The sequence below is a fragment of the Brachyhypopomus gauderio genome, chromosome 20 (genome assembly GCF_052324685.1).
Source record: "Brachyhypopomus gauderio isolate BG-103 chromosome 20, BGAUD_0.2, whole genome shotgun sequence".
In the NCBI taxonomy this organism is placed as follows: Eukaryota; Metazoa; Chordata; class Actinopteri; order Gymnotiformes; family Hypopomidae; genus Brachyhypopomus; species Brachyhypopomus gauderio.
In genome coordinates this window covers 13,137,487-13,197,853 of record NC_135230.1, presented here as the reverse complement: position 1 = coordinate 13,197,853, position 60,367 = coordinate 13,137,487, and the positions used below count along the sequence as shown (strand labels likewise).

Genomic DNA, 60,367 nt, shown 5'->3' with positions numbered 1-60,367 from the left:
TTATTCTTTAACGTGTATTGCGCAATAGCGCACGATAAACATTCACAACATACAACGCGACGTGCAGACTTTAGACAACGATGAGCACAGGACACTGCGCGAGCGCACATTAAATAGACGAACCACATCAGCCCCACGTGATTACGAGACGATTCACAGGTGAGAAACATTATTCACTCGACATAGCCATCCCCATGGAGTTCCCACTGACGCAGACAAAGCACGTGGACTACGTATACACACGCCCAAAGGGGAGGGGCCGGGGTCCTCAACGTGACATAAGTGTGTGTATATATATATATATATATATATATATATATATATATATATATATATATATATATATATATATATATATCTCAGTGGGGAACCGTCAGGGCCCTCTACGCCCTCTCAGAGGGCCTAAAATATTCTTAAAACATTATATATATATATATATATATATATATATATATATATATATATATATATATAATTATCCAATTTTATTTTATCTACTTACAGTTTTACAATCAACATCTAAACAATTACAAAATTATAAGCAAATAAATTATTCAACCGTGTCTATTCAATCTGTGTTGGAAGGTGAGGGGTTAAGTGAATGAATGAATGATTCAATTTATATAGTGCCTTATCTAGATACCCAAGGCACTTAAGCCTGTGAGCCTGTGTCTCCCACCAGTTTCAAATGACAGTAAAATTGACCAATCATATCTTCCCTCTTAGTGGGCGGGCTTAACTGTATGATAATTTCCGCCCGCTGTGGTGACGCTAGCTGTCGTTAGCTACCACCGCTAGCTAGTTTAGATTCAGTCCTTTGATGTCCTCATTTACATATTCCGCTTCCGAGAACCACGGAGCTGTGAAACCTTATTTTGTTTGGAAACTTATTTTGCTTAACAAGTTATCTAGTACAAATGTTATTGTTATTGTATAGCGTTTCTAAAGCTATACTGTCATCTCGGTTTTTTTGTTATTCTTTCTTGCAGTTTTTTAGGAGAGGAAAAAAAAATATCCCAGGTTTAATGGTCACGGTTCACTACTGATATATATATATATATATATATATTAGGGCTGTCATTCGATAAAAAAAAATTAACTAATTAATCGCCGAGTTTTCTGTAATTAATTATATAAATATTTAAATGAAATATTTAAATGAAAACTGAGATAATTAAAATAAAACCAACACTGTAATTATATTCAAATGCTTTGTTTAATTGCATCTTTTACTTTGAACACAGATTGTCTCTTGTGAACTTTACTGAATTGTCATTTGAATTTCAACAATATCAGTACAAAATCTAACAGATATAAAAAAAAATGTTTTCAAAGAGTTCACATTGTTTGTTTCACCGATATGGTATAATGACTCAGCTTATTCCTCCTTTACATTTAGCCAGTTACTGAGACAGACCAGTTTGTTTACATTGTCAGGGGACAAAGCAGCTCTTTTCTTTTGGATGATGTGACCTGAGACTGAAAACAACCTCTCACAAGGCACTGTGGTTGCAGAGGTTGACAGATATTTGCGTGCAATGGGTGCCAGCCTTGCATGTGCTCCTTCTCTCTTTGACCACCACTGTAATGGACAGCTCTCCATATCTATCTTGGACTCTGCTTTGTAGCGGTCCAGACCTTGTTCTGTGGACTCTTCCTCTTCATCTGTATCCGTGTCAGAAAAAACCTGCAAGACGGCAGGCATCCTTCTCTTCTTTGGAGGCGATTTTTCTGCAGATGGCTCTTGTGAAGTGATGTCTCCCATCATAAGGTTGTGTAATAAAGCCCACACTTCACCCCTTTCATCTTTGGGAAGACACTTTAAATCTTTAAACCTGGGATCAAGTGCAGTAGCGATCTTCAGCCATGTGAGGTTGGTGGTGTCCTTCCGTTTAGCAAGGTCTGTGGTAAAGATGGTCTTGAACCTCACTACATATATTGGATCATCATCCGAGGGCTCCATAACTCTAAACAACGCTCTAAATAACGCTGGCAACACCACTGAACAGGAGACATACTGCTCTCCTCCGAGCAATTCAGTCACATATCTGCAAAGAAAACATAAGATGTTTTAAATGTTAGTAAATGAATTACAGAGACACTGAACACTTTCCTGTCTATAAACATACCCACATTGAGGATCAAAGGAGAGACAGACAGGGGGCATGCGCACGCACGCACACACACACACAAACGCGCGAGCTAACACAGAAAATATAGGCAGAGAAAACCCACACACATACCAGGGGAGTGGGGAGGAGGAGTAAATATTAAGTTACCTGCAAGGTTCAAGTAGTTCCTCCAAGCAGTTTGGCAAGCTCCTGTTCGCTCAACATGGCAACACTGCTGCTGTGCAGAGCCAGTGTTGTGGTCAGCGCAGAACTGTTTTGCTGGATTCGCTTCACCATTTCTAGCGTAGAATTCCACCTCGTCGCAACATCCTGAACGAGACTCTTGCTTCTGTCCAAGTGAAGCTTGCTGCTGTCTTAATTCATTTGCGTTTGATGGACTATGCTTAAAATGTCCGACAATCTTGCGGCATTTAGCCAGAACACTTTCGAATCCGCTGTCGCGAAGTGAAACCGTGACCGTTCTTTGCAGAGCATGGGCCGTGCACGGCAGGTGTTCAAATGGAAGTAGCCTTGCGGCGGCAACCATATTACGAGCACTGTCAGTGCCGAGTGTGGTCAACTTTCCCGTGATATTCCATTCTTTTGCGATATCCAAAAAATGATCAGCGCATGCCTCTGCGTAGTTTCGCGTTTCAGTTTTACTTACAGTTAGTGCAAACGACTGCAGCTTCCATTGTTTGTCAGTGAAGTGCGCAGTAACGCCCAAGTAGTTATCGTTATTAACAGAAGTCCAGTGGTCCCCTGTGAGAGCGACATGCGTTACTTGCTCGAGGTTTTTCGTCCTCAGTGCCTTCTCGCTTTCATACAAAGAGTGCATTCTTGAAACTATGGTTCCTCTCGAGGGTAGATTATAAGAGGTATCTCCTGATGCAATTCGAATTATGTCTCTTAGTCCATCGTCTTCTACTATGGTTATTGGGCGGCAGTTTTTAGCTATCCAGGTAACCAAAGCAGCAGTTAGCTTCTCACTTACAGGTTTCGTTATTCGTCTACGAGCACCACACTCCTGTAACGTAAACTGGCGCGGCCCTGAAGAGGTCGTTTCGGTAGGGTGTTTTGCGTTGAGGTGATATGTCAAAGACGAATTACTTCTGTGGTAATGAAATTCTGCTTTGCAACGAGTGCATATTACTTTAGTTTTGTCCAAAGATCCATCAGGCGTCTTTTTGAAGTAAAACTTTCCGCCCAAAACTCCAGCCGTGTCCTTTTCCATGTTTAGCCAAATTGGCGGCGGCATAACACGTCATAGGTCAGGCGCCACAGGGAAAAAACCCAGCTGCGTTAACTGCGTTATTTTTTTTTTACGCATTAAATATTTTTCATTAATCGTCACAGTTAACGCGTTAATTTTGACAGCACTAATATATATATATATATATATGTAACGTAGCTCGCGCTACGGAGCAAGGAGACGGACACAATCGCTGAGAGGAGCGAGATTTATTAAAGGGAATACCATACTCGTCGTCAGAAAGCCAGGCAGGGTCCATAACGGGAGGGCAGTCCGAATAGCAGGCGAACACGGGCATAACGAAGACAGGGGAACACGAGAACAGACTATGAATGACAAAACAAAAACACACGACGGCCAGGTATACAAGGGCAAGGGAGACTCAGGGGTTTATATACATGGGACAGAAAACGAGGGACAGGTGTGAACGATAATACAGGGGCGTGGTAACAAACGAGGAATCACGAAGACAAACGAGCTGGGCGGGATGAACAGGCAGGGAACACGGACATAAGGGAACCCAGAGTGGCAGCTACGAGAGGGGGCGTTGCCCTACGTGACAATATATATATATTAGGAGTGGGCATAGATTTTTTAAATCTAGATTAATCTCACTGAAATCTTGAAATTAATCTAGATTAATCTAGATTAATCTATATTAAAATGGCTCATATGCGTGCTACCCAAGTAATGACTAAAAGTCAGTCTTTGAGATAGGGTTTCTCAATACAGAGGGTGCATTAGACCAGGGGCTCATCTCCTGTTTCCAAAATGCATCAATGACTGCTTGAGAAAGCTGTTCTACTTTGATACTTAAAGAAAAAAAACTCAATAAATGCTCAATAAAATGTAGTCTACTCGTGTTCAACGGTTTATTCAGTTAAACATGAATTTGTAAGCCTACATACTTTACATTAAAAGGGGTTGATAACATGTTTATTCAGCTAAACATGATATTTGAAATGTAAGCCAACATTTAGTACATTTAACCTCACGGACGTAATTTGGGGGGGACTTTTTCAAAAGCCGGTTTTGGTCCTCTGCAGATTTAACGGTTAAAAAGGAATATTTAAATAGCGACGAATCTAGCGCTAGGACCATGCAGAAAACGACCGCTCCAAGCTCCGATCCGGTAACACTTTACGTTCCTAAAAATGAATTTTCCATGAAGCAAACCTGGCGACTTCGTGGCTGCATCCATGTAAACACACGAACGATTTGTAATTCACAGGTTTGAAAACTCGTTCTCGCCCCTACTGCGCAATTTGGTTAGGAATACAGCCGAGTTAAACTATCAAGTTGAAAGTCATCATAGTTTGCTTTAGGACTTTAACCCATAAGATACCAGACCCAGATCACCTTAATGGAAAATTATGTGGGATTGAAAACAGACTGAATGGACCACAAGGAACACATTTCTGAATTTGTTTTTGAGATTTTACCTTTTAGTATCAAAGATCTGTAATGTTACAAATATGTCACATTGGGTGTTTGTGGTATATTTATTCCTAGTCTGAAAATACATCAAGTTGATTTGTTGAGTTTTTACTTAGTAAATCAGATTCTCCCTTTTATTTGCATTTATAACAACACTGCTGGTTAAAACTAACAATATTCTTTATCAAATGTATTTGTTAACATATAAAAACTGTGCAAACCGTATAAAATTACGTCATATTGTGTATGTGTATGTGTGTGTGTCTGACTGTGTGTGTTTGTGTGTAACTGTGTGTGTTTGTGTGCGACTATGTATGTGTGTGTGTGTGACTGTGTGTGTGTGACTGTGACTGTGTGTGTGTGTGTCAGCGTCTGTGTGTGTGTGTCAGCGTCTGTGTGTGTGACTGTGTCTGTGTGACTGTGTGTATGACTGTGTCTGTGTGACTGTGTCTGTGTGTGTGTGTGACTGTGTATGTGTGTGTGACTGTGACTGTGTGTGTGTCAGCGTCTGTGTGTGTGTCAGCGTCTGTGTGTGTGACTGTGTCTGTGTGACTGTGTGTATGTCTGTGTGTGTGTGACTGTGTCTGTGTGTGTGTGTGACTGTGTATGTGTGTGACTGTGTGTCTGTGTGTGTGTGACTGTGTGTCTGTGTGTGTGACTGTGACTGTGTGTGGGACTGTGTCTGTGTGTGGGACTGTGTGTGTGACTGTCTGTGTGTGTGTGTGTGTGTGTGTGACTGTGTCTGTGTGTGACTGTGTGTCTGTGTGTGTGACTGTGTGTCAATGTGTGTGTGTCTTTGTGTGTGTGTGTGTGTGTGACTGTGTCTGTGTGACTGTGTGTGTGTGACTATCTGTGTGTGTGTGTGTGTGTGTGTGTGTGTGTGTGTGTGTGTGTGTGTGTGTGTGTGTGTGATGTAATTGTGGTTGTGGTTCTTCAGGGTCTTCATCTGAGCTCTCTTCACATCCCTCAAACTCAGTCATCTCCAGTGATGATATTGAGTAAATCCTGAACACTATATCGCTTATTAGAATTCATACTACAAATCATTAAAATTATGTTGAAATACGGTCAACATACAGTAAAAGTCTTATTTGAGTTAAATGTCACATAAAACCATGGAGGGATATACTGTTATGCAATAATTGTTTAATAATACATTTTAATACTAAATTTATCTGAAATTAATTTTATTTTAGGTTTATATTTGTTTAAATATGCCTTGAATTGAACATCAGAAAATATTGATTGAAAACAATTGAATTAATTGATTAGCTTATTAGCATTTTTCCTATTGTGACATATATGTCACATGGCATCTTACATAACTATCTGAAGGTTAAAATCCCCATGTGACATATATGTCACAAGAACCTTTTCCTAACTTCTTTTTCATAATTTTGTTCAAGAAATTGGGTCAAAACAGAATATATGTGTAACGGTCGCAGGAAGGATGCACGACGAGCGTTGCAAGGTGCAACATACAACGTTTATTGATGACAAACACGTAAAGCCCAGCACAAACGGTGCAAGCACGCTGACGCGTATGCTTGCACGGGCATGAACTTTAGACAAAGATGAGCACAAGACACTGCGCGAACGCACATTAAATAGGTGATTAACACAGACCCTCGTGATCTCGAGACAAGTCACAGGTGAGACTACGAACACGCTCACAAACAACCCACACCCACGGAACTACTAATATGGACATAACAGCACGCAGACGACATAGCGGCACGCCCACAGGGAAGGGTCCGGAGCTGTGACCGTGACAATATGTAATATAGGACATGTTATTAAAAAGATAGAGTAGTTAAATGGGCTGGAACATACCTTTATAAACAAAATCAGGCGTTTTTAAAATGAGCAGATTTTGTGTATTGTGCCAATCAAGCACACCACCATTTTGGAAATGAGGTCACATGTACAAACAAATTCACATGACTGCATCCAGGAAGTGTCCTGTGTGTCACTTAGGGATAGTATGAGTTAAAATGAAGGATTAACTTATATAAGGAACACACCGACCATTTAAAGTGTATGTAACACATTTGTCACCGTGGTATCTTATGGGTTAAGAATAGATTAACGGCGATAATTTTTATATCGCCCGATAAGAGTATCAAATTAACGAACCACTAATATATATATACTAATATATATATATATATATATATATATATATATATATATATATATATATATATATATATGTGTGTGTGTGTGTGTGTGTGCGGGGGGGGGTGCGAGTGTGCCCACGTGTGTATGGGTGCTGTGAATGTTGCTCGTCTTTGTTGAGTCGCTATGTGCAGAGTTGCCAAATGCGTGAGACACACGCATTTGACCGTCTTCACGCGCTCTCACACCACACTTCTGATTTCTCACGCCGAAAAAAAAATCCAGTTTATTTACCTCTGATCCATATCTATGACTCAATGAGTTACTAGTTCGCTGTGGTGCAAACCACTGGCGATCGATTGTTCACAGCTAAAGCTAAAATAAAATAAAAAAATGCTAACCTGTGTAAATGCTCAATTCGGCATCCTGCCTATCCTTCACACATAACACATCAAGGCAGGCATGAGCTTTTTCTTTGTGAAGTTGGCTAAGATGATGTCTGAGGTTTTATATCCCAATGCTCCTGCTCCAAGGACCGCTAACAGAACAAGGCTGAAGGACATCACCCCTCCTTGCCAGCAATCATAAAGCCATTACCCCTCTCTTATTATGCAAATTCATGAGAGAACAGAACTGAGGGTGTGTCTTGTGTGCCTTTAGAAACAGGTCTTATGTTCCATGTCTGTGACTGTATACATGCGTAGTCTCAATATCTCACAATCTCTCTCTAAATATATAACTTAGTTATTATTATGATCTCCATGTAATTACTACATTGTGGTGTGTGCATATAAAATAATATTTTTACTGTGTTTTTAACCGTTTTATTAGTACAACTCTAACAGAACTCAAATTCTAACTCAAAGCACATACACCATTTTTGTCACGGTGAGGGGGCCGGGTTGCCACCAGAGGGCGCGCATCCCGGCCAGCAGCCGATCCCAGCACACACCCCCGAGCACGCAACCACTCCTACCATCGCAATCACCAGAATACTGATGCACCTGTTTCTTGTTTACTTTGCTCTTCTTAAGCCCGCAGGTCGTCTGGTCCAGTGCTGCACATTGCCACTACGAGCGTCACTGATCCTAGGAGATCCTATACACATATTGTGTGTGCTAAGAGCATTACTTGGGCATCACTGTGTTGTGTTTGCGCTACGAGCATTACTTCTGCATCCCTGTATGTGCTACGAGCTTTACTTGAGCTGCCGTTTAGAGCCATGGAGAATAAACGTCCCTCTGTCTCACCCACGCCTCCGGCTGCCTCTGTTCCGACGCCTTTGGCGTCACACGCCGCTGCATGTGCTTTCTTCACCAGTGATGTTGTGTTGGTGGTCCATGAGAGATCCTTGTTGAATTGAATATATATATATATGTATGTGTGTGTGTGTGTGTGTGTGTATATATATATATATATACACTGCTCAAAAAAATAAAGGGAACACTTAAACAACACAAGTCAACCACACTTCTGTAAAACCAACCTGTTCAGTTAGGAAGCAACACCGATTGTGAATCAATTTCACCTGCTGTTGTGCAAATGGAATAGACAACAGGTAGAAATGAGAGGCAATTAGCAAGACCCCCCCTATAAAGGAGTGGTTCTGCAGGTGGGGACCACAGACCACTTCTCAGGACCTATGCTTTCTGGCTGATGTTTTGGTCACTTTTGAATGTTGGTGGTCCTTTCACACTCGTGGTAGCATGAGACGGACTCTACAACCCACACAAGTGGCTCAGGTAGTGCAGCTCATCCCTGATGGCACATCAATGCGAGCTGTGGCAAGAAGGTTTGCTGTGTCTGTCAGCGTAGTGTCCAGAGGCTAGAGGCGCTACCAGGAGACAGGCCAGTACACCAGGAGACGTGGAGGAGGCCGTAAGAGGGCAACAACCCAGCAGCAGGACCGCTACCTCCGCCTTTGTGCAAGAAGGAACAGGAGCACTGCCAGAGCCCTGCAAAATGACCTCCAGCAGGCCACAAATGTGCATGTGTCTGCACAAACGGTTAGAAACCGACTCCATGAGGATGGTATGAGGGCCCAACGTCCACAGATGGGGGTTGTGCTCACACCCCAACACCGTGCAGGACGCTTGGCATTTGCCAGAGAACACCAGGATTAGCAAATTCGCCACTGGCGCCTTGTGCTCTTCACAGATGAAAGCAGGTTCACACTGAGCACATGTGACAGACGTGTCATGTGGAGAGCGATCTGCTGCCTGCAACATCCTTCAGCATGACCGGTTTGGCAGTGGGTCATTAATGGTGTGGGGTGGCATTGGCATTTCGAGGGTCGCACATCCCTCCATGTGCTCACCAGAGGTAGCCTGACTGCCATTAGGTACCGAGATGATATCCTCAGACCCCTTGTGAGACCATATGCTGGTGCGGTTGGCCCTGGGTTCCTCCTAATGCAGGACAATGCTAGACCTCATGTGGCTGGAGTGTGTCAGCAGTTCCTGCAAGATGAAGGCGTTCCCCAGATCTGAATCCGATTGAGCACATCTGGGACATCATGTCTCGCTCCATCCACCAACGTCACGTTGCACCACAGACTGTCCAGGAGTTGGCGGATGCTTTAGTCCAGGTCTGGGAGGAGATCCCTCAGGAGACCATCCGCCACCTCATCAGGAGCATGCCCAGGCGTTGTAGGGAGGTCATACAGGCACGTGGAGGCCACGCACAATACTGAGCCTCATTTTGACTTGTTTTAAGGACATTACATCAAAGTTGGATCAGCCTGTAGTGTGTTTTTCCACGTTAATTTTGTTTGTGGCTCCAAATGCAGGCCTCCATTGGTTAATAAATTTGATTTCCATTGATGATTTTTGTGTGATTTTGTTGTCAGCACATTCAACTTTGCACAGAACAAAGTATTCAATGAGAATATTTCATTCATTCAGATCTAGGATGTGTTATTTGAGTGTTCCCTTTATTTTTTTGAGCAGTATATATATATAAATATAAAATAAGCTTTTGATACAAAAATCATTGGAACTTTCATGCAAATTGCACAAAACAGGTTTATCTGACCTGCCATGAATCTGGCCTGCCATCAGTGTGCACTTACATATTGCCATTTAGATCTTTTGTGCCAGGCTAACATCAGGTTTGTCGTACAGAAAGGCACCTGTTATGTATGATTCATATGAGTTTTACCTGGCCCGACATCTTAGAGGCATACAGCAAGCCTCTCAATTTCACCTCCTGAATCATGTAACCTGGGCGCAACAATATACAATATGCCATATTGCCAGTTAGATCTGAGGGCTACAGTGATGTCGGGCCAGGCTCAAACCAGGTTTCTTTTACAGATAGTAACGTGTTATGTATGATGCATGTGTTATTTGTCTGGCCCGACACCTTATAGGTGGCATGCAGCAAGCCTCTGAATTTGCCTCTCTGAACCATTTCACCTGTGTGCTTAACTACTCAATGTGCCATGTTTCCAGTTAGATTTGAGGTATAAAATTATGTAGGGTCAGGCTAAAATCAGGTTTCTCTCTTAGGGGGCGACCTGTTCTTTATGATTCATTTGTTATTTCTCTGGTCCACTATCAATAAGGCCTTCAATAAGCATCTGAACCTTCCCTTTTAAATTTGTTCACTGCTCAATATGCCATGTTGTGTGCTGGTATATCTTCTTCCGATTGATTTGTGTTCTAGAACAGCATTTCTGTGTTTTTAGTTTTCAAATCTAAGAATATGTTTCCTTACGTTAGAAATGCTGACGAATTCCATAATCATGTACAAATTGCATACAATTGTAACGACTTGAAATAGAAACCATTTTACAAAAAGGAATGCTTTCATTATATTTTAATATTTTTTTCTACATTCACAAAATCATTATGGGAAACAATAACCTCTTAATGTATGCTCCTATGCTCGTTTGTTTGATCTATCTCTTTTAAACAAAGTGCGCAGCAAACACGCATCGTGAACCGAATAAGGAGCTGCGAATAAGTAACCAAATGACACACAAATGTGTGTCTGGGTGTGTGTCTCCACCTATTTCTGCTGTTGTAGGTAAACATGGCAGGTATAATACAGCGTGGGTTATGGATGGATGCCGCACAGACAGTGTGAGAGGCATGGTGAAGGGTTGGGAATTATTATTCTCCATGTCCCAATTTGAGAGAACAAAAGGGAAAGCAAAACTGCTCATAAACAGCAGAAAGTAAAGAAAACAGCTGGTTGAAATGGCCATTGAGCAGCAACACAGCAAGCAGTCTGCAGGCGTACAGAACTTTTGGGCAACACGGTGGCTTGGTGGTTAGCACGTTTGCCTCTCAGCACTGGGGTCTTGGGTTCAAATCCCTATCTGAGTGGAGTTTCTCCGGTTTCCTCCCACAGTCCAAAGACATGGAGGTTAGGTAAATTGGCCCTCCCTGATTCCCTGACAAATTCTCCCTGAGTGTGTCTGTGTGTCTTCATGTTCAATAAAAAAGCAGTTGTCTGAATGTGTGTGTGCTTGTGTGCCCAGTGGTGGATGGTGCTCTGCCACTAGGGTCTGTCCTCTCTCCCCTTCCTGCACCCCATTCAGTCCCCCAGGGGGCTGTGGATCCCGGTTGAGAGTACGCTGTGCGCAATTGGCTGCCGCTTCTCGCCGGTGTGTGATTGATTGTGTACGAGTTGTATCCGTGTTAAAATTGTAAAGCGTCCTTGGGTATATAGAAAGGCGCTATATAAGTTGAACATTCATTCATTCATTCAAATAAAAGAGAAACTAAAGGGCAACATACAACAAGCATGAGATAATTCAGTAATTGTGTGTGCTGTTAGATTTAAGTGATTTGTAACCTTTTATTTTATGATTATCCACTTTCAGTTCTATTATTTGTTATTTCAACAGTTGGTCTGATTTCCAAAAAGAATGTTCATATCATTAACTCTACTAACCGTCATTTTCTGAGTAAGCAAGTTTAATATTTAAGAAATGTTTTTAAGTGATTAATTAAGAGATTTCACTGTTTGTGTGTCACAGCGTTCCTGGCTGTCATGGTTGCTTTCTCCAATTAGTCCCTTGGGCTTGTATGTAGAACAAAATGGAAACTAAAGGGCAAAAGACGATTCAGTAATGGGGTGTGTGAAGTTACATAAAAGTTTGAAGTTACATAAAAATAGGGTCAGTCAATTATTTCTATTTCTTGGTGAAACTGACTTTGGTCCTGTGACAGTCTCCATTCTCATCCAGCACTGAAGGATAATCCATTTTCAGTTTCGTTATTGTTATCAGTGGTTCATAAATCCTGGTGTAGCAACAACTTTCACTTTATTCACATCCATGAGTCTGGTGAGACACATTTCTATTTTCTATGTTCACAGTAGACAAATCTGCTGATAAAATATGAACTAGGCTTTGCTTAAAATAAATTAATTCTTATTATGTTTTTATTTTTTTATACTAATATGCTTATTTTTTATACTTCTATATAAAATATATACTTTTGTACTTATTTGCTAAGTAAAAAGAGATTTTATTGTATTTATTTTCATTAACTATAAAAAGTATAATGTGAATGACAAATATACTCGCAATCAATACTAAAACACCTTTTAGGATGTTATGTGGCTTAATTACTATTCCCAGTCATAAACAAAATCTTTCTCCTAGCATCCATTCAATTGGTAAGTAAAGGAAACAAATGATAAATGTTCAGCGTATTTTTAACATCACATATTCTAGCAGTAACAGTCAATATAAAATTTGACCTAAATGAAGTCTAAATGAAGCTTAAAATGCAAGTTACATTAGAATAAGGTGAATCACTTACAGCTTGAACTTGCTTGAAACATTCTCTTCATCCAGTGCAGTTATAATTATTGCTGTTAGTTTGTTTGTTATAATGAAGGTATTTATAGCTTTCATTTCTTCTGCTTCTTTTATGATTGTCCACTTTCAGTTCTATTATTTGTTATCACTCTTTTTATTTGCATCCATTTGGCTGGTATGAGTCATTTTCTGAGTAAGCAAGTTTGATATTTAAAAAATGATATTTTTTTTTATTAAGAGATTTTGCTTTCCCCGATTCCTTCCTCGGGCTTGTTTGTCTGTGTCTGAGAAAGCTGTCGGGGTTCTTTGTAACGAAAGGGAAACTAAACGGCAAAAGATAATGCACGGGATGATTCAGTAATGGAGTGTGTGTGTCTGTGTGTGTGTGTGTGTCCCTCTGTCTGGTAGGCCTTTGCCCCATGACACAACAGTCTATCTTAGCATAGATCTTAAATTTGTCGAGTCACACATAATACCTATATTATCTTTTTTATTATTTTTTGCCAATATTTATGTAAAATAATTTCCTCTGTGTACTAAAGGATAAGAATTTTAGCACAGTAATTTTACAATATGACTGCACAGTTTAAGGATCCCTGTGAAATATAGGTGTGGTCCTGGATACCTTGCTCAGTGGTCCCAGATTACACCAGTGTGAATGGACTGAAAATGAAGTTTGAAGTTACATAAAAATAGGATCAGTCATTGATTTCTATTTCGTGGTGAAATTGACCTGGGTCCTCTGTCAGCCTGTTGGGGATCTTAGTAATGGGAAGGTGTCACATTACAGCCACTTACCCCTCCCCTTTGGGTGTGTGTTTATGTTGTCTACGTCTAGTTGTCTGCGTCTGTGGATCTTCGTGGGTGTGGATGTGTCTGAGTGTTCATTAGTCTCTCCTGTGGCTTGTCTCGAGATCACTCTGGGTTTATGTGGTCTATTTAATGTGCGATCGCGCAGTGTCCCGTGCTCGTCTTTGTCTGAGTCTTACACGTAAGTGTGTGTGTTTTGTTATATGTGCGCTATCTGTGCTATATTTGCAATCAATAAAGGTAATGTCGCTGTGTTTGAGCTGGACTTCGTGCCTCGTCCTTCCGCCCCGCACCCAGTGTTACAGAAAGACGAGCAAAAACGTAGACATGACAGGTCGTTCTTCTCGTTCCAAGAAGGGGAAGAGGGCAAGTCGACACCAACACCCCTCTTCCCCTGTGCGACGCCATAACGGAGGAGGAGCTGGAGCAGGACCCAGTGTGTGCGGCCCTGCTGCAGTACGCATGGAAGGCCACAGAGGAGTCAAGAGCGGAGCATTATCACCAGGCTGCCCAGAAGGCTTGAAGAGTGGGATTCCGCTCCCGGTCGAGGAACTCCTCTCCCCTGGCAGCTTGCAGGCGGGAGTTTTCCACAACGTCGTCTCCACGCCCCCCTGAAGACCCGTTGGTGGTATATGTGGGAATGGTGGGCGTGACCCCTCCTGAGGATGAGTTTGGGAGTGAGGCCTGAGGAGATACCCCGTCTGTGTACTCTGCCACCACGGAGTACTACGGGGGTGACACAAGCCCTCCTCCATCCGTGTGCTCTGTTCCCATGGAGTACTACGGGGGTGACGGGGGTGACATTGGGGATGTCAGGGACAATATTGGGAGGGTCTTTGTTGGGGTCTTTGATGGTGTTGGGAATTCGTTGGGGGTTACAGAAATTAATCTACATGCAGCTCTCTAGTCTAAACCTTTTCTGTGAACTTCTGTATTTCAAGGTGATTGACTCAGCTCCACATTTACCAGAGAGAGAACTTGTGGAAGAAAAAGATGTCTCCATTTTGGAGTAAGAAGGTAAATGACATAGCTAATAAAGATTTGTTTGCATATAAGTACACTCACATTTTCTCAAATACGACAATGAGAAAAATGTGATCTAAGCCTAGTAACTGTGGCATAGTTGTTGCAATCACAGGTGGCTATAACATTCTTCATAACGTTCTTTTGAAATTTGTCTAATAACATAGGTACTTTGGAAGGCTTTGACTAATGAGGCAGAGTCTGAATTAAATAAGCCTTTTGGTTACCCATTTCTTTCTTTTCTAGTTCCAAGATGATACACACAGTACTGAAAATGACAAAAACAATGCTTCTCATGAGGAAGGAAGGTGAGTAATGTAAATATGTAGAGTTTAGAGCATATTTTTATATTATTTATACTCTGGCTAAAAGCCTTTAGGAACCATGGAACGTTCCAGGAACCATGTATACAGTGGAGGTCCTAGACCATCTGAACTGGGGAGGGCCAGACTGGAACTAGTATGTCTGTTAGAGGGTCCGGGGAGGGAGGGAGGGGGGGGGGGTGATTAAGTCTAATCCCCTTAAAATACCAACAAAATTGTGCCAAAAATCGTTAAGTTGCCAATAGTGCTGCCATTTTATATAAAAAAAATAGAATGCAAATGCATGTCTACAACTAAAGAATATAGTCAAAGTAGAAATTGAAACCAAACATAAAAGTGTACTGATGACAAGAATGACTGTGTAGCAGAAGAAGTGACTGACATGCCATGCAAACAAGATAATAACACACTTGGTGTGGCAATTGAGGCAACACACACCATGAACAGTTGCCAAATACCTGAGAGGGGAATGGCGACAGAATGAAGACCATGTAAAACTAAAAAAAATGTGCCATATTTTGTCAATTGTGATTTTTACACCCCAATTGAAATTTGTCCTCCGCTTTTAACCCATCTGTGCAGTCAGAACACACACACTAGTGATTACTAGGGGGCTGTGGATCACACGTGCCCAGAGCGGTGGGCAGCCTTAGCCCGGCGCCCGGGCAGCAGTTGGGGTTAGGTGCCTTCCTCAAGGGCACCTCAGTCATGGTCTTAGGTCTGGGAATCGAACCCACGACCCTCCGGTCACAAGACCAGTTCCCTAACCGCCAGGCCATGACTGCCCTTAACATCACTAAAGATAAATAAACACCACATGCCACTGATGGGAGTGGGTAGAACATCACAGTACCCATCCACCAACATGCCACAATGTGGTGTCAACACAAATGGAGCCTAACCTAGCTCTCTGGACATCAAGGAGGATGGGACATCTCAGGAGGATGGGGGCTGCCTAGCTGGTGTACATATTCGTTTGCATGTGAAATAGGGGATTTCTGTGAATTAATATTTTTGCTGTATAACAAAGTAGGGTGTAAACAGTAAGTTAACAGCACATGTAGATGCACAGGAGTAGTTCTAAAGGGAGACATATCATTTTGAATAGTCTCTTCCAGATGCACAATAAGCCTCAGTGACAGTTTTGTTTTTTCACCTATGATAGACATATTGTCACTTTATGCATTGTCTCTATATAACATAGGTAAAGTATTCAGTTTCAATAGCCCGTTTACTGCTCTTACTGTGATAAAACCATGACAATGTCTTGTCTTCCTGGCAGGTTTATGTATATTTTAAATAGAGGTGTCAATTCCAGGTTCAGAGATTAAAAGTCCTCACCAGGATTTTGCTCAGGCTTCCTGGATTGTGTTGATTCCACTAATTTTACCTGGATTGCTAATTAGAAAATCTAGCAAGCTTGAGCAAAATCCTGGTGAGGACTTTTAATCTCTGACACCACTAATTTTAAATGTATTCCATTGTTATCAGTATTACAAAGCTCAAATCTATTCAGTGGATGGATTCATGCAGTCCAACAGAATATTATTTGCAGGATATAATTTTCTTAATCCCTACAAATTCCACAAAATATACATGCCAAAGCTACATTTTCACTGCAGTTCCTAAAGAGAACTTTGCATGATGTAATGCTGGAGGCATCATAAAAGAAGAGAAAGCAGTGCGCGTGGATAGCAGGGGAATGTCCTTACTATCCATACTTAAAGACTATACAGCAACAGATTCGCACACTGAAATAAAGTCTCTAGGCGTGTAAAACAAAAACAAAAGCACAAAGCACTGAGTTAACAATAAGCTTGGCTTCCACAGTCTCTCTCCAACACAGTTAAGCAGACGTCCAACAGACAGTGCTTCACCTATATAGTAGCTTCAATGTGCACCACTGGAGGTTAGAACCTGTGGGCTTGAGTGAGCGGAATGAGCGCTAGGTGGAAAAGGTGTGTTAGTATGTGGCAGTGGTTTGGGGGCTGTGTGTGTGATGAGAAGCGTGGCTGTGAGTGAGTGGGCTGCGAGTGGATAGGTATTCATCTTGCCCATGCCTATGTTATGGTCAAGATCGCCGTGCGATCAGAAGCATGTGGTATTTATATCAGCAATGCTCTTAGCAATAATAGAGATATAATCACCTACTTACTCAAACATGTTGAATGGAGTGCTTTTTTCACTGGGATGCCACTGTCACTGTGTGACTGTCAGTCTGTGTGCAATGGTAGTCTGGAAGAGTCGCTATTCATACCAGCTTCTGAGTACTGAACTTTATACTGCATTTGAATTCTAAAGGTTGGTATGTTAAAATAGTTTTACTTTGTTTTGTTGTATTGACCACCAGGCCCAGCTCATAATTATTTTCTTGGAGTCTATAGATTTTTTGACTTCCATCATTAACTGGACAGAGTGATACTAAATGGAGATTTTAGCTTATTGACAATGCCTATTTATAATCTCGGATGGTGTAGCCCTGAAACTATTACCTATAGTTTGATAGATCAGATTTAATGAGTTTATTTTGATGGACATTGTAAGTATGTTGAGTTTTTGAAGCAGCCTCGTAATCATTATTGTACATTGTGGCTCCTCTACAAGCCATTTGAAAATGGAACCATTTGCAGGTGTTCTCTGTGGTTAACAGATGATGTCCCCTCTATTAGACAACAGTGTCATTGGGCTGAATGACTATGGAAGGCAACTGGTCAAGAATTGCATCACTTATCCCTTAAGGATCTCCATTTTTCTTTTAATGTTTTAGTAAATGGAGTGAGTGGCTGGTATTTCTAACAATATTTTCTTTAAAGAAAAAAATCTTTATTTCTACTATAAATATAATTGTTTAACCACCTCCTTCCATGATGCCATGTTTTTTTCCGATAATGGATTTATTTCTTTCATTTTTTGTTGGTAAGGTTCTGGTATGAACCCTTTTACTAGCGCCCTGGGTGTACTTCTAAAGGTGTTACCTACAATTAGCCCAGTAGACCTGAAATACAATTTATTATAAATTTGTTTCTGTTTACACAGATGTGTTCCTTATTTTAAACATGTTATTATTCAGCCATTACTAAAAAAACATAGTTACTCAAAACATTACTCAAAAAGCACAAAGAACCCAGACACTTTAGAATCAATAAATGTCACATGAACTGTGATAACTCTCAGAACACTCCTGTTCTCTTGCACACATATTGTGGTTATGTAATATGCTGTGCTTTTTACAGTATGCCAGTAGGAGGGGGGTTACATGGTCCTCTGCACGATGGAGTTCGTCCATTTATTGATCTGATCGACTCCATGAGACAGATTGGTGTGGAGAAAGAGCTGCCTCTACCAGCTATAGCAGTGATTGGAGACCAGAGTTCTGGGAAAAGTTCAGTAATAGAAGCACTGTCTGGAGTTTCACTACCCAGAGGAACTGGTTGGTTCTGCACCTTTATTTTCATCTAAGTCACCAAATGATCTAGAAAACATTGATATTTACTAAGGTTTCATTACAACATAATCACTGTGCTGTTTTGAGAAATTTTCTTTGTATGTTCTTCTGAGAACCTGGTAAAGCACATGAGAACTACTGCATTTCTGTGCTCTGACCACTGCAGGTATTGTGACCAGATGTCCACTGGAGCTGAAGCTGAGGAAGACTAAAAGTGCAGGTCACTGGCAGGCAGCTATATCTTACAAGGGGCAACGTGTTGAGTTGAAGGACCCATCACAAGTTGAAGAACATGTCAAAATAGGTAAGTTTGGGATATCAGGTTATGAACAGTTTACTAAACTGTATGTTTTATGCACTGAAGTAAAGTGCATTTGTCTGTTCAAAGATTTAGATTTGTGGGTTTTCCATAAAAAATAAAAATAAAAAAAAACCATTTGTGACTGCCAGAGTGAGAGCCAGACGCCAATTACTTATATCGCAGCTAGTGCTAAAACAACAAACATACAAGACTACATGGCTATTGTCACATAGGGCAACGCCCCCTCTCGTAGCTGCCACTCTGGGTTCCCTTATGTCCGTGTTCCCTGCCTGTTCATCCCGCCCAGCTCGTTTGTCTTCGTGATTCCTCGTTTGTTACCACGCCCCTGTAATATCGTTCACACCTGTTCCTCGTTTTCTGTCCCATGTATAAAAACCCCTGAGTCTCCCTTGTCCTTTGTCTGGTGTTTTGATATTTTGGATGTTGGACCGTTTGCTGTTTGATTGTATACCTGGCCGTCGTGTGTTTTTGTTTTGTGATTCATAGTCTGTTCTCGTGTTCCCCTGTCATCGTTATGCCTGTGTTCGCCTGTTATTCGGACTGCCCTCCCGTTATTGACCCTGCCTGGCTCAGCGACGACGATTCTGGTATTCCCTTCAATAAATCTCGCTCTTCTCAGCGATTGTGTCCGTCTTCTCGCTCCGGGGCGCGAGCCCCGTTACAGCTATACACTATACACTGACAATATTCTAAGACTAGACATATTCTAAGGGGGGTGATGGATGTGTCAACTGAATATTTTTTATGTCCAATTTTTATTCTGATTTTATGGACTTATTTTTTATATAAAAGAAGCCTTTTGGGCCACCTTTTAGGTGCTAATAGTAATTAAAATATTATTATTAATTATTAGCTTTTATTATTAAGATTTATTATAATAGATTTTTATTTTTAATAAAGACAATGAAATAAGGTGTTATATACCTTAAAAAATGATTATTTTGTTGTACAGTTTAAACGTTCCTAAATTCTACAGGAACAATTACGAAACAGTTATGTTGAATGCATCTCTAACATTCTGAATTATCTTGCAGTCAGAAATAATGTTATGGTTGATTTTATCTTAAACATGCCTATTTATATCAAATTAAATACATTCATTGCAGCTCAGAATACACTGGCAGGAGAAGGTGTAGGAATATGTGATGATCTCATCACTCTGGAGATCATGGCCCCTGATGTGTGTGACCTCACATTGATTGATCTACCTGGGATTGCTAGAGTTCCTGTAAAAGGGCAACCTGATGACATTGACAAACAGGTTTGTGAATTCTGTTACAATTTGGCCTAAACCATATGAAACTACAAAATGTTTTACTATGTAGGGGAGACTGGGTATGGTTGTAACACTTTTTGCTTCAGCACCTGTAACTCACTGAATTTTTGAGCTAGACTTCTCAAACTTTTATACAAAGTACACACATTTGTTTAGTACAAATGGCACAAATTCAAACCTCAATTCAAATATCACAGCCATCGTGAGTTGATGTCAAATACAAGGTGTTCCCTTGTTACAACCTACCCCACTACCGGGGTAGGTTGTAACACATGCTGGGGTAAGTTTTAACAATTAGACAAAATAAACAAAAACAGAGGCCACACCATGCAAAATGCTTCAAAAATATATATATTTTATAAAATAACAATTTATAAAAATAACCAAAACAATGTCTCTCTCTCTGTGACTGACCATAACTCATATCCAATTTCTGTTTTACTCTGAAGTGTGTGTGTGTGTGGGTGTGTAAATTAGTGTACTAGAACAAACTTATTTAACAATATGTATGCTTAATGAACACTAATACAATGTACCTGTGTAAAGAACATGTAGGTCAAATAATAACGTCAATGTGTGTGTGTGTGTGTGTGTGTGTGTGTTACATGGCAGATACTATGTGCCTTTGCAACTGATCTGACTGACTTGCCCTTCTTTGTGACCTCATCAGATGTTTTTTAAAAGCATTTGCAGGCACACCTCTGTCAGTCTTTCTTAAAAATTATTTTAAATCATGAAAGTTTTCTTAGTTGTATGTAAGGTGATGGTTGTAACATGTTTTAAATCTGTGTTACAACCAGTGTTGGGAACGTTACTTTAAAAAAGTAATTAGTTATAGTTACTCACTACTTGTTCAAAAAAGTAACTGAGTTAGTAACTGAATTACTCTATAATAAAAGTAACTCGTTACCAGGGAAAGTAACTATTTGCATTACAGTTAAAAAAAGTTATATGCCAACGAGTAAGGATTTTTAAATGAGTTGAAATGAGTAGATCAGAAAGGTGTTTAACTTTTGATATTTATTGCACATCAACAGACCAGTGCAGGATTACACTATATAAAGTGCATTTACATCTATCAAATTAAATTAAATTCTCTCAACCTGAGTCAACTGGTTTGTTCACAACAGAAGTAAACTTAACAATAGAACCTCTATTCTTAATTAAATAAATCAAATACCCAGTCTGGTAGACATTCAGGATCTTCAAGTATTTTCTTAAATAATGTTTAATCGCCAACTTGAAAATGCTAATTTTTCTTCGGTTTGCTCCTGACTCGCCATTTCTGCCTCTTCTCCGTGTCGTGTGTCACTGGTGTGCTTCGGCGCGCGTGTAAAAACACTGGCTCTGATTGGCTATCATAACGCTGCCTCAGCCAATCGCTTACTGACATGTTAATTAAACAGGTGTTACACCGAGAATTGAGACCTATCGAGATCTGTTACTCCTCACTAGTCTGGGCACTGTTCCGCTCACATTACTGTTAGTATATCATTATATAGTAACGCACTGCTTTTAATGACCAGTAACGTCAATGGCGTTGTAATGACAGGAAAAGTAATTAATTATATTATCCCGTTACAGACAAAATGACGCCGTTACCTAACGCCGTTATTTTTAATGGCGTTATTCGCAACACTGGTTACAACCCACCCCACCCCTGTCAGCCATTGTTTAACTAGCTGTATTAGCAAGGTGATTTGCAAAATGCATCACAATTTACCTGAGAAACTAGTTTAATGTAATATAATTAATATGGTTTTATCTGCAATAGTATAAGTACTAAACAAAATATAGACATGATTCAAAAATTTACTTTCTTACCTCAAAATTTGGAATCTGCATGTGCCTGTTTACAGCCTTGATATTCACCATGTGAGATCAGGGAGGAATTGGGTAAATACTGGAATGATCATATGATTCCTATCTTATACGTGATCGGTGGAACTGATGGTGCTACAACTCTCCCCATGTTACAACCATACCTGGTCTCCCCTACAGTATATTTCCTTGTTTTTTGTACGGACAGATACGTCAATTGATAGTGAAATACATCACAAAATGTGAAACTATCAATTTAGTCGTTATTGCATGCAACGTTGACATTGCAACAACGGAAGCCCTAAGAATGGCACAGGAAGTGGATCCTGAAGGGAAAAGAACACTGGGTAAAGTAGTAAAAATGGCACTGCTGTTCCCACAGCAATGCTTCTTCTTGCTCTTGGATTTGTTTTTTGTATTGTTTATTGATTTCCCATGACCTTCCTTATTTTAGTCCACCTCCTTGTTTCCTTCCACATCTGTTGGTTGATCGTGTATCTTGCTATTCCCTCGTTAGTTTGCATATTCAGTCCCAGTGTTTGTTTTGCTCATTATGTCGTTGTAGATTTTATATCGCTGTTCGCCCTTAAAATATATACATTTTAAACACACACACACACACATATATATATATATATATATTTTTTTTGTTTGTTTTGTTTTTTTCCCCTTTAAGCCATTCTTACCAAGCCAGACCTTATTGATAAGGGAACAGAGAAGAATGTCTTGGGCATAATCCAAAATGAGGTCATTCCTCTTAACAAAGGATACATCATTGTCAAATGTCGTGGCCAAGCACAAATTAATAAAGGAATGTCTCTGGCTGATGCTATGAAAGAGGAAAGGGATTTCTTCAAACATCACACATACTTCAGGTATGTTTCATATAAAGAACCATTTTTTCATATGTATGATTACTGGGTTAATTGGCATTGTGAATTTGTTTTCAGTTCCCTTTTAAATGAAGAAAAAGCAACCATAAAGTGTCTTTCAACCAAACTTACTCAAGACCTGGTGGATCACATTAAAGTACATTGTTTTTCTTGGTTTCTTAAAATACGAACAAAAATGTAAAATTAGATTACAATAATAAATAAAGGCTGATAAAATAGATAATGGAATAATAGTAATAAATGCAAACACGGAGATAACTAGATTAGTTCATTGCTGTCTAACCATAGTGTAATGGCATAATTTGATGTTAGGCGACGTTACCTCTGCTGTCAGAGCAGATAAAGAAGGAACTCTGGACAAAAAGAAAAGAACTCAGCAAATATGAGAATGGTCCACCTCTGGACCCACACAAAAGGAAGGTATTTCTCATCAAAGTAAGTAATAGTACCTGCCTCTTGAATCCACATAATCTACATTGTATTAATAACTTGTTTAAACCTATAGTATTCTATCAGAATATCTCAATTAAATGGACCCCAAGATATGCAGGGTTGGGTTTTTTTGCAAGTTTAACCTTTTGGGGAGTTTGGAGAAACATCTTTGATATAAAATTGACCTCTTCCTGTTTTGAGAGTTGTAACACCTTTGGCCTCTTCCTTTTGCAGGTCTTGACACACTTCAATCAGCAGATTAATCTCTTGGCACATGGGGAATTAGTTACTGAAAGCAACCTGCTTATTGAGCTTCGAACAAAGTTTCAAGAATGGAAAAATAAGCTTGATAGCAGCAAACCATCATGTGAGTTCACAGTTAATAAGTCACATGTTAATAAGTAACATGGGGATAGGTACGATGAACATTATCATTATAAATGTAACATACACAAAGTTGATCTTCATAGAAATTTGTTTTTGTTTATACCTGTAACAATAGTTAGTCAGAGAACTGTTTGATTCACTCACTGATTGATTGATTTAAACAGTCCAAAAAACAACTGAAGAGACATTGAAGGAATATAACCAGAAGTACAGGGGAATGGAGCTCCCTGGCTTTTGCAAATACAGTACATTTGAGAAAGTTGTGCAAACCTTTGTGATTGAACTCAAGAGCACATCCACTGAGATCCTCACAGATGTCAACAGTAAATATAAAGCACATTCATTCATTCATCGTGTCTTTTATTCCATTAGGTATAGTTTGGGGGGGGGGGGGGGGTATCATTTTTGCTCACACTACTCAATGCTTTTCCCTATCAGAGACCATAGAGAAACAGTTCAAAAGTGTGTCTGAATCCAGCTTCAACAACTACCCTTTCCTCCAAAACATTGTTATGGTAAATACAATTTCTCATTTTCTATAAATTGAATGTGTTAACAAATGTTTAAAATACACCTTTTTGGGATGTGGATTTGCATTGTCACAATAATCGACTTTTCCCTGTCTTAGAAATGAGATCTGTTAACAGATGTTTGTAGGGGTGGCAGGATGTGATGTTCCTGTGGGTAATGCAGGATCTGGTCTTCCTAGATTAAACCATAGGTGGCCAATAAATCTGGATAATTGTGTAACCACAGTCTCACTTGGTTATATCTATAGTGGGCCAGGTGAAATCATAATCAGTATCCGATAAAGATTAACGAATGCTAACACCAATTGCCTATAAAGTATCCCATCTGCTGTGCATGTTTATTGACCAACCCGTTAGTAAGGGTAGCTGTATAGTAAACCTCTGGCAAAGCAGTCTACTGTTTATAGCAAGGAACTTCATGAAGTTGGTTAGATTCGTACCTACTATATTTGAGTCAGATAATTTGTTACATTTTATGCACATCAATTGTTTTTCTGCACCTATTTCCATCCTTGGTACAAGAAGGTATGGTAAGTAAGTAAGTAATTTTTTATTTATATAGTACATTTAAAACCAAAGTGCTGTACAGAGTTTACATGTTAATACTGCATTTGTCCACTTCATTCAGTAAATATAAAATAACATACAGAAAAAATAATAATCTAAAATGCTCCAACTGTCTAGCTAGGGCAGAATGCTAGTTTATAAAAGTGTGTTTTTAATCTTGATTTAAAAGTGTTTACATTGTTGGCAAGTCTGGTGTGCATAGGGAGATCATTCCAGAGTTTGAGAGCAGTCACTGAGAAAGCACTATCCCCTTTTAGTTTTAGACGAGATCTTGGGACCATCAAACGTTTCTGAGATGTGGACCTTAATGATCTAGAAGGCTTATGCACAGAGAGCATGTTATTAATATACACAGTAGTTAGTTAGGTACAGTAGTTAAATATCATAACTAAAACCCCTAAATGTTTAAATACAACTATGGTCAGTTAAAATTAGTTAAAATATTTTAAAGCCATTGCTGGGATGTTGATTTGCTAGTAGTGATTTTGCTTTTGAGTGCCCCTTTAATATGTTTATTTTCTCTGCCAGAACATGATAGAGAATATTCAGTCCAAGCAGGAAGCTAAAGTGAAGGAGAGGATCTATGAGCAGTTTGAAATGGAGAAGCTTGTCTATACTCAAGATGACTTGTACTACAAAACCTTGGAGGTGGATGTGCAACGGACTTCAGGAGATTCTGATCCCATCCTTAACAGCAGAAAAACATATCCCGAGATGCTCACAGCTTATTACGAGGTGCAATTCAGTACTGCATACACAATAAACTACTCATGTATTAGGGATATAATAACATCATTATCTGATGAAATGTGTGATCAAAAACAGATCAGACATCTGTAGTAAAACTGAGGCGGGTTTATTAACACAGGGAAGATCAGAATCCATGCATGTAAACTTGCAAGGGTCATGACCAGAAAATACAGCCTAGAGTCAGAATGTAAAACAGGGAAGTTCAGAGTCAAAACAAGAAACTCAAACCTCTAGGCCAGGGGTGGCCAACCCGTCAGAGACCAAGAGCCACTTTTTTTACCGCGTTACGGCAAAGAGCCACAACATACATGGACACGCTTGAACATCACCAGGGTTGCCAACTTTTCAAGATCACTTGGAGTGAGATTCGATCTTGTAAATTGCTGACGGGGGGGGGGGGGGGGGGGGGTGGTTGGCGAGTGTAAATTATTAGTGGGGGGATGTAAAATAGACACAAATTAAGTATTGGTAGCGGTAATATTAAGACTGGGAAACCGTGTTTTCATCTCAAACATGCGCGTTTGACGAAAATACCAGGGTGAACTCAAGCTAAGCGAACAGCACATTAAAAAAACAAACACAAACTTCGATATAAACATAAGGTGTGATATGCTTCAGGACTTTGTCACGTTTGGAGCACACTCCGAGCTCTGTTATGTACGCAACTGTTGTTTTCTAAGTAAAAAGTGGATAAACTCTGTTATCAACACTCGTTACAACGCCACTGACCTGCGCTCACCTTTAGGAAGAAGAGAACAGACAGTGTCAGTAGTTTTGAAGCTCCTTCAGTCGTGTGCGGTGCCTTTGCTGCACCTCGTACGTGGTTTATTCCAAACGTGTGACATAAGACCGCGTCTCACCAACGAGACTCAAAGCAGTGTCACTTCATGCCGCTAGTCTGCCATCTTCCACTACGCCGGTTTTAAAAGTATTAGCGGCTCGCTAGGCTTGTAAACAAACTGCGCACCACGAAGGTGTAGCAGTGTGTCGCCCTCAGAGCTGATGAGGTAACTGGGCCACGGTTAGTGCAGGTGAGAGTGTGGACCGGCTGGGGAGTCGCATGAAACCAGGCAAAGAGCCACAGGTTGGCCACTTCTGCTCTAGGCAAACAATACAAAAGAGTTATGCAATAGACAAAAATAAAAGCCCAGAAAAAAACACAATCCAAGAGAGCAGAGAAACCGTGACAATCTTTAACAGGGAACTAAAGGAACAAGCCTGTTTGAATAGGTATGCTAATAGATGGCAGGTGCGTTATGAGGGAATGTAGGTTCGACTCCCAGGCCATGACTGAGCAAGGCACCTAACCCCAACTGCTCCCCGGGCACCGGGCTAGGGCTGCCCACCGCTCTGGGCATGTGTACACCATAGCCCCCTAGTAATCACTAGTGTGTGTGTGTGTGTGTGTGTGTGTGTGTGTGTGTGTGTGTGTGTTTGGACTGCACAGATGGGTAAATTTCAGAGGACAAATTCGATTGGGGTGAAAATCGCAATTGACAAAAAGTGGCAACTTAAAAAGTCCAGTGATAATGAGAGAATTAGTTTTCTCACGAGTGACTTCATTAGGCTATATGACAAAGCAAATCTCCAGAACTTTTTTGTTTGTTTTAACCATATATGGAATGTGGCTATACAGCTCTGACTATCCTAATCAGGGGATATCAAAATTGCCAATATACAACAAAAAAAAACCACACCACCTAATAAACAAGTATGTCCATAAGCTTACAGATGATTCCATCAATAATGCATATCTGCTCCTCCAATAGTGTATTGATGACATGGAAAAAGTGTGCTGTTTTTTCCAAATGTTGAAGAGTTTGACCTTTTAGCTTTTTGTTTGAAAAGTATCTCAGTTATTTTTAAGGACATCTGTTTTATGTATGTTCAGTACAGCTGTAGTTTCAGTTTGTGAACTGGCTGAAATGGGTCTAAATTGGATTGGGTTCTGTTTCCACCATTAGTTTTTTGTCTGATTTTTCATTGGTCAGCAATAATATATAATGCAATTGAAGTTAACCAAGCCCTCTGTCATCCAGTCAAATCAGGTAGCTTTGCTTTAGCTGAACATATCTGAATCCGAGCTCTTCTAATTAAAAGTTAGATTTGCCATTTTACCACCTATAAATGAATGTCTTTAAATTCTGTGTGTTGTTTAATATAGAGGATGACTACTTAAATCCTGCTTACTTCCTACAGATTGTAATTCAGCGGTTTGCGGATCAGGTGCCGATGTTAATCCTGTACTTCATTATGAAAGAATCTGCTACACTGCTATGCAATGAGGTCCTTGGTCTACCGGATGGAGTGAATGTGGTCGAGATTCTACGTGAAGAACCTGAAGTCAGCAGACAACGAATTGACATTCAGAACAGTGTTGATCGTCTGACCAAAGCTCAAGAGAAACTCCACAAGTTTCTATAAATAAAGAGCACAGGTGGCACAGCACCTCCTAAAAACAATGGGGCAAAATTCATGCCATTGAAATCTCAAATCATATCCAGGTGGCAGTAATTTGAAACATTTGGGCTATTTAGAAATATTTAAGAGTGTAACGAACAGAGCTGAGCAGGTGGGACGCATATGCAGATATGGAGTTTTAATCAAAGGAACTAACACAAAAACACATACTATTACAAAGACCTGAGGTGACAAGAATGGCTAAACACAAAGAGCATGTACAACAAAAAATCATAAACAACAAACCAGAACTACAACCAGAACATATCTCTCACAACTTACTACTGATAACATACAACTTACAACATTCAATAACCCACACCAACCAGGACCAAACACAGGACTTAAATACAGCAACTAAACAAGGGACACAACAAGACACACCTGAAGGTGATAACGAGGGGCAGGGAACATGGCAGGGGTGTGAAACCAGAGACAACTAGGAAATGTCAAAATAAAAGACACGCAAACACAGAGAACAAAACAAAAGTCAAGACTGACAAGGGGGGGAGACAGGAACACATGACAAAGAGTAAATTCCACAATGCAAAAAACTACTTTAAATGTAATTTCTGATTTCAAACCTCTTAGAGAACAATATTACATTCTCAAAACATGAATGAAACCAACAGTACAAGCAATTTCTCCTCAATCGCTTCATTTTGTTGGTAAAATTATTCTATAATGTTGCTCCCTTAATAACCACAAGATGGTGTTATTCAACTTAAAAATTCTGACATTTTTAAAGATTTAAGAGGGTATTGAAATTGAAGAATTTGTTATGGGATTTAATAATGATATGAGTATTTATACAGGTATGTTTGTATTATGCTGGTTCTGAAAATTGTTGTACCATGAATTCTTTAAATACAAAGTTGAAATTATTTCTATTGTGCATAGCAAAAACTTGATAATACATTATATTAAGTGGGTGAGAAATACTCATTATTATTTCTGATAATATTATTTATGTAAACATCTAGTAAGAGGAGCTTTCATATGTTCTAGAGCAAAATTCCTTGAAAATGGTGAAAAGAACAAATTTTTTTTGCTTTAAAAAGAAAGAACGATTGAATGTCATCATCTACCTTGAATATTAGTGAGATGCTATGTCAGGACATTGGATACATATCTGCATATATATTTTGTTTCAACCATTTATATATCTTTATAAATCATTTTTTTTTAGTTGTATTGATAGATTTCTGCAAAATGTTAGCAAAGAGGTCAGTGTAATTGACAGAGTTTAAGGAACTCTATAAATCTGATTTATGTATAAAGAGCTAAAAGAGTTTCTCATGAAAAAAGAAAGGTTTCTTGGACCAGTCTTACAGTAGCTTTATTCATATAGGGGATTTTTTCTTTATACTCAATACTTGTGATATAACTATCAGTTATGCATTTGTTTAATAAAGATTTCACAATTGAAATTTAATTAGGCATGATAATCACGTTCGATACTGAATACCTACACATAAGAATATATAATTAGACATGATCACTTTTGGATGATTTGTTTTGCAGTCTTGCTGGCTGAACATGACTTTGTATAACATGCTTGATCAAAAGGCTCTTAATTTGCAGATCCTGCAAAAGTTTGGTATATGAGAGGCTTGGTGCATGGAGCTGTATATTAATCATCTGTGCCATTTTAAACAGTGGTAAAAAGAGCTTGATGGCACCAAACAGCCAAATAAAAAAAATTAAGTTTAAAGTTGCTTTATTAAAATTTGTCTCTTCTCATTTCCAGCACACATGAACACCAGAGTCTACCTCTTTCCCATAATGCCATCCCTACATCCCCAAATTTTTCTCCAAACATGCACACTTAGGTCCAATCTAAATCTGTATATGTGCACTTTTTCTTATAAAACACCTTATAACACACACACACACACACACACACACACACACATGTAACGGAGTAGGTAGGCTATGTGTGCATATATATACAGTAGAACCCTAGAACTGCTTTTCTGCTATGTCTTTCTTGGGACCATGTTTTTTGTCTAAAACAGTACAAAAACCACAAAAAAACAAAAATACAGCAAAAGCTTGGAGCACAGCCTTAAAATGATTTAAAACCCGATGAACAACGCCAACTAATGCCAATTAGCGGCATGTGATCGAAGCACAAACTGTATTTTGTTTACAAAATTCACATGAGTCGGGTCAGATTCCGTCTTACTTAAGCCTTCGACCACAGAGAGCGGTCTACAGTCCACAGCAATCCATCTCGCCACTGAATTGGTCAATATGTCTGACGTGGACTTTGATATTTTGTTTCTTAATTTGAACCCCGACATGTGGTCTGGTGTGTGATTGGCGACAAAAGGAATACGTTTAGCAGCTAAGTTATCATTACTGACCTGCGCGTTAGCCCCAACATGTTTTGCGTTGAGGTGGTAACGAAGGGTGGAAGTGCTCCTATGATAAGCGAACTCCTTCCTGCATAAAGTGCAAATAATTTTGTTTGTACTTCCATCTGGAAGTTTCTTATATTAAAATTTCCCATCCACCAGCGTAGCATCTTCAGTCATCTACATCATGCTCATTTTATAATCTTATACATCTTATTGTGCGTCCATATAATCTGTATGCCTGGAACTTGTGCACTGAGAAACATTCCATGGTGCGAAAGTGTCTCATGTGTTAAAATGCGTAAATTTTTTTAGTTTGTTATTTTCCCTGTAATTAATTAATCGAAATTAACGCGTTAAAGTCCCACCACTAATATATATATGCACTAACCTCAGAATTAGCTATCCATACTGCAGCTATCATTGGATTACTTTGTGGGCGCGCTAGAGCCGGCCGACCTATGGAGACACGTCCGCCTGACCAACCCCACCTCCCTCGATGCCGCTGTGGACGAGGCGTCCAGAGTGGAGCCCATTCTCTTCAGCGACGATGGAGCCGGACCCTTGCGGCGACCCCGATCCTGCGATAAACCAGCGGTCAGCCTGCTTTCATGCTGGAATTGTGGCGAACGCGGACACAAGGCCGCTGCTTGCAGAGCTACGGGAAACGAGCAGGGAGCCGCCCAAAGAGGGACGTGGCGACTCCCAACCCCTCTGGTCTACCCTCAAGCTTCACCTCGAGAGTCGCTGGCCAGCGTGACATGCACATTCCAAGACAGTTCGGTGATATTTCTGTTTCTGTTTCACGGTCTTCCCGGCTCAGGCCACTACGTCAGAAATTCTGGTGGCCCGGCTGCAGGATGGACATCGAGTCTTTGATTATCTTGTGTGTGTGTGTGTACTGTTGTGTACTGTTGTGTGTGTGTGTGTGTGTGTGTACTGTTGTGTGTGTGTACTGTTGTGTACTGTTGTGTGTGTGTGTGTGTGTGTGTGTGTGTGCGTGCATGTGTGTACTGTTGTCTGTGTGTGTGTGTGCGCATGCACAGGAGGGCATGCAGGAGTCAAAAACCAATGAATTGACTTTTCTTTGTGTGATGGCAGAAGTGGTGGTTAGGGTAGAGTCTTTGGACGTCGAAAGCAAATTCTTTGCTGGCAAATAGAGTTTGCATTGCACAATCAAATTCCGCCCATCCTTCTCCTCTTTAAATATAAAGTGGTTATTGAATTTCCAGGAATTAAACGCATTTTTGCCAGTGCATGGCAGGCTCTCGTTGTCAGGCTCCATTGCACGGACTAATACTGTCTGGTAAACAGGTGAGGTTGTCTGACGTGAGTGACGCCTCACCAACATTCTGACCAGGAAGTTGTGAATCATAGAATATTCTGATGTCGTGATTTATGTGAATGTGATTGCGTTTTGTCAGTGTTGGATTGGAAGACCAAAAAAAGGAAAGTACCCGCGATGTAATCCCTTTATTTTAGCAGAGTAACTGTAATCTGATTACCACTTTCTGAAGCAGTAACTGTAACGGATTACAGTTACTCATAATTTGTAATCTGATTATGTAACGACGTTACATGTAATCCGTTACTTCCCAACACTGCTTATTACCGAAGGGTGAATACTGAATCTGCACAGTGACCTAATGCCATGGACCAAAATATGTATTTACTACCACAACCAAATTTATGAATAAATGTTCAAATTTATTGAATGGTTAATATCACAATTATAAGCTTTACATGTGGGATGATATGGCTCAGAAGAATAGCTAATCCTAATAAATAAGCTTGCTAGTGTAAATCAAAAGGAAAGACATAAAACAATTATTATATAACTATGAATGGATTATGTAGCTAAAGTAAACCTTCCCTAAACAAAGAAGGAAAAAAGGAAAGGAAATCAGAAAGAGCACAGAACACTAGACCGAGGCTAATGAAGAGTGCTAGCTATACCAAACGTTATGGCGAGAGAGAATTCTACAGAAATGGACGATTCAAAGCTGGTACCCGAAGCAACATATGATAGCGGCTTACTTGGAGGTTGAAAGGGAAACCCGTTCATGGGCGGTCAACAGTCGAAATTTTCAAAGGCGGACTGGACTCAACGCGCTGTCTTGAAGCGCAGATCTTGGCCTTGCAGTTGGTGCTTATATGACCCAGGAACCTTTCTCAAGTTCAGTTCTCAAACCTTCACTGAACTGGCCTAGTTCAGGCTGCTCCCAACTTCCTTGGTTAGTGAAGTCTGCGCAGAATGTCACCGCGGTGGCTCACAGGTGCTCAGTTCTTCTGCATTTTAGTATCTTGACGTTGACTTAACCGAATGTTAACTAAAATCAATATCTGCCGGCTGAGCAGAATTACCTTTAATTTAACTGAGTGAAAGAGTAAAATAACTTTTAAAGTAAATTTGACCAAAATGATATAAAACAACGCAGTTCTAAGTCTCAAGAGGCTAAATGGATCTTGCAGGCTGGAACTCAAATAATTCCGAATGTAGAGCACTATTTAAGCAACTTTTAGGGGTGTGATCAGAGCCGGAGTGGCTAATCGTGAGATTCGGGAGGATTCCCGATGGGCCAGCTCACGTCGATGTCTAGTTTGGGCCGATTGGGATGGAAAAATTATTTTGGGCCGGATTTGCGCATGAAACTCCCGGGCTGAAAAAGTGGCCCACTCCAGCCATGGTTGTGATCATAGTAAACGTATTGGTCAGTTACACAGCTAACTATTGGAACTTAATGAATATTCATTAACTCTGTCGCAAAAAGGGGTTCATCTTGAGAGAAAGGGCAAGTGTTGAAATCACAGGATCTCCCCAGGTCCAGTTAGCAGATAACGACAAGTTGACTAGGCAGAAACAGTAACACAGATGACAAAGAAACCCTCTATTCCTGTCTATATCAATCCCTATCACTTAATTGTGTATTAGTTTGATTTTTTGCCATTCAAAATCCTGAGCCATCTTTCACTTATACATTTAGATGATAAATGGCACATAATGCATAGAGAGACAAGTAACACAGAAATACATGGATATGCCTACGTTTGAAATAACACAGCACACATTTATACCTAGGTATGCCTAAATCTAAGACATCATATCACACACTAATATCTGGTCATGCATAAATCTAAAATAACACAGCACCTGCATATGAGCATATGATCCAGAATAATGCATGGGAGATATAAATGATTATACACTGAACGGTACTTGGACTGGACCCAGAGCTGTAGTGGCTAATCGGGAGATTCGGGAGGATTCCCGATGGGCCGGCTCATGTCAATCTCTAGTTTGGGCCGATTGGGAGGGGAAAATTATTTTGGGCCGGATTTGGGCATGAAACTCCCAGGTTGAAAAAGTGTCCCAATCCGGCCCTGACTGGACCCATTAATACTTAACACCTGAGGGGTCGTAAGTGGTGGATTTATGTCAACTACATCTACTACACTACTGTCAACTACATAAATATACTATTTATATCTATTTTTATCTATTTTTATCAACTACATATTACAATGTTCAAATGCAGGGCTCTCAAGTCTCACGCATTGAGTGTGTGACACACGCATTTGACCGTCTTCACACGCTCACACGCCACACTTCCGATTTCACACGGCGAGAAAAAAAAATCTAGTTTATTTACCTCCGATCCATATCTATGTCGCCCTCCACTGGCGATCGATCGCGATATACAAACCCCCCCCCCCCCCCCCCCCCCCCGCTCAACAACTCACGTTCGAGACCCCCCCCCCCCCCCCCCCCCCCCCCCGCTCAACAATTACCGTTCGCCACCCCCCCGTCAACAACTCTCACACTCTGACATGAATCCAAAACTTGAGCCCTGTTCAAATGTTAAATCCTGGTATAGACACTTATAGGTATCAACTTCAGTCCAGAGTTCTTGACCATACCCTGGTTTCCTTAACTCCTCCATTGGTGCAGGGGTCCTTCCCCTGGCTGGAATTATGACAAGTTTGGTGTCTCTAAACTCAAAGATACTTCCTTTAGGTTATATTTGTCACGGTGAGGCGGCCCCCTACCAGGGTTTTAGGTTTGCACACTTTCTATTAAACCATCCTTTTTCCCTGAGACTTGGCGTGATCGCTTCCTTTTTGTTGCTCACCCCCGCCCGTCACAAAATGACCAGCCACCCTTCGGAAGCCGCGAGTCTCTTTTTCTTTCTCCTTCTTTCGTGGTCATGTCTCGTGGTAAGTGTTTGTCTGCGTGGTGTTTTGTTTGAAGAGCTCCGCCGTGCTTTTGTGTTTTGTGTGTGTGTGTGTAGCACGGCGAGGACCAGGGCAGTCTGCCCTGAGACAGCTCTTCGTGTCCGTTGTATGTTGCGGGAGTTCCGCCGTGCGCTTGTGTGTATGTGGCACGGCGAGGATCAGGGTGTCTGCCTGGTAGACTGTCGTGTGTGTTTTGAATGTGTGTACATGTCGACGGACGTGTGGACCAGTGTGCGTGCTCGTTATGTTCTATGTTGAATGTTTTATGTGTGACGTGGTTGCCGCTCGTCACTGTCGCCTCTCTCCCCGTGTGTCGTGTGTTTAATGTGGGGAGCGACTGCGGCTCTGAGCGACGCGCGTCACTGTGTGTTTGTGTAAGCAGAGCGCGCATGTGATGGTTTCCGTCTGTCTGTTTGTACACCGTTTTTTGTTTGTCTAGTATTTGCATGTGTGTTTTGTCCTAGCGTGTTGTCAACTGTTACATGTAATTCCACGCATGCTCCTCCCCTTAAATGTGTGTTTGGGGGGGGACCGGCTGTGGTCCCGTGCCACTGGGTATGGCACGGAGGGCATCTGAGGCGCGTTTGTGTTCTATGTTGGTGTGTGTTTGGGTGTGTGTGTGTGTGTTTCTGTGCAGGTGCTTCCCCTTGGCGGTGTTGTGGTGTTCCTGGACCTTGTGGGGGTCTCCACCTGGCAGGAGCCCCCTTGTGTTGTGGGGTGACCGGAGCCTGGTCAGGAAGAGCCCCTCCCTAGAGGGATGGGGCCCCCGGATGTTTGGGGACCATGGGGCTCCGATCTGAGAAGCTCCTGCTGGAGATGGAGATCCTCCCTCCTGCCCGGGGTGACCAGGAGGTCCTTGGGGCTGCTCCCTAGCCCGCGTCGGGGGTGCTCTGGGCCTCGGTCTCTGGCACTCCTGGGTTGAGTGGAGGAGTCCACCGTGCGATGAGGGGCCCCGGGAGGGGTTGGCTGCCCAGGAGGCTGGGGTGACCCCTAGCCAAGGGCCGGAGGAGGAGTCAGCTCTGGGAGGAGGTAGGTCCAGGAGGAGAGGTAGCCATGCCTCGGGGAGGTACCCTGCACCCACACACACACTAAGGACGACAAAGGAGTCGTAGCTCCTCGTCCGCACACCCTTGGGGCTCTCTGGCTAAACGCCGCTTAGGGCGTGAGGGCCCTGTGACCGACCGGGGCGTGGTTTTGTGGTGTTAACGGCCCGGTCGGTCCAGGGTCCCGCCCGGGGAGGTGAGCTGCCTAATGTTTTGTGTTTTATGTTCCAGCTCCTGGACGACAGGAGGTGTGTTCCTGCCTGTCTCTGCCTTCCTGCCCCTTCATGTTTTGTGTGCAGCCGCTGTGTGCCACACACCCAGTGGAGGGGAGTGCGGCTTGGTGGGGGGGTCTGTCACGGTGAGGCAGCCCCCTACCGGCCGCTTCCGTCCACAGCGGCTGTTGTTGTTGTTGTCTGGTGACGTCATGTGCGTCCCTCAGGTGGGCGGAGCCCGTGATCCGTCTCACCTGAGGGTCGTTTGTTTGCCTATATATGTCTTGTCTTTGTACCAGTTGACCGCTGGTCATTATATCCTTAATTTGGAGGTAGTGCACGGGTTTTAGGTTTGCACACTTTCTATTAAACCATCCTTTTTCCCTGAGACTTGGCGTGATCGCTTCCTTTTTGTTGCTCACCCCCTCCCGTCACAATATTATTATCCAGTAGCAGTATCTCAGCAGTGCACATTTCACCACGTGATGTTTAAGCCAAACTGGGCAAACAAACAGAGTTAACTGTTAATTGCGTGTATGTTTGAGTGCCAAGTTCTGGGGGCAGGCATGGCCTGGTGGTTAGGGAACTGGTCTTGTGACCGGAGGGTCATGGGTTCGATTGCCAGACCTGAGGCCATGACTGAGGTGCCCCTGAGCAAGGCCCTTAACCCTCAATTGCTCACTTGTATAAAAAATGAGATAAAAATGTAAGTCGCTCTGTATAAGGGCGCCTGCCAAATGCATAAAATGTAAAACAGGGAAGATAAAACAGAACTAACCAGGGGTGGGTATCCCGAAACGTTCGTAGCGCTAAGTACTTCTTAACCTCGTACGTTTCATACGAGGTTACGAAGTACTTAGCGCTACGAACGTTTCGGGAAACCCACCCCAGAACAGTACATGGGAGAAACGAAAGGAAAGCACAGGCTGAGCACGGAGAGAAATATACACAGAGTCGTGCAGGAAACATGGCAAACACAATGACCGACAATGAGAGGGTAAAACAGAGGGGATAATATACTTTGACACAGGGAGGAGAAACGAGACGCAGGTGAAAACACTTGAGGACATGGGCGTGACAAACAGGAGGGAAACCAAGGAAATGGGGAAAATAGGTGGGACAAGGGAGGAGGGCGGAGCTGGACGTGACACTAGTGTTATGGTTATTTTATCTATTGCTGTTTAAATAGTCTGTCTCAGCAGTAACCATCTTGAAATTTGTGTGTGAAAGAACATACCCCACACATCTTCTCTCTGTCCCTTTACTTATCGAATTGTATATATTGATATTTATATGGGGCATTTGGTCACATGCTCCATCAGTGCTTGACCGTGATCTACACTGAAATGAGCCACTGCAAAACATACTGTATCTTCCAGTAGTTTGCCTTAAAACATTACCCCAGTAATGGAGTTAAACATATTCATCTTCACCTCCTACCAACAGATCGTAGTGCAGCGTCTGGCCGACCAGGTGCCCATGCTGATCCGATACTTCATGCTGAAAGAGTCTGCTCAGCTTCCGTGCAGTGAAATGCTGGCTTTAATGGATGGAGCCAATGTGATGGAGGTGTTGCGTGAGGAGTCAGACAGCAGCAAACATTGCATTGACATGCAGAACCGCATGGACCGACTGACCATCGCTCAAGAAAAGCTCAGTAACTTTGTCTGAAGAGAACCTGAGACCTAATACACAACCAGCATTAAGCGTCAATAAATTCCACCTGGAAACAAAATGTACTTCTTAGCCCTGTGTGACGATACGGGGTGAGCGAAGGACGAGACACTGGATCCTTGCTGTAGACGTCACTTTTATTGTTTGACACGGAGATTGCGCAATAGCGCACGAGAAACATATAACGTGTACTACAGAGACGTGTAGACTTTAGACAACGACGAGCACAGGACACTGCGCGAGCGCACATTAAATAGACAAACCACATTAACCCCAGGTGATTACGAGACGATTCACAGGTGAGACGGATTATCACATGACATAGCCCTCACCACGAAATATCCACAGACGCAGACGATGCACGTAGACTACGTAAACACACGCCCAAAAGGGAGGGGCCGGGGTCCTCAACGTGACAGACGCCCCCTCCAAGGGCACTACCCGTCCCGGGGTGCCAACAGGACCGAGTGCCCCGAACCCACGACGATGGGCGGATCCGACACGCTCCGTCCTGCGTCTGGGAGGTGACTGCCCTTGGTGAAGCGTCCGCCACGGACCGCCTAGAACACCCTCCCTGGGAAGACGGGGGAAAAGACGGAAGACACATTAAACGGAACGTTCACAAACACACAAACAGGCACGCTCACACACAGTGGCACAAGAGGGAAAAACGGGTTTGGTACACAAAGGGGAAGACTGACAAACACGGGAACACACACACACGACATGGGCGCCAGGCTTCGCGCCAGGAGGAGAGCGAGCAGGGGAGAGAGGTCCGGAGCTGCTGGTGCTGCAGGCGCTGCGGTAGGCGGTGTTCCTCCTGCCTTTGCTGCGGACTCTCCGCCAGGTGCAGCGCGGCGGGCGGACGTGCCAGGTGCAGCGCGGCGGGCGGACGTGCCAGGGGCAGCGCGGCGGGCTGACGTGCCAGGGGCAGCGCGGCGGGCTGACGTGCCAGGGGCAGCGCGGCGGGCTGACGTGCCAGGAGCGCCGGGGCTTGCGTACGCGCCTGGTGCGTCGCGGCTGACGGACTGACCGAACGGGCCGTGTGAGTGGTCCCCTTCGGTCTCCATTTCTTCCTCCTCTTCCTCTCCCTGGCTCCACTCCATGGGCTGCTCCGGGCTGCCACCCCGAGAGCAGTCCATAGCACTGTCTCTGGAGCGAGCGGAAGAGGGCGTCCGCTTCCCTCTTACGGTCTCCGCAGACCTCTCTGAGAGGGGAGGGCTCTCTTCTTCCTCCGTAGTGTAGGAGCCCTCCTCCTCCTCACCCTTCTCTGCGGTGCGAGAGGGGCACACGGGCGGAGGGAGGTAATCCTCGTCCTCCGATTCTTCCTCCGACTCCGCCTCCTCCCTACCGTAGTCCACGGTGGAGGCGGAGTCCTCTGACGGAGGGTATTCCTCTCCGTCCCCTCCACCGTAGTCCACGGTGGAGGCGGAGTCCCCTGACGGAGGGTATTCCTCTCCGTCCCCTCCACCGTAGTCCACGGTGGAGGCGGAGTCCTCTGACGGAGGGTATTCCTCTTCCTCCTCCTCTCCACCGTAGTCCACGGTGGAGGCGTCGCCTATAGACGGGGAGTAGTCCTCTACCTCGTCTTCCTGCTCCTCCTCCTCAGAGTCCTCCTCTCCGAACTCCTCCTCCGGAGTTGACGCGGTAGCGCCGATTGTGCAGGCGACCACCCTCGGAGGCGAGAGGGCGCGGGAAGGAGACGAGTGGAGATGTCTCCAAATCCTCACTGCGCCCTCGCGGAACATCTCCGCCCTCTCCGGGTCCTTGCACTCACGCGCCGCAGACAGCTGGGAAGCGCACACAGGGTCCCTCTCCAGCTGTTCCTGCGTGGGCATCGCCTCCTGAAGCGGAGAGGAGCCCTCCTCTCGACCGGGGGGGTCCTCCTCCAGCTCGAGGACGCCCACCCGCAGGGGCGATAGCTCCCGAGAAGGAGAGGGGTGTCGCTCCTCCCATACCCGAGCAGCTGTCTTGCGGTATTCCTCTCTCAGCTCGGTTATGGAGGTCTCCCGAGCCGCGCACAGCAGGTAGGCACACTCTGGGTCCTGCATCAGCTGTGCCAGAGTCGGCGGGGCTTTGTGGCGTGAGGGAGAGGAAGAAGAGCCGTGATGCCGCTTGCAGGGTTTCTTCCCCTTCTTCAGCTTCTGCTTGTAGCCTGGCATCCCTTTTTGTGTCTCGGAAGGCTCGTCGTTCTGTGACGATACGGGGTGAGCGAAGGACGAGACACTGGATCCTTGCTGTAGACGTCACTTTTATTGTTTGACACGGAGATTGCGCAATAGCGCACGAGAAACATATAACGTGTACTACAGAGACGTGTAGACTTTAGACAACAACGAGCACAGGACACTGCGCGAGCGCACATTAAATAGACAAACCACATTAACCCCAGGTGATTACGAGACGATTCACAGGTGAGACGGATTATCACATGACATAGCCCTCACCACGAAATATCCACAGACGCAGACGATGCACGTAGACTACGTAAACACACGCCCAAAAGGGAGGGGCCGGGGTCCTCAACGTGACACCCTGATCCTTCCTAATTCTCATCCATGTTTTTGTCTCATCCATGCTTTTGTCTCATAACAGGACTTACAACATTGACAATCAAACAGCTACAGTTGATTCAAAATGCAGCTGCTAGAGTTCTCAATAGTAGCAAAAAGAAGTTATAACATCACCCCCATTCTTAAGTTCTTACGCTGGCTACCAGTACAGTACAGGATAGACTTCAAGGTGTTATTACTGGTCTATAAATCACTTAATGGTGTAGGACCAGTGGATCTATCTGATATACTGCAGAGCTATGAGCCAGGCAGAAATCTTAGGTCATTAGTAACTCAGTTAGTCCTGCCCAAGGTTAAAAACTAAGCATGGAGAGGCAACATTTAGCTATTATGCTGTTTCTAACCAGCTGCCAGAGGACATTAGAAGAGTTCCAATGATAGATGTTTTTAAAGATAAAAGATAAAAACGTACTTATTTGGCCATGCTTTTGGTTAGATATTGTTTTGTAGGTATTGAAACATTGTAGTACCTAAAATGTAGCGCTATTTCCAGTTTTATTTATCTTTTCACTATTATTAACTTAATTGTTATTAACTATTATTAAAATTCATTTTTAATTATTTTATCTTAGTCTCATTATTATTGTAAACCCTTTGATTTGACTTCTTTAAATTCATTTTTTAAATTACCTTTAATGTCTACTTTAAAATCCTGTTGGCAATGGCAAGGTGTCACAGTGAGGGGGCCGGGTCGCCACCAGAGGGCGATAGGTCTTGGGTTGTAATAAGCTTTTTAAATTTTCTTCTCTATAAAGCACTTTTGAACAACTGCTGATGTCTTTGAAATGTGCTATATCAATTAACTTGCCTTACCTTGTCCATTTAGTACAATTCTTAACAATTAATAATTTAACTGACAAATTCTTTTCTCTGAAAAATTGCAGTGAGTTTTGCTTTCCTCTAAACGAACACTGGCTCCACCCCCCTCTCTACTAGCCGTCAATCTGTCGTCTTAGTCTGTGTGTTGGTGTTTTTCCCTGCCTGTCTGTCTCGCCTTCCCGTGTAATCATGAAATCCCCATTTCACCTCCCCTATTTCCCTACTTCTGTCGTCAGTTTGTATGTTGTCCTTGGTCACCTTATGGTATGCTATTGCCGCTGCCTCTGATTTGCATTCCCGTTGTTCTGTTTGTTCACATCCTAATTCATGCTTTCTGTTGATCCTTGGTTTTCCCGTTCTCCTTGTTCGTGCGTTTATATTGTTTTGGTTCCTAGTGCCATCCTGTGGTGGTTGTTTGCTGTTATGTGGTTTGCCTTAATTCCATATGGTAATCCCGTTTCACGTTGGGTTCGTTAGTGTTATGTGTGGTAACCGTGACTGTACCTCTTAATAGATAAAGTGGCGGTTTCCCAGACAGAGATTAAGCCTAGTCCTAGACTAAATTGGCCTTTTAACTCAGAGTAACAGAAATATGCTTTCTCAGTCATGGCTCAAAATAGTCCTACATTTAGTCTAATTCTGAATTATGTAATCTCATTTCTTGAAGGAAGATTAGTGCTAATGCAGGACTAAATTGAGGTTTAAATTAAACCTGACAGGAGGCATGTTTAACTTCAGATTAATGTTGTTTGTCAAAGAAGACACATGGATTACTTGGACTATGTCAATGAAGACCAAAGAGTACCACCAGCTAGATATGTTCTTGCTGACAGAAGTGACCCATTTCAACATTTTGATGACATTAGTTTCAGAGATTGTTTTAGAATGTATAAAATAGATGCCATGGAGATTATTTCATTGTTGGAACACAAGTTTTCATCTGTGACTCAGCGAGGACGGCCTTTACCTGTTCGTCTCCAAGTGCTCTTGACTTTAAGGTTCTTGGCATGTGGCACCTTTCATCGAGAAACTGGGGATTTAGTTGGTGTTAGTGAACCAACAGTATGTAAAGTCATTCACAGAGTATGCAGAGCCATTTGTGACCTAAGAGGACAGTACATAAATTTCCCTGATGCTACAACCCAGGTAAACCCCAAAGTACATTTCTATGAATATGGGCACTTTCCAGGAGTCATAGGCTGCATAGATGGAACCCATATTCCCATAAAATGCCCATCTACTCCAGATGCTGAGGAATACAGGAACCGCAAGAATTGGTTTTCCATAAATGTCCAAGGTGTATGCACTCCCCAATTACTGTTTTCAAACATTGTTGCACGTTGGAAAGGTGCTACTCATGATTCCCGTATTTTTCTTAACTCATCTCTGTATGCTCAATTTGAAAGAGGAGTACACAACGGAATATTGCTTGGTGACAGTGGGTACGCCCAGAAGAATTTTTTGTTTACGCCATACTTGCATCCAGCAACAGCTGAGCAGTGGCGCTACAACCAGGCTCACATGCGCACTAGGGGTCTAATAGAGCACATGTTTGGAATTTGGAAGAGTCGTTTTCAGTGCCTTCGAAAAACACTCAGGTTCAAGCCAAGAAGATGCTGCATTGTCATCATTGCAACAGCTGTTCTACACAACTACCTGAAACAGCGTGGATGCCCTGATCCTCCAATTGAAGAGGATGACAATCCAGATGTACCACCATTTCCAGCAGATGCCAGAGAAGGACTTGCATACAGAGATGCATTTGCACTGTGCCACTTTAAGTAGATATTCTCAACATTATCCCTTTTTTTTTACTTCTGCTCAAATTATATACATTTCACATGTAATGAGTTAATAAATTTTTATTTCAAAGTAAATGTGTACATTTTGTTTGGTGCATTACAGAAATAACCATTACATCCAACATATCATTTATTTTATAGGTTTATGTACTACTGTGGCATTTGAGACACTTGCATGTCTCTCTCCTTCATCTTCATTTCCAGTTCTACTTGTAGGATCTTCATTTTCATTTCATGCTGCTCCTTAAGATAATTTAACTTATGTTCATGAAATTCATTTGCCAGCCGTTCATGGATAGTGAGTCTTTTGTTGTACTGACCAGTAGGCCTACTGGCAGACGCTGCCACACATGTTGTTGAGGATGTGGAGGGTAAACTACTTTGCAACTCCACTTCAGTTCTGTCCATGTGACCTTCTCCTTGAAACCAGAACAGTTCAGATAAATGCAGATTACATGACACTGACACAAATACAGTTTTAAATGTTAGAAATAAAAGACAAGATGAACTGAATTAATTTACCCAAAGTAGGTGCCTGAGATCCATCATCTGAACTGTCTAAATGGTCATCATCTGGTATGTTCTCCAAAGGTTGCTGACTCTCCATTATTCCTGTCAGTAACTCATCCACCTGGTCAGGATCTTTATGTGCAGCCCCCCCACCAGTCTTAAACCTCTCTCTTCGGGCTTCAGCAGCAGTCTTTTTGAGGCTTATTTTTATACTCTTCCACAAAACCTGTATAAAGTAACTTATGTCAACTCACTCATTTCACAAAAGAGAAACCTAATAAAGCCAATTATTCTTACTTGGAGTTGTTGTAATGTTCTTGTACATGTGTGTTCATTTGCATTAAATTCATTGCAAATAGATTTCCAGGCATTCCTTTTCTTTGATTCCGCAGCTGATGTGTGTTGTTTATCTTCAATAACCGGGTGTCTTGAAACTATTTGCTTTAACAGAGTTTTCTCATGCTCAGTAAAGTTTTTTGATCGGAGTCTCTTCTCTGCAGCCATGGTTTTACTTGTATCTGACTCTCCAGTTCAATGCTATTTTACACATTTCTAGGTCCATTCCATGTTTTATAGGCAACTTTGCTCCAGCTAATTCAGACTATCACAGGTGGTTTTAAATCAAGCTCGTTTACTTTAATTCAGGACTCCATAGTCCAGGTGTTAGTAATCAGTAGTTAATCTGTGTTTCAGAAAGCCCTTTTTAAAGACATGATTAACTACTCCAGATTAAGGCCTGGTCCTGGCTTAAGTTAAACCCTGTCTGGGAAACCGCCCCAAAGTGTTTCATTTCCCAGTAGCCTGTTTGATTAGTTTGAGATGGTTAGCCCTCTTGTCATGTTTGTTTGCCTGGTTTTCCTCACCTATTTAGTCACCAGTGTTGTTTTATTAATAAACTGATTTTAAAATCCTGCATTTGCGTCACACCTGCCCAGACCATAACGTTACAAAAATGTTTTGTATTTTGCAACTTGAAATATGTTATACACACACACACACACACACACACACACACACACACACACACAGGCCACTTTATTAGGTATACCTTGTTAGTACTGGTTTGAACCCACTTTTGCCTTCAGAACTACCTTATTCCTTTTTGGCATAGATGCAAGAAGGTACTGGGAACATTCCTCAGAGAGTCTGGTCAATATTGACATGATAGCGTCACGCAGTTGCTGCAAATTTGTTGGCTGCACATCCATGATGTGAATCTCCCGTTCCACCACAATCCAAAGGTGATCTATTGGATTGAGATCTGGTGACTGTGGAGGCCATTTGAGTACAGTGAACTAATTGTCACATTGTCAAGAAACCAGTCTGAGATGATTCGCGCTTTATGACATGGCATGTTATCCTGCTGGAAGTAGCCATCAGAAGATGGGTACACTGTGTCATAAAGGGATGGACATGGTCAGTAACAAGACTCGGGCAGGCTGACATTTAAATGATGCTCAATTGGTACTAATGGGCCCAAAGTGTGCAAGGAAATATATCCCTAACAACAGCCTGAACCATTGTTACAAGGCAGGATGGATCCATGCTTTCATGTTGTTGACGCCAAATTCTGACCCTACCATCCGAAAGTCGCAGCAGAAATCAAGACTCATCAGAACAGGCAACATTTTTCCAATCTTTCATTTTCCAGTTTTGGTGAGCTTGTGCAAACTGTAGTCTCAGTTTCCTGTTCTTAGCTGACGGGAGTGGAATCCGGTATATGGTCTTCTGTTGCTGTAGCCCATCCGCCTCAAGGTTAAATGTGTTGCGCGTTCATAGATGCTCTTCTGCATGCCTCTGTTATTTGAGTCACTGTTGCCATTCTATCAGCTTGAACCAGTCTGGCCATTCTCCTCTGACCTCTGGCATCAACAAGGCAATGTGTGTGTGGCAGCCACAGAACTGCCACACACTGGATATTTTATCTTTTTCGGACCATTCTCTGTAAACCTTAGAGTTGATTTGTGCATGAAAATCCCAGTGGATCAGCAATTTCTGAAATACTCAGACTAGCCTGTCCAGCACCAACAACCATGCCACATTCAAAAATTAAATCACCTTTCTTCCCCATTCTGATGCTTGGTTTGAACTGCAGATGAGCACTCATTCAGACATTTTATTCTGTAGAACAAACTCAGATGAAAAACATGCTGCAATAAAAAGGTCATTGCTTAGTGCAACTTGCTGGCTTTAAGAAACACTAAAAGAAAAAAAAACATTGTGGAAACAAAGTAAATGTTACTTTTATTGAGCAAGCACAGGGGAAAAAATATGGAATCACTCAAATGGAGGTAGAAAATAAGGACACACCCAATCAATCTGCCTCAGATTAGATCTGCTCATTACTCTGCAGTTAAAAACACCTGCAGTCATGACACCTTGGAGGGCTGCTGGACGAAGTGGAGTGACAAGAACCACGGCTCCAACAAGAGCAATGTCTCTTGAAACATAAGAGAGGATTGTTGAACTTCTTGAAGAAGGTAACTCTTCATGCATGGTTGCTAAAGATGTGGGCTGTTCACAGTCAGCTGAATCCAAGATATGGACCAAATACAAACAGCATGGAATTGTTGTTAAAGCCAAGCATACTGGTAGACCAAGAAAGACCTCAAAGCGCCAAGACAAAGAACTTAAGGCCGAAAAAAACAAAAAAGTACAACTAAACAGATGAAGCATAAATGGGAGGAAGCTGGAGCCAATATATGTGACCGAACCGTAAGAAATCGCCTAAAGGAAATGGAAAGCTAAAAGAAAACCATCATTGACACCTAAACAGAAAAGGACAAGACTGCAATGGGCTAAAGAGAGGCAATCATGGACTGTGGATGACTGGAGGAAAGTCACCTCTATACCTCTAATACTGTTCATAATCTAATGTTTAGTATTAGATTATATATTTAGTATGAATTCTCATATGCACAATTGTTCATTTGTACTCACAAACACAAAAGGAGTCCTTCGTAGAGCGTTGTAGCTGTTGTTCAGGCTTACTTCCGGGTCACCGGCATACCCAAACAACTGGACATGCCGGTGATGTGATGTTCAAAAGTATACACGATCAAAATATAAACTAACAAAATAATCCACGACTGCTTCAGTTTCGCCGAACAGAGTCATTTGCGTGTGTTCTGGGGGGCTTAGCTTATCTGAGCTTAGCCTAGCTTAGGTTAGCAGGACTACATTTCCAAACAGCCTTGGATTACGGATGGACATTCACCAATCATGGCAAGCGAGGGGTTGATCTTTTCAGTTTCAAGTGAACTATTGGTTAGAACAGCTATCAATCACTTCGAAGGCGCCAGCTGGTCTCAGTCCAATACGTTCATGTAAAAAGGTAAGGGTATGCCACAGATAAACAGAAGGTCCTGGGGGATGTCCTTTCTCTCTTTTACCTAGAAACAACGGTGTGAATTATTCTAATTGGTTGATTTTTAATTTCACAATGAGTTTTTTTCCAGCACAAGCACGAAAAATGGATTTGAAAGCCGATTTAGAGTGAGAGGATGTGTAAGCAGCAGTATCTGTGGTATTTTAACATGTCAGTATGTCATGTCATCCCTGAACAGATCCAGTTAACCAGTGTACATTGCTGTGAGAGGACCAGTGTAACGAGAAGTGGGAGATTGAAGTTGGACATTGTGACATCATCTAACTAGCATGACGTCACAAAGCGGCAACTTTATATAAACTCGCGCTGAGCGTCATTTGCGGCATACAGACAGGAGATTACTACGCGGTTTTGGATCTATTTACAGTATTTATTTACCACAGCATATAGGCTTCAGCTACACAGATTGCTGCAGAGTATGTATGTCTTTTGGACTTTTAGCGCTAAGGATTTCTGACGTTCCTTTGACTTTAATTAAGCAATAGAACACGAGAGGGTGTGTGCTATCGCGAATAAAACCGGCTGTGATTTGGTCGTAGGCACGAGCCCACAACTCCAAGTGTGGAGTCATACTCTTTCTGAGTCTGTCCAAACTGGCTGCAGGCCAAACGTTATGTTTGCCGTTGCTTGGCAACAGTGTTGCGAATAACGCCGTTATTTTTAACGGCGTCATTTTGTCAGCAACGGTATAATATAATTAATTACTTTTCCTGTCGTTACAACGCCGTTTACGTTACTGGTTATTAAAAGCGGTGCGTTACTATATATTTATATACTAACAGTAATCCGAGCGGACCGCTGCCCAGGCTAGTGAGGAGTAAAGGCTGGTTTATTCCTGACGCGTCGCGAGCGGCGCGAGGGTCCGCACGCGAAAATGACATAATCGCCGTGGCTCTGCCCGTGCGCGATGGCCTCGCGCGCTGTTGATTCGCCAGGTCGTGCACCTCTCGAATTTTGTAACTTCGTGCGCGCCGCGCCTCAGCGCAATGAACAAAGTCATGTTTGCAGGGTTCATACACCTATACAAGGTGGAATTCAAGCACTTGTACGTCACTTTCAAGGTCCATTTCAATATTTCCCAGCACGTTAAACTTAATTAAGTTAAATATTTATACATATACTCGAAATGATTCGAAATAATTCGCTTTTAATCACATTATTTAATGGTGGTTTATTTTCAAAACGCCCAATCTTAAGGTCTTCACGTTCTCTCGCGTTTCGTCCTGGAATTACAAGAGGCTCGTATTTGTTAACGTAATACAAGAGAACAGTTCAGTCAGATGGTAATTTGTTATGAAACGAAGTAGTTACATTTTCAAGTACTTTAGCCTAAATTCCAGCACTTTTCAAACCTGAAACACAAAGCAACATTAAAATTCGTCAAGTAAATGTTCTTTCCCCTGTTTTTGAGGGGTGTTTCTTATATTACCACGTATCGGAAATCACTGCAAAGTATGTGACGCGGAAAGTATAGGGGTCATTCCAGGATTTTGGTACATTTCCTGTCCCACCACTTAAATTTCAAATGTACATATCCAAAATATCTAAATGACTATTTTTTTTAACAATGTACTTGTTATATGACAAACTGTAAAATTTGGTGGAAAAATAAGCTCCTTAGATATTATTCAAAAGACCGAATACCTCAAAAAATGGCCGTTTTCCCTTGTCCCACACATTGGGTGACCAACTCCTTTGCCAAATTTAACAATTAAAATAAGCTCTAAATAAATTACTCCCTTTTGTATATTGTTGAAATGCATCTCCTTTACTTATGAAAACAACTTCTACATTGTATTGCATGTCACAGTTTTTACACTATTAAATTGTCTCCCACAACATGCGCACAGCCATATTACCATAAGGAATTTTATCTGGCAGAGAAAGGGTTAAAATATTTGTTACTGCATACCAAATTACATCTAATTAAAAAAACTGCTTCCATATCTGTGCTGGACAAATCAAACTTTTTGATAGTCTATAACCTGTAGCTAATAAATATATGACTAAAAATGATCAAATTGAAGATCACATTTTCAGAAGTGACCACCCCTGAAATGTACCAAAATCCTGGAATGACCCATAAACGCCTACACCGTTCGCGGAGGTTCGCGTGAGATGGGCGGAGTCGAGCGCTATGGTCACTCGCGAAAGTATAAACAAGGCTTAACAGATCTCGATAGGTCACAGTTCTCGGTGTAACACCTGTTTAACTTAACAAGTCAGTAAGAGACGTTCCCAACACTGCTTGGCAGTGCGATACAGATTTAGTGTGAATGCCGTGCTGTTGGGGATGCCGTGGGGATATAATACAGATCTTCAATTTTGTGGTTTAGTGCCATATGTTCATATTAATGTGCAGTCATTCTTATTTTAGCATGATCACTGTTAATTGATTTAAGTGCAAACCTCTGAATTTAAAACATTTCAGTAATAAACCAGAACTGCCGGATGATGAATTCTCAGCAACAGCTGCAGTTCCCCATCTCCCAGTGCGCTGGCTACTACCTTCTACCTGGACAGGTGATGCTCACGATAGTGTTCAACGTGAATTAAAAAACACCTTGTTACCTATCCAAGCTGAAATGATTTGTGTGTGTCTGTGTGTGTCTGTGTGTGTGTGGTTGTACCACCCTCAGTTTGTGCCCTCAGCCCAGCAGTTCCCTGTGGCCAGTGCTCCCACAGGTTTCTACTATGGCACCTACCCTGACTGGAGCTCTGAGTACGGTGAGGACAGGCCCTTAACACACCATGGATCTTGTTAAATGTTAAATAGCCAGTGTAAATGAAGGAGAAATAAAACACTTCCTTTCCCTATCCACATTGGGGCGGAGCCTAAGGTGTTATCTTATTGTGCCTTGTCTCCTCCTCCAGGTGAGCTGTATTACCCTACGCAGGTCCAGTACCAGTTTTTAGTGACCATTACACCCATCATAATGAGTTCTGCCCAGCAGCAGCAGGCCCCACCCCCTCAGTTTGCCCCGCCCCAGCAGCACAGGACAGAGTGCCAGCAGGTGAGGAGCTGGAATGGTTGCCAACAGCTACTGTAGTGTGGCATCAGTGTGGTTCTCTTAGCCCAAGACGCATGCATATGTCTATTTTGTTTGTGCCTGCTGCTAACAGCTAACTGATTAACTGCTGCTTCATGTCCTTCTGTCTCTGCCTGTCTTTCTGACTCCCTCACGCCCTCTCTCTCTCTCTCTGGTGCATTGTGTCTCTCCTTTCTCTGCTACCTCTCTGCTGTGTGTGGTGTCACTGAAGGGTGTATTCAGGTCACTTTAGGTAACTGCCTCTTTCTCCCACCACTTCCTCTTATTTCCGCTGTGTCAAACCACTATGATGTTCTGTACAGCTGTTCTGTGTCTTTTCTGCCTGTCCTTACTCTCTACAGCTCTCTGGCTTAATTTAAACACAGTTGTCGTGAAATCCAGGGTTTTTTTCTGCAGTTGAAATGGCTAATTATGTAACCCTTAGGTTCTGACATTATGCCATGATAACACAACTAAATAGTTTTTCCCAGGAAGTGCTGAAATTGTGTTACTTTGGTTCTACAAACCCAGGAGCTTCCTGAATGTAGATTTCTGAGTAGAATTAACATTATTGTATGTGCCAACACACATGTGTGAAAGTAGAATTATATGGGTGTCTGTAAGACTTTTATAAACAATGCAAATCTTATAACAACCAGATGTCTCAATATTTGAGTGTTTCTCTTTCATATACTGAGTGTCTCATTAATTTTCAGACAGGTCACACCAATTTGTGACCAGAGCTTGAAGGTTAAACCGATGGTTGCTTGTAGTGTGCTGAGGTGCAGAGGAGACGGCAGCTGTGTGCAAAACACCCTTATTTGTTTGTTTTGCTCTCCTTTTTCCTGCATGATGACAAACTTCAAAGTACATCTAGATTATGATGGAAAGACTGAGGAAATTGGGGGAGGGGCTTAAAGTCGAGCTTGTTTTGAGTGTCTAGGAAGAATTGCTAATTCAGTTGGTTCTGTGGAGGGGAGGCACTTCACATGGTTCTAAGACCTTGGCCATGTGAAGGAGGACATTTGCCACATTGGGGCTGAAGTTTGGCTTCATGTGTGTCACCACGTCCTGAAATTTGCTGTTCTTTTCCTCCCTCAGCTGTACTATCCATACTGGCCCAGTCAGCCCAGCGATGCCCTGCAGGTACCCAGCGGTGCGCCCTACACTGTTCAGCCCGCACACATTTACCAGAACTCCCCGATGATGGTGATCCCTCAGCAGCAGCTGCAGTACCCCATCTCCCAGTGTGCTGCCTACTGCCTTGTACCTGGACAGGTGATGCTCACGATAGTGTTCTACGTGAATTAAACACCTTGTTACCTTTCCAAGCTGAAATGATTTGTGTGTTTGTGTGTGTGTGTGTGGTTGTACCACCCTCAGTTTGTGCCCTCAGCCCAGCAGTTCCCTGTGGCCAGTGCTCCCACAGGTTTCTACTATGGCACCTACCCCAACTGGAGCTCTGAGTACGGTGAGGACAGGCCCTTAACACACCATGGATCTTGTTAAATGTTAAATGGCCAGTGTAAATGAAGGAGAAATAAATCACTTTCATTCCCTCTCCACATTGGGGCGGAGCCTAAGGTGTTATCTTATTGTGCTTTGTCTCCTCCAGGTGAGCTGTATTACCCTATGCAGGCCCAGTATCAGACTTCAGTGCCCACTACACCAATCATATTGAGTTCTGCCCAGCAGCAGCAGGCCCCGCCCCCTCAGTATGCCCCGCCCCAGCAGTTCCCTGTGGCCAGTGCACCCACAAGTTCCTTCTCTGGCACCTACCCTGACTGGAGTTCTGAATACGGTGAGCAGAGGCTCTTAACACACCATATATTTTGTTGAATGTTAAATAGCCAGTGTAAATGAAGGAGAAATAAAACACTTCCTTTCCCTATCCACATTGGGGCGGAGCCTAAGGTGTTATCTTATTGTGCCTTGTCTCCTCCTCCAGGTGAGCTGTATTACTATACACAGGACCAGGACCAGTCTTCAGTGCCCGCTACACCAATCGTATTCAGTTCTGCCCAGCAGCAGCAGGCCCCGCCCCCTCAGTATGCCCCGCCCCAACAGGACAGGAGAGAGTGCCAGCAGGTGAGGAGCTGGAAAGGTTGCCTGCTTGAGAGTGTCTCATGAACCTTGTCTCACTCTCAAAACCCATATCCCAGAGATTATAATACTAGACCCCAATCAGGGTGGACGTGATGTCATGGAAGAGATTATGTCCGGGGCAAGAGACACATCTACGCCCACACCCCTTCAGCTGAGCTCAATACGAAAGGCCTATGTATATGCTTACATTACGTTAAAATGTTTGTAATTGCTCCAAATTTGACAATATTCCCCACTCTTTCCCTCAGACTGTGGTCACAGAGGCAGGAGGTCCGGTCCAGACCAATGGTGAAGGCATGCCACCTACAGCTACTGTAGGGATTCCACCCGGTAAGTGTGTTTTCTTGTTATTATATCATGTTGTTGTATTTTATTAACTTGGAAACCGATTTGAAATTGCACCTTGTTCAGATGATCATGGGAAACCTGTGTCTATGTCAGCAGCTGCCTCAACCCCCCCGCCTCCATCTAAGGTGCCCTTCAGCGACGACATACAGCTGAACAAGGCCAAGAAGGCGTGGAGGCCCTCAGGGAAGCGTGGACGCATGGCTGAAGCCGGCGAGGACGAGCCAGAGGTGGCCGAGACCCAGGACCTGCTGCGGCGTGTGCGCAGCATCTTAAACAAACTCACACCACAGATGTTCCAGCCGCTTATGAAGCAGCTGACGGAGCTGACGGAGCTAACCGTGGACACAGAGGAGCGGCTCAAGGGAGTCGCCCACCTCATTTATGAGAAGGCCATCTCTGAGCCCAACTTCTCAGAGGCCTACGCTAAAATGTGTAGCTGCCTGATGATGGTGAGTGTGCACGTGCCCATGCTCGAATGGCCAGTTCCACTTGTGTCCTCTATCTTGTCCCATGTGTTTCTGCAGCTAACCTACACCAATGGGACTGAGGAGTTCTGTCTGTCTGTCTGTCTGTGTCTCTGTCTGTCTGTATGTCTGTGTCTCCGTCTCTGTCTCTGTCTGATGCCAATTTACATAAACCAACAAAATGCAAATTTTTCTAAACTGTTATGGCAATTAAAGTGGTGTGTGTTGAGCAGTGATATTTCAAGTTTATCCTAAATTTGCACACAGGTCAGAAAGCAAATTTTGCATCCTGGCTGCATACATCTGTGTTAGTGTTGCTAGTCATGAGATAACCTCTTATTCACTTGTTCTTGTTGCTTGTTCTTCATGGTACCCAGCTGAAAGTGCCCACCTCTGGTACGTCGGGAGGCACAGTGGATTTCCCAAGGCTGCTGCTCAATTGCTGCCATGAGGAGTTTGTGAAGGACGGCAACGAGATCTTTGAGCATAAGCAGAAGGAGCTGGATGCCGCATCAGAGGTGTGACAGTCTCATCATCTTGATCGTGCACCTTCCCTCCAAGTGCACATCATTTGGATGTGTATTGTTAGTGTGAAGTCCAGTCGTTTTAGTTGTGTTAAATGTGCCATATCTTCGGGCCTCGTCTCGTGTTAACGCCAACCCCCGACGTGTCCCGCCAGGACGAGGAGCATCAGCGGCTGATCGTGGAGCAGGATGCTGCTAAGGACAATGCCCGCCACCGTTCCCTCGGCAACATAAAATTTATGGGGGAGCTGTTTAAGGTGGGGATACTGTCGGAGACCAAAATGCACGAGTGCATCTTCAAGCTGCTCCTGAAGAGCCACGATGAGGAGAGACTGGAGTGTCTCTGCCTCCTCCTCTCCACCATTGGAAAGGAAATGGAGAAAACCAAGGTATCATTCCCTTATGTTCTCCCCTCCTGGCCTGCTAACGCTTGTCATCTTGCAGTTTTTACCAGGCGGTAGCCGCAAGCACGCTAACAAGAGTCTTGTTTTTGATTAAACAGCCCGAAGTGGACTATTATTTCCAATACATATCAAAATTCATAAATGCGAAGAAGACCTCATTAAGGATCCGTTTCAGGCTGCAAGATGTCCTGGACCTCAGACAGGTAAGTGTTACACACCCATCCGTTGGACTTCGGTGTCTCTACAAACGTTTTCATGCTTTCATTCATTTATACGAATGTTTACTGTACAAGTATAGTTTATAGAACAGCCGTTGACCAGCTTCAGTATTTGAGTGTGGAGGTTTCATTGCTAGTCATGCAGACGTGGTTGGATTGCCTTCATTTTGCAGCTTTGCTTTTCTTAATTGCCCATACTGACAAGGTGGCTGCCATGTTGAATGCATTTTGAAAGCGCTCCTCTCTTTCCAACTACGATAGAATAACTGGGTGCCCCGGAGGGGTGACCAGGGCCCCAAGACCATCAACCAGGTCCACAAGGAGGCAATGTTGGAGGAGCACAGGGAGCAGTCTAAGAACAACTCCAGTCGGACGTGGCAGTCGCGACGGGGCCCCACCCGTCTGGTGGCCGCATCACCCATCCTCAGGGTGATGCCTAGAATACGGGTCCTAAAAAATGCTTAAATAAAAGATTTTTAAGTTCTTAAAATGTATTGAATTACTTTTTGAAGAGTGGCATTAAATTTCATCTAAGCAGACCATTTTCGCACCATGCGACCGGAGGCTATCTGTCTGTGACTTAAACTGGGAACTGAGCAGAAAACTCCTGAGACTCATTATAGAAAACAAAACAACTTAATCATTAGTCTTGTTAGCACAAACATTTGAACGCCATCTGACCCCACCGTCATTACACGTCCCACTAACCTCTTAAGATGATTACATGTTGATCATTGACAATCATTACAGTTGTCAGTTAGAAGGCCCTGTAATAGGTGATTTGGTTCTCACCTGGCTCTCTCCTTCACCCTCAGAACTTTAACTGCCTTTGCAGTTCACAGATGACCTATTTATTGATGTGTGTCTTTTAGCTCTGTATGGGATCATATGCTTATACACAGTCAATAACAGAACTAATAAGAGGCCAGCACACTGTGATCTTGGAGGACGTGGGGGTTCCTAATAGGAGATAAGTACCTGGAGGTAATCAAGAGCAAGCACGTGCAGTGCATTATAATTCAGTAGAAGAATTTTAACATCGGTACAGAATTTAATTGGAAGCCAATGCAGGGCTAAAAGGACTGGGCTGAGATGATCGACCTTTATAGTTCTAGTCAGAACTCTGACTGTGGCATTTTGAACTATTTGATGTTTATTTAGATTGCTATATTAGCATCCTGACAGTAATGAGTTAGTAGTCTAATCTGGAGCTAACAAGCATATACCAGTTTTTATGCATCATGCTGTGATAATGCATTTCTTAGCATTTTATGTTGCGGAGATTTAGAAAAGCTATCCTAGTAGTATTATCTATGTATTTATCAAGTGATAGGTCAGTGATTTTTGTCTACTGAGCCAGGTGTAATTTAGCTAGATTTAGCATTAGATCTGTGCATTAGCACTAGATCCATATTTCACTTTTGTGCATTTGGACGGAATACTATTGAGCTCTACAAACTGATAGCGATTAGTTAAGTAAGAATTAAAGCATGAAAGGGCTGTGCCTGGGATTCCAACCCAGTTTTCTAATCGTTCTAGCAAGATCCTGTGATCTATTGTGTCAGAAGCTGCACTAAGATACAGAAGCCATAGTAAAGATAAATAGCATATGCAGATATACATAGAGATACATGTGTTTCCTATGCAGATATAAGCATAATTGCATAATTGATGGCTATAGCTTTTTCTATGATCTTGGATATAAATTATATGCTCGAAATTGGTTTATAACTAGATAGTACAGTTGGATCAAGATTTGTTTTTTTGATCAGAGGTTTAATGACTTCTAGTTTACAGGATTTGGACATGTGACCTATTGTAATGGATGAGTTAATTACCATTAGAAGAGGTTCAGTCACAATTGGTAATACCTATTTTAGTCATTTTGAGGGAACTGAGTCGTACAAGTAGTGCAAGTAGTACAATTTAATGATGAGAGATAATTTTCTCAAATTCTGATTGTGCGAGTGGTTGAAAAGCTTCAAGCATTTCTGCTAAACCAAAAGTAACTAGATGCCACCAGAAGGCGCGCACCTTCACGCACACACACGAGCACGCACGCCTACCTCATCACAAGGCACACTCTTTCCCGGACACTCCCATCATCACAATCACCCGAGTACTGACACCTGTCAATAATCGGATTCGGGTTGCATAAATCCCCACAGGGCACGCTGTCCAGTGCTGCGCATTCAGCCTGCATCCTCGCCTCGCTACGTGGGATAGCATGCTCTGCACTACAGACTTCCGTGTCTCTGTGGACTTTCTGCCTGTCTTCATTCGTTTGAGTATCTTATTGTGTTTGTCCTGCCTAGTGACTTGAATATTTGCATTTGCTTTACTATGGATAATAAAGCCTTTCGCTCACAGCCTCTGCCTCCTGCTGCTTCTATCCCGGCGTCACAGAATGCGTCGCCTGTGGCAGCTGGAGCAGAGGGGCTGTCGCCTCTGGAGATTGTGACAGAAATTGTCATCCTTGATGAGGTCATGTCATTTAGATTATAAGAGATCATTATGAACTTTATGATTTAGTACATGTCATTCTGATTAAGCAGAAGGACTACAATAATGACTGTGGTTTATAAATAATTCTGTGACCTTGATTTCAACTCTATTTGCCTCATGGGTCATTTTGACCCGAAGACCATCTGTACTGACTAATCCTGTACAGTCAGTTCCTGGAGGCTGATGCCTGGATTGTTAGGACGTGTGTCTATGCACTTGAAAGTAATCACCCAGAAAGTTCATTCGATGAAGGTAAAATATATGTGCAGGTTTATTTTCCCCAACAGGACAATACGGCAAATAACTCATAACAAACTTGAAAGTAACCAAAATAACACATAATCCTCACCTTAACCACTTACAATGTCAAGTTCACACAGACACAATCGAAAACTGTTGCTTCCTATCAGCCCCTGTCTCCAGTGGAGTTCACCATGGGTATTTAAAGAGTGAAAGACCCTCTAGTGGCAAGAAGGTAAATTACAGAAACACAAATAATACAAAGGATAAATGGCTCATACACCATCTTTGTACATTTTGTTGTACAGCGTACATGGAAATGTGAATAAAAGCAAAATTTCCCTTTTTATTTTTTTAAATTTCCACTTTTCATTTCTACTGTTTGGGCCAATCTAGGCAAAGTCATAAAATGTCAAGTTAAAAAATTGCATTTTATGGATTTTTTGGGGGATTTTAACACAGTGGCGAGTCATTTTGACCCGAAGACAGCAGGAGGGATTTGGGTTTTTTTTTTTTTTTGGACTCCTCAAAAAAAAAAAAAAAAAAGTGTGAAGGGTCATCTCTGGGGTCATCTAGGATTATGGGTAAACATAATTTGGGTAAAATACGTAGTAAGAGTAATTTAAATTATCATTGCAGAAGATTAGTGAAGGGCCGCAGGGCCTGCCTAAAATAACATTAACTGTAAACGGCACTAAAATAAAGTTTTTGGTTTATAGTGGTGCCACCCATTCAAAAATATATATAAATAAAATAAAAATAAAAGAGCCTCTCCGATGTAAATTAAATAATACCACATTTGAACATAAATTTTTTATTTCAACTGCATGTCCATTAAATGTTATGGGTCGTGATTTAATGTGTAAATTGGGATGTAATATCAGTAACAGGCCTGAGGGATTGTTTATGTAGTGGGAGTTAGCTGTGTTGGGGTTCAGTTATCAGCAGGAGTTCCACTGTATGCTTATGGGGTGCAGAGTGCAGGAGGAGAGTGATGGAAACACTCCATGTGTGAAGTGTGTAGTTTGTTGCCAGGTGATTTGATGTTGAGACCGTAGGGGTCGCTGCACTGCACGCTGCATGTGAGTGAGGGCCCCGATAGAGGTTTTAAGGATAAATTTGATGTTGGAAAACATAATTGTTTGGTTGTCACTGCTATTGTGTGGGATTGCGGAGTGGTGCGATCCACATTAAAACAGGAAGACCTGTTCTCAGTTCCTCGATCTAAACCACACGTGTCACTAGCACGCGTGTGCGAGGAGCCACAATGGCAGGACGTCGGTGAATGGATGACAGAGATGTCTGACATTACAGATTGGGAAAGAGTTGCATTTTCCAAGTTCCTGGCAGGAACACCATGTTTAGCCCTAGCAGGAGGGCGTGGATGCAGCCGGCGCCGTACCGGCTCCCCTGCAGGCGGGGAGTGGAACTGATTAACCCCCTTGGTATTTTTTTAGCCACCTCACTTACCCTCTCAGAAAAAAAAGGAGAGGAAGAGGAACTCAGAACTGTTCCTGCAGCATTATGGGCACAAGGTAAGAGCGATGTTGGGGCTCATACGGGGGGTGTGAGCCCATACACATTACCCCCAAAATCTGACTATAGGCCAAAACAACATCAATACCCTTTGAAGCCTGAGGCGCTCAAAGGAAATTAGCCCAGTTTTCCAATCACTTAGGCAAGCTGGAGTGATCGTACTGTGCCCTAACTCACCCGTGCGCACTCCAATGTTTCCAGTTAAGAAACCAGGGTGGGAAGAATGGCGATTTGTGCAGGATTTGCTGGCTGTCAATGCAGCAGTTCACACTAGAGCCCCAGAAGTGCCAAATCCTCACACTATTCTTTCCCAGATTCCCCCAGATAGCCAGTGGTTCAGTGTAGTGGACCTAGCAAATGCATTTTTCAGTGCATCCAGATAGCCAGTGCTGGTTGGCATTTTCCTTCGAAGGAAAAACATACACATTTACTCACTTATGCCAAGGCTATTGTGAGTCCCCCACCATCTACAATGCAGCGCTGCGAGACAGTCTGGCCTCTCTGAAACTTCCAGAGGGCATTGCACTGTTGCACTACGTAGATGCTCTGATACTCTGTGTAACCACATGAGAAGCATGCAAAGAGGGCCATAGTGGCATTGCTACAACACCTAGCAATGTAAATGTGCTGTATTTTGTCAATTGTGATTTTTACACCGCAATTGAAATTTGTCCTCCGCTTTTAACCCATCTGTGCAGTTAGAACTCACACACACACACACACACTAGTGATTACTAGGGGGCTGTGGATCACACGTGCCCAGAGCGGTGGGCAGCCCTAGCCCGGCGCCCGGGGAGCAGTTGGGGTTAGGTGCCTTGCTCAAGGGCACCTCAGTCATGGCCTCAGGTCTGGGAATCGAACCCACGACCCTCCGGTCACAAGACCAGTTCCCTACCACCAGGCCATGACAAGGGAAGGCCACAAGGTCCCTAAGCAAATTGAAATATTACCGACAAAAAGTGCACTTCCTGGGTCATGACGTAATATGTATTGAAATTCTAACACAACAAACAGAGATAAAAATAACATTTGTTAAAGATAATAAGCCAGTTTACACAAATGAATCTTAAGAACAGTTTTGAATTCTGAAATAAAAGTTCAGAATTGATGTGTGTGTTCAGTGTTCGTATGTGTGTGGGGAGTCTTGACGTTAAAGGACCAGTGTTTTGACTCAAGCCCATAGTGACAGACAGAGGCCAGTAGCCTACTTCTCAGGAAAACTAGACTACGGGGCAGCATTCAGAGATATGGTAGCATTCAGAGATATAGTGGGGTACGCTCAAATTTCTCGAATTTTACAGGACCAGAAAAAAATAATAATAATAATTTTATCCACACAGAGGTTTTGGAAACAATATCACTGCTGCCACATTATTCTGCCCAAGCAGTTGAGCTCACCGTGCCTTACACAGCTCAAGGACACAAACACACTTACTTCATTGACAAATCAGAAAGGATCAGATCAGAAAGGATTCTTTTCGGACATCTGTGTCTGTAAATGATGGTGCATAAATGTTTTCCAACTTCAGAGGCAGTTTCATTTCTCAAAGGAAAGGCCTCAACCCACTTTAAGAAGTAATCGGTTACGGTTAAAATGTACTGAAATCCATCAGTTGTTTTGGGTAAGGGCCCAGTAAGGTCCATCCCAATGAGCTCCCAAACAGCAGTCACCTACCAATATATAAAAAATAAATATACATTTCACGTAATTCTACTGACAAAGCTTTTCTGCACATTAGTGAATGCACTTACCTTGATACACTGCAGTGGTTGTGCAACAGTCAGTGGTTTCCCCACTTTCTGACATCTGTCACATTCCAAGACCTAAAGACATACATTTGTTAAGTTATTATGACACTTTATATTAATTATAAAATAAAATAACCACAAAAACCATACCCAATTTTGGACATCAACGGTCATGCCTGGCCAGTAAAACCTGGCACACATGGCATCCCGAGTCTTCATGATGCCCGAGTGGCACTCCCTAAACAAAACCCTGGCCTCCTCCATTGTTTTAATGGCCTTTCTGCTGCCTTCAAACAAGAGGTATCCTTCTAAAATGTAAAAGAAACCACACAAAGATTCGTAGTATAAGCATATTTTGATAAGGTAATATAGTCTGTAAAATATAAGGTAATAGTCTGTCCTACCTACAGTGTTAGTGCTGGAAGCACATTGTTATAAGGTTAACAGTCTATGAAACTATCCTACCTACAATATTAATGCTGGAAACATTTTCGGACTAACATATGATATAACTTTACTGGGCGGCATGGTGGTGTGGTGGTTAGCACTGTCGCCTCACAGCAAGGCGGTCTAGGTCTTCGATTCTCGGTCTGGGCTGCTCTGTGTGGAGTTTGCGTGTTCTCCCTGTGCCTGCGTGGGTTTCCTCCGGGTACTCCGGTTTCCTCCCACAGTCCAAAGACATGCGTGTTAGGTCGATTGATCACTCTAAAATGCCCGTAGGTGTGAGTGTGTGCGTGTGTGTTGGCCATGTGGTGGACTGGCGACCTGCCCATGGTGTACCCTGCCTTCGCCCGGAGATGCTGGGATTGGCTCCAGCTCCCCCCGTGACCCCGACTAGTGGGATTAAGCGGTTCAGATAATGGATGGATGGATGGATAACTTTACTGACCTTTAATT

At 42.6% G+C, this 60,367-nt stretch overlaps 2 protein-coding genes across 2 annotated transcripts; both read left to right on the top strand.

Moving 5' to 3' along the window:
* The first annotated feature begins 18,084 nt into the window (after positions 1-18,084).
* On the top strand, positions 18,085-37,327 carry LOC143484059 (interferon-induced GTP-binding protein Mx-like). The gene is made up of 12 exons (XM_076982520.1): positions 18,085-18,280; positions 18,462-18,599; positions 19,724-19,878; positions 21,923-22,061; positions 22,391-22,589; positions 22,665-22,743; positions 22,920-23,042; positions 23,274-23,406; positions 23,591-23,749; positions 23,865-23,941; positions 25,052-25,258; positions 37,028-37,327. The coding sequence occupies exons 1-12, from the start codon at positions 18,085-18,087 to the stop codon at positions 37,250-37,252; spliced, it is 1,830 nt and encodes a 609-aa protein (XP_076838635.1). The 3' UTR covers positions 37,253-37,327.
* A 9,336-nt stretch (positions 37,328-46,663) lies between these two features.
* Positions 46,664-53,905, top strand: LOC143484058 (uncharacterized). The gene is made up of 14 exons (XM_076982519.1): positions 46,664-46,763; positions 48,779-48,870; positions 48,987-49,074; positions 49,222-49,361; positions 50,478-50,654; positions 50,760-50,847; positions 50,992-51,177; positions 51,325-51,464; positions 51,731-51,812; positions 51,924-52,279; positions 52,672-52,812; positions 52,974-53,207; positions 53,321-53,425; positions 53,702-53,905. Exons 2-14 carry the CDS (start codon positions 48,799-48,801, stop codon positions 53,903-53,905), a joined length of 2,013 nt encoding a protein of 670 aa, XP_076838634.1. The 5' UTR covers positions 46,664-46,763; positions 48,779-48,798.
* Positions 53,906-60,367: the final 6,462 nt, after the last annotated feature.

Bases quoted from the DNA above. Each gene is read 5' to 3' on its own strand.
- LOC143484059 (XM_076982520.1), top strand. From the start codon at position 18,085: ATGCCAGTAGGAGGGGGGTTACATGGTCCTCTGCACGATGGAGTTCGT. The intron at 22,062-22,390 runs GTAAAGTAGTAA...TTCCCCTTTAAG, and splicing joins TGAAGGGAAAAGAACACTGG to CCATTCTTACCAAGCCAGAC. The intron at 22,744-22,919 runs GTACATTGTTTT...ATTTGATGTTAG, and splicing joins ACCTGGTGGATCACATTAAA to GCGACGTTACCTCTGCTGTC.
- LOC143484058 (XM_076982519.1), top strand. From the start codon at position 48,799: ATGATGAATTCTCAGCAACAGCTGCAGTTCCCCATCTCCCAGTGCGCT. The intron at 51,178-51,324 runs GTGAGCAGAGGC...CTCCTCCTCCAG, and splicing joins TGACTGGAGTTCTGAATACG to GTGAGCTGTATTACTATACA. The intron at 52,813-52,973 runs GTGTGACAGTCT...GTGTCCCGCCAG, and splicing joins AGCTGGATGCCGCATCAGAG to GACGAGGAGCATCAGCGGCT.